This window comes from Tamandua tetradactyla, chromosome 4, assembly GCF_023851605.1.
Source record: "Tamandua tetradactyla isolate mTamTet1 chromosome 4, mTamTet1.pri, whole genome shotgun sequence".
Lineage (NCBI taxonomy): Eukaryota > Metazoa > Chordata > Mammalia > Pilosa > Myrmecophagidae > Tamandua > Tamandua tetradactyla.
Window position 1 is genome coordinate 159,601,544 of NC_135330.1, and position 72,089 is coordinate 159,673,632.

The 72,089-nt window shown below is 36.8% G+C and overlaps 1 long non-coding RNA gene across 1 annotated transcript; it reads right to left on the reverse strand.

The window, feature by feature from the left end:
- Positions 1-33,109: 33,109 nt before the first annotated feature.
- On the reverse strand, positions 33,110-38,387 carry LOC143679474 (uncharacterized). Its single transcript, XR_013173792.1, has 3 exons — positions 38,322-38,387; positions 33,634-33,680; positions 33,110-33,389 (listed from the first exon to the last, which is right to left on the reverse strand). It is a non-coding gene; the product is annotated as an uncharacterized LOC143679474 (long non-coding RNA).
- Positions 38,388-72,089: the final 33,702 nt, after the last annotated feature.

A 72,089-nucleotide genomic window follows, 5' to 3' on the forward strand; every position in this document is an offset into this window, starting at 1 on the left:
TCAGAGTTCTATTTATGTCAACCAGAATAACAGACCTCAATTTTTGAGGCTTGCAGGGTTTTTTTGTTATTGTTGCTTTTTTGTTTGCTTTGTTTTGTTTGTTTGTTTTGAGAGTCTTTGGTTTCTCAGTAGAAATACTAGACTGAACATCTTAACTTTGGGAACCCTTACATGCAACTATCTTAATCAGAAAATCTTCCTCATTCAATACCCTCATTCACGCTTACTTCCTACATGGTTTTATTATGTCTAACTTACTCAAGAATTTTTATCTGGTCCTTTCGGTGGTTCCATCCATCTGGGTTTCTATCCTTTCACAACATCTGCGTGCTTTTCATTTCAACCCTTAATTTTAATGAGTATTTTTTTAGCTTATTTTCTATGCATTTTATATTTCACTTCTAAATAAGAAACAGGAAGTAAAATGGCATGTTGAATAAGACGGACAACTTTCAGTTCACGTACAACAATTGTTTCCTGCCTAAAGGTTGTTTTCGCTTTTACCAAGTACCAAATCAGCATAACCACCTGGATTAAGAACAATAATTTTGTTCTGAAAATATCTAAATGTCTTCTTTCAGAAAGATACTCAAATAACTCTCTATTTCTAGGGAAAACTTCATCTATGTCCAGCCCCTGATGTCTTTTCCACTCAGTCTCTGTCGCAGTCTCCACTCCTCTGTGGACTGTGGGACTGGCTTTTCTGGCTTTACCCATTTATTCATATCCCTTCTCTTATATATAATTTAAATTTTTAATAATCTCCATCTCCTACTTATGCTCTAGATGTGGGTTATACGTAGTTTATTTGCTCTCATTTTTGAGGTGTATGAGAATGTGTAGGAAAGCTCTGATTTAGGTGCCTTACAAGAATCTACTTGTTCTTAAAAATATGATAAAATCTGTATTCTGAATTTTAACCCTGAACTGAGGGAAAACTGCTTTACATATTCTGAATTGCCTTATACGCTTCCAGCATTTAAATATGGCAACATTAAACCAAAATATTTATATCAAAGTTCTGTAAGCTACATGTTGACTCTCTGCAATGGTTGCTATATACAATTGCTATAGCACAGGCTTTTATGACTATTGATCAGCTGCTGCATAACGTAATAGGTAAGCTTAGAATACTGTAGCCATTCTTACTTCTCAAATATAAATTTTATTTCCTATATCTCCTAGAGGTGAGAACGCATCCCAAACAAGAAACAAGCTGGAAAGAATATATTATTTCAAAAGCTTTTAAAAGTAACTGACATCGACCTAGTTTTTTTTATAGTAGCTTTTTCTTCTCTATCCCTCCTTCCTCTTGACTCTCTTTCTATCCTAATTCTCTAAAAGACTCTTACCTCTTCCCTCACAACCATAATATCTCCATTTTCTAGATATTAGAAATCCCAGTTGGAGAACTGTTCATTTCAATGGAGTTTAAATACACTTGTTGAATTTGAAAGTTGTTCCCAGTCATACAGATATTAACAATGCCTGCTATTTATGGCTACAATCAGATAAGTCATATAGTTGGGTTCATTAACATAAATGTAAAATAGCAGATAACCCCTTCTCTACTCATCATCTGTAAGGAAATCATTCCCATTATACAAACATTCCCATTAAAAAGATACATTCTAAAAATGCTTACTATATTTCTGTTAGATGTTTAGATATTCTTCTATATTTTCTAATATTGACTAAATATTCTTGGAAGCAAATACCCTCACTCTGCTCACCGCATTTTAGATGGTGCTAACTGGAGTTAATGTTAATTGTTGACACATTTAAGTTATTCTCTTTTTTTTTAATTTTTTCTTATTTTAAGCACTATTCTTAATGAGAAAAAATAGGCCCTGTCATTTCAGTATGGTGAAGGACAGCGGGGGCGGGGAGGGCAGAGCAGAATAGGAGAGGCTCCAATTCTTCTTTCCATTTTTATTCATCAGGCTGATCTTCCTTTGTTGTAAGTGCTTTAGTATCTCATCTTCTACTCCTCCAGTTGGCCAATTTCTTTCCCTAAAATTATGGCTGGGGAATGACAATTACAACCCAAATGCTTCCAGCCCACCCAATCCTCCTCTGGGTTGCTCCATCTTCTGTCCTATTTTGAGAAAGAGAAACTATCTCCTCTCCACTACTGAGTCGTTTCACTCCCCACCGATATCCTTACTCCATCTGAGACCTCTCCTGCAGAGGTGACTGGCAGTCACCCCCACCCATTCACACTCCAAAAGTCAACGGCATGTGTAGCATTCTTTACTAGACAATATTCCACACTTAAAAGTCTCTCAGCCATCCCCATCTCTAGAGAGTGTTTACTGAGGATCCCTTCTACCTAGGAAATCACCTGCCGTATCCCAAGGTCTCATCTGGCTCACTTATGGGCATCTCCCCACTCTCTGGTATCTCTTCATTTTACTTGCAGCCAATTTACCAATTTCCTATTTTGTTTTGACTTTCCAGATCATGTGAGCATTAGCTCTCAAGGCTGGGTCATTAACTTTTAAACAAAAGCCTCCAGAGAAAAATTACACCAATTTCTTAGGGCCAAAAGCATCTATGTTATCTAGTTTTAACTAGCACTTTTTTCCTCTCCCTGTTACTTTATTTCATTCAACAATAACTAATGTAGTCTTTGATGTCAGGATCATAATAACCAAAAATACTCATTAATTTCCTCAAGCTGTAGAAATGCTGTTGCCAGACATAAGGTTTATAACAACCTAGCCCAGGGTCATAGGAGCTACAACAGTGATGAAAGAATTAAGATATGCATTTTCTGTGTTGATATAAACCAGTTCCCTGATAAACAAATCAAAACAAAACAAAAACACCCAGAAATACCTTCTCTTTTTCTACTTCCACATTTAGAGAATTGCAGAAACTTTTTAAGCAGATGGCGACTAAGTCACTAATCTAGCAGTACACCAAATAAATTAAATAAACAAATGCCTTGTAAAAGTACAAGGCAATCATGGCTATGATTAGGAAACCTGAGGTGCAGAACACCCAGAGAGGGAGCTGACGGAAGTATTAAAGACTCCATATGTGGCCCACCTGGCTGGGAAAGAAATTTGGAGAAGCAGTCAAATGAATAAATCAGAAAAATAGATCAAAAAGAAAGTTTGAAAGTGTGATCAATGTAAGTGGATTAAAGGAGAAGAAAAAACCTGTTCTACAATATGACCAAGATTTTGAGGGAGCTAAAAATATAAGATAACAATTAAAGGAAAAAATATCTATATGCATCAACAGTCTGTGAGTCTGTACATTTCCTGTATATAATTACTCTGTTTATAATTTGTTCTAAAGTGCAGTATTTAGTGTCGGTATGGTTCCTGGTGGCAAGCAACAGAAATCAACTTTTAATTAAGCAAAAGTATAGATTAGTGAAGGATCCAGGAGTTCACCGCATTGATGGGGCAGGGGAGGGGAGGGGCTGCAGAATGAGTCTCAGAAATGGACAGTCCCCAAAGGAGAACAGGTAGCCAAGTCACACGGTCATCTTTGTTAGGATGTTCTCTTTTTAGCAGTCCTGCCTCTGGGCACTCCATACCTATTCAACTCCTCCAGTGCTTATACCTCCCATTGTGAAAAATTTCTTACCAGTCACTTTTCCCTTCCATATTCAAAGGTTCAAAGCCCTAGACAAGAGCATTTTGGCTGAACCTGTGGCACATGACCTCTTGTAGGGAAAGGGAGAGAGAATACAAGCTATGTCTCTTACCCCAGCTCAGAGACCATGGAGAATTTTCTCAAGTAGGAAGCCCTTTTTTTACCCTCACCCCAAAAGTAAAGCACATCAAATGGCCACCATAAACACTAAAGTTTTGACAGTGTTATCAATTTAGCTTAGTTGGATTGATAAATGGAAATAACTAAAATTCAGTCTTTCTGATTGATCATAAAAAAGGAGGGGGGACATAAAGAGGTGGGGGGATGTGCTCAATAATGCACAGTGGTTCAGAGCACAGGCTCTAAAATACAGGATTCAAATCCAAGGTATAACACTTACTATCTTTGAACTTGGATAAATTTTTTATGGCCTCATATTGGTAACAATTAAAATGGGAATAAAAATATTATTCATCTCATAAAATTATTCTGAGGATGGAATGAGAATACATATGCCAGTTGCCTACTCTGTGAGCTGGAACGTAGCAAATGCTCATAAAATATCAGCAACTTTATCACTAAGATTGTGGGGCTACTCTTCACTCCTACCTGGGTGCCAAGACATGCATTACAGGGGAAGCTGCGCTGAATGAATCCTTAAATCTTTTCAATCCTCTTTTTTTCAAAAGATTGAAATCTTTTTCAATCCAAGACCTGAGGAAAATTCTGATCTAAGACTGTGGCATCCATTGATCTTGACTGCTTTTCTGAGCTTGTCTAGTCATCTGCTTTATCTTGAGCTCCAATCTCCTCTATCTGCTACCTTGTGAATAAAATGAGTTCTGCCTTTTTATTCTGGAGTTCCTCTTTGGATAAAAATAAAATGTATCTCATGGGCCCTTCTAGGATTAGAGCCCTGCCTTTATCTTGCCAGATGGGCTAGAGCTGGAATTTACTACCACGAGCATGATTTAAAGCCAGATGGACCTGGCTTTGAACCCAGTCCCAACTGTATGACTTTAGACAAGGTACTTAACTTTTCTGGGCTTCATTGACATTATTGGTACAATGAGGTGAATCTGGCATATAAAAGATGGCATTGATTAATATCTCAATGTGTGCTTGGTTATGAGGAGGTAGAAGCTTCTGGTGGGATCTACAACTTGTCCTGATCTTTTCATGAGAGGTTGCTATAAGAAGTTAATAGGAGATGTAAGTCAGAGATTCTGTACCAAATCAAGATTAAGGTCATTCCATCCAAGAACTTTTAAAATTCTTGTTACACTAGTGGGAAGAGAGCCTTCCTCCTCTTCCACCAGGACCACGTGGATCATAACGGAAAACACAGTCACACGGTGGTAGTGAGAGACCATCACACAGTCACACCCATCGCAGGATTGAGGACCAGACCTCCCCAGTATCTAATTCACTCTGTCCAAAGGGTGGTCTCAACCCTACATGCACGGTGGAACCATTTAGAGTTTTTCAAAAACATCAATCTCTAGGACTTGCTGCTAGAAGTCTAGGGTAGTCTCCAGTAAGAAAATTTTAAAGACCTCCAGCTGATTCTAATAAGTAAATGAGTACAATTTAAAATAATCTTATTTTAGAAAGGAAGGAGGGAAAGGAAACATTGTCTTGGGAAGTTACTGTTTGAGGTCATCTAGATCATTTCTCTCTTCCTAGAAGTGCTCTGAAATCAGTGCAGAAAAGATAAAACTCCTAGATAAGTTGTTAGTTCTGTAGTTCAGGTGCTCTAATAGCTCAAAACCTTTACAATTAAGATATTTTCCACAGTTTAATCTAAATCCCTCTTGTTGAAAGATAAGCCCCATTACTCCAGTGTTTAACACAGAAAACAAGACCTCCTCACTAACACTCAAGATTTAAATACTCTCCTCTACCCTTGAAGGGTTATCTACATTTGCATAAGGTGAGTGCCTTTTTGCTTAATGCAATTGACTTACTATTTCTACTGGACTCTAATGTGAATCGGCTCACTGATCACTAGAGGAAGCACCGCTCTTGTTTCCTGTGCTGGTTTGAAAGGAAGTATGCCCCCTAAGAAAAGTCATGTTTTAATATAAATCCCGTTTCTTAAAGGTAGAATAGTCTCTATTCAATGCTGTGTATTTCGGACTGTGATGGGATCATCTCCCTGGTTGATGAGATTTAGTTAAGAACGGTTGTTAAACTGGATTAGGGGATGACATGTCTCCACCCATCTGAGTGGGTCTTGATTAGTTTCTGAAGTCCTATAAAAGAGGAAACATTTTGGAGAATGAGAGATTCAGAGAGAGCAGAGAATGCTGCAGCACCATGAAGCAGAGTCCACCAGCCAGTGACCTTTGGAGATGAAGAAGGAAAACGCCTCCCGGGGAGCTTCATGAAATAGAAGCCAGGAGAGAAAGCTAGCAGATGACGCCATATTTGCCATGTGCCTGTCCAGCCAAGAGAGGAACCCTGACCGTGTTCACCATGTGCCTTTCCAGATGAGAGAGAAACCCTGAACTTCATTGGCCTTCTTGAACCAAGGTATCTTTCCCTGGATGCCTTTGATTGGACATTTCTATAGACTTATTTTAATTGGGACATTTTCTTGGCCTTAGATCTGTAAACTAGCAACTCATTAAATTCCCCTTGTTAAAAGCCATTCCTTTTCTGGTATAGTGCATTCCAGCAGCTAGCAAACTAGAACATTTCCTAAGCCAGATTTTTTTTTACAAGAACAGCTTCCCTGGCATAATAGCAATTAAGGGATGGAACAGGAGGACCCATCACTTTGGCCTCGACTCAGAGCAACCATTACCCTGACCTTTGGTCCCAAGCATCTGGTGGTAGACTGACTTTATTAAGCCTTTCTGCCAATCCTAGGAAATGAAAAATGCATCTTTAGCAATCTTCAGCCCGATTCAGTGTGCATTTAAGCCAGGGTATGAAATAAAATAGGCACCATTACTGAGCATCTAGTATATACCAAAGATGTTATAAGAATTACAGGAGAAACTTTGTTTGCAGACCATACCACCAGACACAAAGTAATTTCAACAAATGATGGCTGCTACAGGCGTTATTGCTTTAATACCAACAAGGACCTTTAGAAAGTGGTATGATTATCCTCAGTTTATAAGATGTAAATTAAGACTCAGAGAGGTTCTCTAATTTGCCCAAGGTAACACAGTTCATAAATGGCAGAAATTGATTTAACTGTTCATTCTTTAGAAAAGTAAACCTAATATGTGCAGAAGATAAATAAGCACGATGTGCACAGGAAACAGCAAAGAGGGAGAAATGCACTTGATGCAACAGAGTGTTTGATAAGGATTTGTAAGGGAAAGGACACAGAGTTAGGTGGGGCAAAATTCTGCCCAAATTAAGACAGAAATCAGATGGCCCATGAGAAATTACTCTAGATTTTCTAAGTAAAGAAAGACACAATGAAAGTGATGGTAGAGAAAAAGTTGTCCAGAATAAGTGCCTAAGTTGCAATAGCACAAGGCCAGATTACACACACACACACACACACACACACACACACACATATGCATGCACATATACACACACAAACAATATACATTCTCACATACATATATAAATAGGAATAGAGTCACATTTGAAAGGATATATTCAGTACCAACATTTCAATTACATGAACAACTGGTTTAGCTATGTTAAATTTGCAAGAAAAATAATATTTGAATATGGTAATGAATATACTCAAAGACAAAAAAAGAATGAAGAACGCATAAATCTTGTTTTCAATGAAAATCAGACACCCCTGGTCTAACTCCTTTGGGGTATTTTCTCTAATTCAATCATCAGTTTTAACATTGGTTTGGTTTTCATTAACCATAAACAGGAACATCAGGAAATTTTTCATCTACACCCAGAAATTCTTGGGCTAAAAAGGGGATTTCACCCAGAAATATAGACAATGGGTAAGGAACACAAAATCCTTTTGATAACACACACACACAGACTTGTGCTCACGGCTACCAAAAAGGCACAGAGGTCAAATCTTATTTTCCTACTGTCAGACCAAAGTTCTCTTTCTTTAAGGAATCAATAACATACAAGTTAATTAGAATAAATCCTCCCTAAATTGCAGTTGGCCTCATTAGATGACAGAAAAACATATTAGAAGGACTCTCAGGGAGGGAAATGTGAAAACAGCCAAACAATAGCTTTAATTTTAGAATAACAGGAAGAATTTCACACAGCAGCAAACATAATTTTATTAAAGTGGCATGAAAACATTATATACCTAAACAGCTATAAATCTTTGCTTGTAAAAATAACAGTAAATGCAGGACTTCTAATGAACAAAAATGTAGTTTAAATCTATAACCAGTTGAAGCTCGGCTGCTAACAGATTAGATTTAACTCTCAGTTAATGACCTTCCTGCGTAGCTCCAGACCATGTGGGTTTCCTCTTCCCATTATGAGTTGATCAAATATGAAAGTGATCATCCGACCCACCAGTCACTTAAGCAAAAGAAGATGTGGTAGTCTTAACTAAAACACAAGATGCCTATGGGCACACAAAATGTTTCAAAAGATACAAAATGAGCCGAGACTTCAGAATGTGGTTGTTGCACCTAAGACCACACTGCTTGCTTCCAATGGCCACCTAGTTATCAGCAGGAATAGCAGCCTACATGGGGAAGGCAGCCAAGAAAAAGAGTTCAGAAATACTAAATGAACAAACCATTGTAGCCAATCCAATGACTCCAATGACTTCACTAGTTCAGTTTCACAGTTTCTGGCCAAATGGAAGGCTGTCACTCCCAATGACCCCTGGCCAATTTGACTGCTCATTTTATGCCTGTCAAACAGTTGATTCTCCAAAAGGTCATATAAGAAAGAGGAACAAAGTCAGCTATGGATGCAAAGAAAGGGATTGGCTTTTACTTTTTGCAGTGTTAATAAGAATCATGAGAAGTAAGAAGTTAAGATGATTAGACAATAGTGTGTTTTAGAGCAATATGATACCCGGGCGCTATTTCTAGCACTGACACAGTGCCCAGTATGACTTTGCTCTGAAATACACAGCCATTTCCTTCCTTTCAAAGGCAGAGAGGATGCACCATCCCTAGGCAAGCAGAATGGCAGATCCCAACTTGCCTGTGTTTATTTGCATTAGTATGTTAAGCATTTCAAACTGATTTAGCAGACTACTACAAAATCCACAGAAGAAAAAGATGCATATAAATTGTTGACATCAAGACATTGTGCCTTCATCATACATCACACCATTTAGTAAGTTTCACTTTCCACAGTCCTCAATAAAAATGGTTCCAGTATCCCAGAGAAAGGCATGTTCTGGTCTGAATGTGAGTCTATGAGATTCCCATGCCCAGAAGGCAGATAAAAAAGAAGTAAATAACATAAAAGGGCACATAATACACAGCCTTAAAGTGGGCCTTATACAGAATAACAAAGAACACACACCACTAAGGTTTTCTCCCTTAATTTGAGGGGGAGAAGGGGACAGACACATGCAAAATACAAATTAAATTTAACAGCAAGATCACCAACTGACTTCATTCCCCTCCATTCAGATCATGTTACATTTACAAAATAAAGTTTGTGCTATAAGGCAATATATGTACTCTTTAAAGAAAAAACATGTATTCTGAAAAATCATAAATAAAAAATAACCACAGCTTAGGCAAAAAATGAGGTTATGAGCAGACCATTCACAACCTTTGCAATTTATAGCAAGAGTGCTAACAAAAGTAACAATCTTGAAAAACCAGTAGCTCCATTTTAAAATTGTGTAAAACTTCAAATAAATAAATACTAAGGGCAGGTAGATTGATGGAAGGGTTCTAAGGAAGGGTTGAGCCTGCTGAGTGATAGAAACAAGATCAAAATGTACAAATGATAGAGAGGGTTACAAAATATGAGCTTCCGGGATGAAGCATGTGGCCACGCTGAGCCAAGAGGAAGAACATGGGGGATTTCATGTACACTACTCTATTCCTTTACAGTTTTTGTTTTCAGCTGTTATCACTTGGTGGTATAAAATATTAATATGCTGGGGCAAATCACAAATGGAACAACATATATGATTATGCATTATAATAACACAATTTTTCTATTTACTGATGATGTATGAGCTAGTTCACTACAGAAACAAAAGTTTTAGTAGAGTACAAAAAACAAGATGGTATTATATTTTCTTGTCCAAACTGTTATGCCATTTAACTTCAAATCAGTTTCTCCCATTGCTCCTAGCAGTATTACCAATATCTTTATATTCCAAGCTTGAAGTGTATTTTTGCCCCACTCTATCTTTGAGTAGAAAGTTTTACAATATTTTATTTAAATTCATGAAATATTGCATCAGCTTTCTGGCCCCTCTCTCCTAGCAAGGTGAAGTTGGATAAAAAACGAACTAGCCAGATGCGAAGACAAGTATAGGAGAGGGGAGCCTCTTGTCTCACTCAAGACAAGTAAAACCAGAGGGTTAGAATCTGGAAGTTGAGGGTGGAAAGTGAAGAGCGGATAAACGCCAAATTCTACATAAATAATAAAACACATATTGCATACTATGAAGGGACTAAGTGGAGAATTGGAGCCTTGGTATAAGAACACAAAGAGGCAAAGAAAAAGAACCAGAAAACCAAAAATGAGAAAGAGTAGAGGAGTCAAGGAGTATATGACCTGGCTAGGACTGATCCTTCATTTACATGAAATCACAGAACACGCTTGTATGGAGAGGTGGGATTCATTTTAAAGGGCTCAGATGGGATGAGCAATTCACAATTGCCTCTTTTTTCTCTGAACTGTGACCTCAACCTGATTACTAAAATCTGACTTTCCCTCTTCTACAGTACAGACAACCAGGCTGAAGATGTCGTCTCCTAGCCCAGGGCGATTTTTCCTTGGCTCACTTACACAGTGTGGCCATAGGACTAGGTCCTTGGCAATGGGATATAGGCAGAAGTGAAGAAGTGATGGATGCAACTTCGGTCTCTAATGAATAAGGTCGTACCTTAAAAATATGCATCTTCTTCACACTCTCCCATTCTTCCTGCTGCATCCCAGATATGAAAATAATCTAGCATCTATCAAGCAGGTGATTATCTTGGGTGATGACGGAGCATGAAATTATCAGAAACTTGGGTGCCAAGTAAGTTCAAGAACCAGAGTGACCTTCCTGAGTTGGAAATATTACCTTAGAAATAAGTCATTGCCTCTATTCTTTAAGCCTGCATGTCTAGGGATTTAGCTTTATCCCAACTAGTACAACCTCTAAGACATTCTATAGCCCATCTAACCATATTTCTCAGCTAATTGATCAATTTTTAATTTATTTATTAAAGTCAGCTTTGAATATTCAATGCATTATCATTCTTCACCAAAATGAAATCCAGTTCTTGATGCCATATTAAAACTGGTCAAATTATGTCCTCCAACTATTCTATTCAGCCTATGTGTTAAGCAAATTTACATGAGATATTCTTTCCCAAAACTGTCTTTGTCGAAGTTGTTCTCTCCAACTGAATTAACTTCCTTTACATTTTCAGTTGTTCCAAATTGTCATAATACAATTTTTTGAAGGTTGGGAGAGGATATGGCAAGGCAATTTCTTATTTCAGTAAGAAGAATAAATGAGCTAAAATTGAGAGAAATTTTTAAATAAAAATAATGAGATATTGCCCTTTGAAATATTAAAATGTTCCGCAAAACTATAATAATTCTAAAAAGGAAGGTACTAAACAAAAAACAGATAGGTGGATATATGAGACAGAATATATACATATATAGGTTTATATAGGTTAAGGTGGTACTTCAAATCAAAGGAAAAGACAAGTTGTTAATAAAAATAGTGTTGGGATAGCTAACTAACCATTTGGAAAACACAGAAAAAGTTCGTCCCTATCTCATTTCTTGTAGCAAAATTTTTTACAGATCAGTTAAGGGCTTCATTAAAAATATATAAATACATCTCCAAGAAAATATTCATCTAATTATGAGATAGAAGAGAATTTCTGAGGATGACACCGAGATAGTTCCTCAAAAAGAAAAATCATGTAGATTCTTTCACATAAAAATTAGAAACTTCAATAACAGAAAATATTTAATTAGAAGGAAAATGAGAAAAAAAAGGAATATGATCTCAGCCCTTAAACTACATAAAATTCTTACAAGCTATTAAGAAAAACATTAATAGCAGGATATAAATAATTAATTCATAGAGTAAATAATTAAAATTAACTGTGAACTTATGCACAGATTCAGTTTCACTAGCAATTCAAATATTCAAATTTAAACAAAAACAAGGAGCTATTTTTCAACTGTCAGATTGGTAGAGAAGCACAATCCTCTCACCAGGAAACTTGCAGCTGGGAGTGTGAACGTTCAGCAACGATTAGGAAGTCCTGCTCTTTCTTGTGGCCCACTAGGGACATCTGTACCAGGGACAGAGAGGACATCTAAAGCTCCCCTGTGTTCTAAGCGTCAGGACATTCATTAGATGTGCCTTTGTTCACACCCACAGTTGCCTCTCACTTTTTCTGCTCATGCCTGAGAGTCTAGGAATTGCTTCCAGTTCTCGTATCTCTAAATATGATCATGCACTTAAGATATTAGAAAAATATCACCCATCATCAGATAATGACTCCCTTCTTGGCTAGAACTAAACCACAACTCTTTGAGGACAGCTTCTGGATGAATTAGGGAAAAGAAGGCTGGAGGAGTGAGGGTTCAGGAGACACGAGTTTCAGGCCCACAAAAGGACATTTATTGTTTGTTAGGTCCCCTCTGCTTCAGTGTCCTTCTCCAGGCTTTAGACTCTCTCCATATCTCCTGCCTGTAAGATTGACCCTCCTTCCACGCCCAGCTTTTCAGAGTGTCTCCACATATGAGACTGTCTCTGTACCATTTCCTATTTTCTAAGAATAAGCAAATCAATCAAACATTCCTACTGTTCCGACCCAGTGCTTGGATCAGGGCAGCCAGAAGACAAAGGATACATCAGGCATGAAGTTAGACATGCATTTTAATTAGACCTAAGTGACAGGGTTTAGTTTCAGCAGGGTCTCATGACACAGGGGCTTGGAAGTTTGTTATCAACAGTGATCAGGGAAGGGGACCTTTAATCCTTTGGTTATGATGCCATCTCTGCATTGTTCCAGCACCCCCACCCCCACCACTCCAGGAGATTTGATGACCTTCACTTTCTGTTCTGGTCATTGCAGGAGACTATGTGAATATGTAGGAGGAGCTCTGGCCCAGGGTCTCCACAGCTACCCTTTTGGAAATGTCTTAATCTAAACAAATGGTTCTAATGATGGTATTTGCAGGCAGTGTGGCATGGATTCTCAAGTCTGGCTAGAATCACTGCAAGACCTTTTAAACTATCCAAGACCAGGTCTCATGCCAAACCAATTAGTTCAAGACATCTTGCAGTGGGGCTCAGGCATACTTTTTTTTTTTTTTTTTTTTGCATGGGCAGGCACCCAAGCATACATTTTGATTGTTTGTTTTAAATCTCCGGAGGAGATTCTATTGCTAATATGAAATAAGAATTACGAATCTGGAGGTGCAAGGGTAGTTCAGTGGTAGAATTCTCACCCACTATGTAGTGACTTGAGTTCGATATCCAGTCCATGCACTTTCCATAAAAACAAAGCAGCAAAACAAACAAATAAAAATTCAACAAATGGTGCTGCAATAACGGGATACTTACATGGAAAAATAGTGAAATGTGGCCCCGCCATGCAGCATACAAAAAAACCCCAATCATTCCTAGGATAGTGGTTCTCAAAGTGTGGTCTCCAGGCTCCACATGGCATCAGGATCTCTGTGAACTTAGAAACACACTCTTGGGCCACATCCCAAAGCTGCTCAGTCAGAAACGCCCAAGATGGGGCCCAGAATCAGTTTTAACAAGTGGGCTGGATAATTCTGATGCAAGCTCAGTTCGAGAATCACTGTATTGGAGAGTCATTCCATACCATTCTGTGAGCCCTGCCTCCATCCAGGCACTCTAAATACAAAGATGAAAGGAAAGCTAGAAATTCTAATTTGGCGTGACGTCATTAAGAAAAATTAACAAATCACAATAATGGTCCAGAGGAAGAAAGAATTACAGCTCATTGTGGGAAGGCATTTTACACTGCCCTTTCAGTAGTCTCGCAAATCAAACCGTGGCCCTAAGACTTGATCATAACCGTGGCCAAACCATGTCAGGTGGGACATCCCACACCAGAGTGCAGCAGTATAAACCAAAACGTCCTGTTTCACGCTCCACTTACGATGAAAGACTACCCCAGTAACACAGGGCAAGCAAAACCGAGAGATATAATGGCAAATTGTGTCTCATTGTTTCAAAGCAAAAGGTTCGCCTGCCCGGCCCCACCTCACCCCACCCCACCCCAAACAGCTTCTCTTCCAAGAGTTGACCCATCAAGTGTTGTTGAAACCACAAGCTCTGGCTTCACTCCCCGCAGCACACACTCGGCTTGTGGACGGGGTCAAACCCAAGCCAGAATCCGACATGCACGATAGCAGGCTCACCCCCCAACCTCACCCGGGGAATCCCGGGGGGCATCATCCAGTCTCATTCTGGGGCTCCTCATCGACGAAGTTCAGCTCCCCCCACGCAACCCAGTGCAACCCAAAAAGAAAGGAAAAGAGGCAAGTTGGGTGCAAGAAGTAGTAAAAGGACCGATTAGCTGTTGCCTTCCACAGACGACAGTTGCTTTCTACTGGGTGCCTCCTAGACTGGGTGTAGTTCTGTCACCGCCGCCGGGCACCTTCTCCAGGAGGGCACAAGGCCCAGTCCCTAGCCACGCACGTCAGTGGATAGGCCTTTGACCCTGGGAACAGACAATCTGCATTCAGAAGTCGGCTTGCGTTGGTACCCGACCTTCCAGGTGAAACACCTTGTAGGATTCCACCCAGCTTTGCTTCAGTGGGTAGGCAGAGGGAGAAGGGTCACCCTGCGCGGAGCACCCAAGACAGGGCAAGGGTGCCCAGCTCCTCTTTTGCCTAGTCCCACCCTGGGCCCCCATCCTCCACGTTCTGTCCTTCGTTACCCCTTTTTCAACGTTTCTATAGCTCTCCTCCGAGTCTTTCCTGTAAACAGTAGGAGGGAGCAGCTGCCCTGCTGAACTCTTGCACATTCCTAAAGCATCTTCTATGCGGGGTTGAAAAAGTAAAGGACCATACTGCTGGAAAGAATCTTAGAAATTCTGCTCACCTCATCACCCTGCCCTCCCACCACCCAGCCTGAAAACGGTGTCTAAAGAGAATCACCACGGTTGGTCGAAATTATCAAGTAGACAAAAATACATGTTCTTTTTCCATGAAAACACACATACACAGACACATACATCCCATCAAGCAGACACATGCACGTCCGTGCATGCTGACTCCCATGGCACCTAGTGGCTTCCTAGGGGTAGCACTTCATGCCCTGTGTCTTTCTCCACCAAATGATGATCCGTCGCTCTTTCATTTTGCCCCAACTCTGCTAGATGACTGGACTATGTGGACTGTACTTCCACAGGACTATGCCTGCTTTCCTCTCTTGGCTGTAGGGCATGCAGTTGTCTCTTTCTTTTCCCTTTCTCGAAGTCTCATCTCCCACCCCAGCTCCACAGTGAAATGTCTGCTTCAAACCACTAAAAAGGAGATCTTGTATTTTTTATGCAGCTATTTCTCCCAATGTAGTCACTTCATACCAAAGGTTTTCTTTTCTTTGGGCCTCAATACCATCTCATAGCCATATATACTTTATTAATCCTATTGTTTGTGTTGGGGACGCTTTATGACCTTGAGGTCTTGATGGTAGGAAACACCTGTGTATTGAAGGCTATAAGGACAGACTCTCAGGTGAGATGGCTATATTTCATACCTGAACTTGAGAAGCTTATCTCAGTTCATTGGGTATTACTTGGCACATCGTGTTGGATTTCTGGGGAAAGAGCACTCAAAATGTATCTATTAGAAGGAGGGAATCCAGCCATATGGTACTCAATTTGGAGTCACATAATAATCTCCTAGGAGACATGTAAGTATCTGTGCATATGTGTGTGTGTGCATGTACATAGATTTGTGTGTCAACAAGTTGTGTGTGCATAGACAAAGTACTAGGTATGTGGCTTGGATATACAAAAATATTTGTATATTTTCAACACTGGAAAATATACAAATCATTCTTATGCTCTGGGGTGAACCTGGACATTGTTTTGGGGGTTGTTTGCTTTTGTTTTTGCTTGTTTTCTTTTGTTTTTTAATTCCCTAGGTGATTTTTAGATACTGTTATTATTAAGAACTGCTGCTTTAGAGAACTTCTCAAGCGTGGTTTGTGGTCCCAGGATGAGCAGCAATATCATCAGCTGGGAGTTTGATAGAGATGCATGCACATTCCCAGGCTCCACCTCAGACCTACTGAATCAAACATTCTGGGGGTGAGGCCTAGAAATGTGTTACAACCAGCCCTCAGCTCATTGTGATGTTCTTTAAAGTCCAAGGACTATTAGCGGTTAGCTGGCCTGTTCAATCCAGAGAGCTAAAAAAAGATTTGTACATTTATAAAGGCCAGTAAACCAACTCGCAAACAAGATTATGTGGCAGACCCATGTGGTCTGCAAAGCCTAAAATATTTCTTCACAGAAAAAGGCCTCATTCTAGATTAAAGCATCATATGGTGGGGGACCTCGTTAGCCCATCAGACACTGGTCATACGAGGTACAGAGAAGTTTTGTGAAAGAGTGAGGGATGTGGAAAGTGCAGAGAAAGACAGGATAGGTAGGTGTCAAAAGTCAGGAGAAGGAAACACATTTAATTTTCATTCTTGTGGAAAACCAGATTTAGTTTAAGGGATGTGCTAAAATCAGGGAGGTCAATGTAAGAATTCCCTCTTTTTTTGTGGATGTTTACTATTATTAGCATCAAGCAAACAGGTATGTAGGATAGATTTAATGTGGTACAGGTAAGAACACAGCACCTTCCAGGTGGAGTCTTGGACGGGTGGTTTCAAATTCAGCCCACACTTAGCTGCCCTATCTCCCCACAGGGCTGTTTGTGTGTGGATTTGCTTTCCCTGGGAGCCTGTCATCACCTTGAGGACAGGAAAGAGAGACCTTTTTTTATCTTTGTAGTAGATTTCAGCCTGAAGCACAGTGATATGCACACAGTACATATATTTAAAATGTGTATGTACTCAATAGATTCTTGGTTGTTTTTTTTAAAATGCCTATATGTGGTTCTCCAAGCTACAGTGCAACTCTCCTCATATGTTACGTTAGGTATTTGAACAAAGTATGCCAATTCTCAGATGAGGAGGAGGTGGAAAGAATGAAAGCTCCAGGGCATCCAAAATGGTGAATGTTATATAGTATTTAATTGTTAAAGAATTCCGTCTTTGACACAACAGGGTGTCCCTGAATAAAGTAGGATAAATATTTAACCACTCAAAATTAATATTTCATTAGGAAAGCTTATTGTTGGTTAAGATGGTTATGTTATTTCTTCACCTAAGGACACCCTCCCTGCTCGCCATTCTTCATAAGGTCATCAAACTAAATGCATACATGTAGATTTCAATTTTAAAGACTAGAATTATACTATTCATTTCTACTGAATGATACTATATCTAAGCTCTGGCTGACAGCCATTGCTAATACTACTTGGCTGTGGTAAGGCTAAAATGAATTCTATTAAAAGAAAAACTCCTAAATAACAGACATGTTCACAAGTTGTTCTCCATTTAGCATTCAATCTGTTTTAAAATATGTGATTCTTTTGATACAGAATTAATGTAAATTTATTGCATTTTACCACAGTACTACATATTTTAATAAACTATTTTTCCAAAATGTCATGCTGTAATTTTTGGGAAAGCCAATCATTTTGGCTTTGGGTAGTCTTTTTCTGGTAAAGGAAATGAAAAAACAGGCTATTGGCACAGAAGCAAATGTTTGTTTCCTCAAACTTAAGCCCACTGGAATTAATGATCATGTTTCAGGGTCACTTACTGTCATTCAAATACCTAACTCAACATCAAATTACAAATAGTTGTAGCAACACCAACATAATCTCCTAAAGGAAATGCTTGTTTATTCTTTAAGACCTAGAAGTTCAGCATTGTCAAGTGTAAAATACCTAGATAAATCCATCTGGAAGCAGATATCATATGAAGTCTCATTTATGCATATAATTGTGAGAACAAAACTATGTTGTGTCTTTAGCAGAAGTAATAAAAAATATCTACCAAATGGCAATATATATTCGTGGAACTAATAGGAATCATGAAGCGCAAACTGAAGCTGCCTTGCTGGTTGAGTTACACACAGATGTTGAAATAGCACTTAATTAGAACATTTGCTAAACAGCAGAGGTCACTAATGAAGACCATAATTTTCTTAAAGGTGAACAAATACCTTATAAAATTATTGCTTCAAATTTTCATTAATCAGAAACATAAGGCCTCCAGATTGTTCCCGAAACCCAGAAGTACCAGTCTGTCTGAGACCATCAACCATTTGCATTCCTCTGTCTCCAAAAGGTTAACTCCCCTTCCCAGCATGGAGAAGTTAAAACAGTCATTGCCCAGATGTCCCCGAGGATTGCGAGAATGATCAAATGAGAGGGAGGAAGTGTAATAAGAAATTAGGCTCTAACAAAGAACTATGACTAATGACTCATTTTATAGATATTTCTTTTTAGTTTCTAGTATATTTGAATAGGTAGAAAGAAATACCTGAAAATGTTGAACTGTAATCCAGTAGCCTTGATCTTTGGTAATGATTGTCTAACTATATAGTTTTACCATGAGACCCTGTGATTGTAAAACCCTTATGACTAACACCCCCTTTATCCAGTGTATGGGTAGGTGAGCAATAGAATAAAAAGCCAAAAAATAAAAATAAAAACTTGGATTAAATATTTTTACTTATGATAATCATCTTGTTTTGTTGTGTATTTGGTACCACTTTTTTTCCAAGAAACAGGAAAATGACGAGAAAAAATCCTGATAGGCAGAAAGATATACTTAAGAAAAAAAATACAGAATATGCTCTAGGGTCAGTACAGACACAGCCCAATATTTCAGACTCCCTCATCAGCCACTCTCTACTCTTGGATACTTAAAAATCAGATTAGCATCCCTGTGAAGGCTCTCTTGGGGTACAGATTACTAAAGTAAGGGTCACCCCCACTGGAACTTGTGGCAACCTGCTTTCATAATCATATCTGCCTAGCAGGTTGAGCCACCCAGGCTACCTTTTATTGACTCTGTTAAATATCTACCCAGTACTCATACTGAATTAACTCCTTAGTATATCTTACAAAATTCTGAGGTTGAATGACTACCTTGCTTTGGCCCTCTTTCCCAAGGGACCTGATTAAATCCACCCCTTTTCAAGAATATCAGCTGTTAGAGCAGACGAAGCAGACCAACTACATTTCCCAACCTTTATTTTTGAGAGAATTCCTAATATTCTTACAGAAATTCCCCTTTCCTGAAGCTAGCTCAAGTGGCTTTCTGTTTTCCACAACCAAATAATTCCTAAGTCATTGAAGATTTAAATATGTAATCACAATAAAAGAAAACTGAACTAAGGTAGAGGAGAGTAGGAGAGTATTACTACTGGGAAGACACATGGATGCCCAAGTATGTCAGCCAGGTAGGAGTCAAGAAACAGAACCCATGCCAGTAGTTCCATAGAGAGAAAAGGAGTAAGTGTGAATTGGGGGAGGCAACCCAGACATTAGTAGGGAGATACTACAACATGTGGACCTAGAGAGCCAGAAGGCAAAGATAGTGTTAATAGAACACAAAGAGTTGGGGCTTCCTATCAGGATGTAGGACAATATAGGGAGGTGCTGCCCAGAAAAGTTGGAATTAGATAAAAGATGCCACTATAATAAAAAATTTTCTAAAGCCTCTCTAAAATTTGAGAAGTTGGGTGTGGGAAAAAATTTCCTGCTTCTATCCCTCATATCCCCTTCTTTTTTTAATGCAATTTTATTGAGATATACTATTCATATACCATATAATCATCCAAAGTAAACAGTGGTTCACAGTATAATCATATGTACATGCAATCATCACAATTGAATTTTGAACATTTTTATTACTCCAAAAAAATATATATAAGAATAAAAATTAAAAAAGAAAACCCAAAATATCTCATATCACCCATACCCCCTATGATTTATTTATTATCTGTCTTTTTTTTTTCCCTACTCATCTGTCCATGCACTGGATAAAGGGAATGTCAATCACAAGATTTTCACAGTCTCATTGTCAACAGCTTAAAAGTCTTAAAGTTGTTCAAGAATGAAGGCTATTGTATTACAGTTCACAGTTTCAGCTACTCCAAAACACCATATTGATTGTATTTTAAAACTTCAACTTCTGTGAGAGACCAAATATACCAAAAACTGAAAAGAGATATTATATACTGCATAAGAATAACCTCCAGAATTACTTCTCTACTATTTAAAATCTCTCAGCTACTGAAACTTTATTTTGTCTCACTTCTCTTACTCTTTTGGTCTTTCTCAATCCCATTATGCCAGGGCCAAGCACTTCCCCAGGAGTCATGTCACACATTTCCAGGGAGATTTATACACCGGGGAGCCATGTCTGATGTAGGGGAAGGGCAGTGAGCTCACCTGCGGAGATACAGGCCATATCTGAGCAACAAATGAGATTCTCTGGGGGTTGACTCTTAGGCATAATCATAAGTAGGCTTAATTTATCCTTTGCAAGAATAAGTTTCATAAGGCAAGCCCCAAGATCAAGGGCCTGACCAATCAAATTGGCAATCCCAATGATTGTGAGACTATCAGGTTATACCCAGGTGGGGAAGTTTAATATTTCCACCTTCTTCCCAAGTCCCTCAAGGGGACTTTGCAAATGCTTTTTAATCTTCCATCCAGATCACACTGGGATGTATCAGGGCATCGCACCAACTTATAAAACCAACAAGCTCTCACTTCGTATTCAAGCTTCCATGTAATTATAACTTTCAAATAAGCTGACCATACAAGTTAAATTAGAAGGTGTACTACTAAAAACATAAATTTTGCACTAAATAAACATACCTTCCTTTGGTCTCACATAGAAGTTGAAATTTTAAAACATAGTCAATATCATCCTTTGTCCTTTAGTCGGATTTATCTTAGTCCTACCCAGATCAGCTTCATTCATACTCTAGTTGAAGTCTGTTGATGTTTATGGGATAATGCTGACTTTCATAGCTGCAGAACTCTAGCTTGGAGTCTCAGGTGTCACACAAATACCCAAAGTTCCAGGGAACAACCAGGTATACACAAAGAGCTCAGCATCTCAAAATTTAAGAAATAACAGTTACAACTCTGGACTAGATGTGACTGCTGTAAGAATTTACAATCTAGGAAACTTTACAATAGGCCTTCCCCTGATAATCTATGTTCTCAAATTCTATTCTCAGAGTTTGCATATTATGGTTAGTTTATATTAGTGAGGCATTATAATATTTGTCTTTTTGTTTCTGGCTTATTTCACTCAAAATACTGTCCTTAAAGTTCACTCACCTAGTTGCCTGCCTCACAATCATTTCCCCTTCTATCTCCTGCCTCAGTGTCACATGAACAAATTTAACCAGAAACTGGCTTGAAAGGAGCTAGGGAAATGTGATTTGCAGGGGTGAGTCTCATGCTATACAGAGCAGAGTACGGGAAGGGCATGGAATGTATCTGAGGGCAAACAAGTTGACCAGTGTTTTGGTTTGTTAAAGCTGCTGGAATGCAATATCAAAACTAGAATGGCTTTTAAAAAGGGAATTTATTAAGTTACAAGTTTACAGTTCTAAGGCCATACAAATGTCCAAACCAAGGCATCCAGAGAAAGATAACTTGACTCAAGAAAGGTCTATCACATGGGAAGTCACATGGCTGGCATCTGCTCATCCTTGTTCCCAGTTCCATTGCTTTCAATTTCTGATGCCAATAGTTTCCTAAGCATCTGAGGCCTTCACTTAGCTCCTCTAGGATACAATTCTGGGTACTGGCTTGCTTAGCATCTCATGGGAAGGCACATGGTGATATCTGCTGCGCTCTGCATCTCCAAACGTCCTTGTCTAGGTGTCTGCTCTGTCTCTCTGCACTCCAATATCTTCAAAGGTCTGCATCTCTGTCAGCTCTGAAGCAACTGTGTTTTCCCCAAAAGGTCTCCCTTTTAAAGGACTCCAGTAAACTAATCAAGACCCCCTTTGAATGGTGGAGTCACGTCTCCATCTAATCAAAGGACACACCCACAATTGAGTGGGTCAGTCTCCATGGAAACAATCTAACCAGAGGTCCTCATCCTATAATACTGAATCAATATTAAAAGACATGGTTTTTCTGGGGAACACAGCACTTTCAAACCAGCACATCCAGCATCCCAGGGGTCATCCACACTGATCTGTATCAATAAGCCAGGTAAGGCAAGAGCAATAAAGCATGGCCTACTTTGATAAGCTCTGATTTAGGATATAGAGAGACCTGGATGTGGAGTGGAGATCATCAGCAACCATCTCAGTAGTGGCCATGATTTGATTTATATGAGAATCATATGTAGAGATAAAGTAGCCAGAAATCTGTAAATATTTTTCCATCTGCATAGTAGTAGTAACAAAATGTGGTTCCTACCTTCAATTAACTTTCTTCCTTTGGGGCAATGATATAAATGGTTCAGGGTGGGGAGGGAGAAATAAAAAATGAACTAACCTTTATTGAACTCTTACTATGTTCCCTCATTAGGATGGGTGCGTTACAAACACTGCCTCATTTAATATTCACAAATCCTTGTGTTAGAAGAGAATTCCCCCTGGATCTCTCATGAGTCTGCACATCTTACAAACAGAGATGCCAGCTTTTGATGCAGAGTATTTTTGTATAGCAAACTAGAAAAATAGAGATAAAAAAGGTATCTCCTTCCAGAGGAGAGGGCCAGCAGTTTTATTTTGTTTTTACTGTCTAGTCATATAATAAATATAATGTCTTCCCCTGCGACAAAAGTCAGGTAAATCTGCTTAAAGTCCATTATAAAAGATTCAGATTCCTTAAACTGGGGATTCCTCAGCTGTGACGCAAACTGACTTAGTGTGCAGCATCCACCCTAGCTGCTTATAGTTACAGAGCAGACTCGGGTGGCAAGCGGAACTGATATGAACTTGAAACTTGAACTGCTTGATAGCCCTTAGTCTCTGACCCAGACATCTTGTGTCTTCTGCCAGGACCCAAGAAATTGCAGCAGGCTAATTAGGGTATAATCTCAGAACTTTCTCATTTCTTGACACTACAGTCAAGATAAGAACAAGGCAAGAGAGGCACTTATTGTACAAATTTAAGAAATTTAAGGAGACACTCATTCTCCAGGTCAGGCGAATGCCTAGTCTTCAGTTGCCTCTCTTTTACTTTTTTTCTACCAAAATTTACATCTTTATGCAGGCCTCTCTCTTCATTCACCCTAGCCCTGGCCTTGCTTGACATCTTGGGTAATAAGTGTTTTACTCATTTTATATAGATAATGTTCTTAGCTCAAGGTCTGTATATATTCAAATCACACATCTTTTCCAATGTGTGTATATATTTCTGCATGAAGTATTTGCAGGTATGGAGGATATGAAATGGCAGCAGGAATTGTTAAAGAGAAAAATGATCGTCTAGTAGAAAAAATAAAACAAGGTTTGAACTCCTTGGTAGAAACTGGACATTGTCATCTCCAATGCCATCTTGACTTTGAAGTTCCCAATGCAGTCTCCCTTGCATCATAACCAATCATCACAATGCACTGCTGCACTGCAACACTATGTTACCTGGACTTCACATGGACAACACTCAGAGTTCCCTTTGGAGTTTTCCAAGTTGAAGAGAGAGCCACACTATAGAAAATTTGTTGCTATTGAAGAATAATTCATTCTGAACTAAAATGCTTGGTCTGAACTAAAATGTTTTGCAGGCCATGAAGGGAAGTGGCAGAGCTGTAAACACTAATGGGCCTTGTAAACACTGGTTTCAGACATTATGTCCAACCGCTGCGTCAGATGATTCACATTTTTTTTCTCTTTAGTGTCAGATACAAGCACAAGAAAACAACATTCCTGGCAGCTTTGTTGAAAGCTAATGATAAATTTTATACTATACGAGAGAGGAAGGGGGATGTGTTAGAGACTTAAAATGACACTTCCATTTAGATCACTAGAAGTTAAAGAAAAAATCCTCCTGAATGAGCTGCTTGAATTCCTGTAAGAAAGAGTAATTTGAGAATGTTTAAACGAAAAACCTGATTTTTCCACTAACAGACATAACTACCCCACATTTAATTTTGATCAGATGAAATTTTCAGGCATAAAGAAGGCAAGGTCCCTATATAAGGCACATACACACATGTTCATATGCAAATATGAATACATAAATAAAACAAACATGTACATATGTTACATACGATACGATACATATATAAATATATATACATATATACCCTCACACACACGTATGTAGCACTCTTAGATCAGAATAAACCCTACTAAGGCATCACTCTACAAAGAAGACAATTTATTTTGTTTACTCTCTTGGGACCCAGAACCTTTACGGAGATCATCAAGTAAAATTCTTTGAGTACGGTGGTATATATAACAATTCAAAGAAAACTATAAAATCATCTTGAGGGATTCTTCAACTCAGAACTTTATGGAACTATAAAAGACTTATTGGAAAATTGATTAAACTGACACGGTAAAAGATTTAAGCCCTGACACTGAATTACCTTGGACATGTTCCTTGACATCTCTTAACTTCAGTTTTCTCACTAGGAAAATAATAGTTACTATGAATTAAATGAAATGATGTAAGTAAAGTACTTTGTATGTTCATAGTTTTAAAAAAATATTAGTGATTATTTTTATCACTCACATCATAGACGATATACTTTCTTCTCAGTGTGGATTGGTGAAAAACATTAGCTGTGCACGATGCTAAGAATGCAATCTACATTTCTTCTATTCTCATGTCTGGGTTTGCTTACCATCTTCTGAATCCCTCACAATGTTCTTATTTCTCCTTTCATGGGGGTCAGATGCCTCCCAGCATCAGAGATTAGAATTCTCAGATGTTATCTGCAATATCTCAAAAGTTCACATTTCAATATCCGAGTATTTGTCTATCATGATAAATGATCTTCGAGCCCTCCTCCAAAGTGCTCTTCTGAATGCCTGCCAAGGATTACTCACGTCCCTCTCCCTGAATGTGTGCATGCCCGCAGCTTCCTGCTCCTCTTCAGGGCTCTGTGCCCGATGCCTCTCTGTGATGCCAGATATGTGTCCTGTCCTGTCCTGTGCTCTGCTCTGCTCTGCTCCAAACTGGAAGAGTCACCTCCAGTTTAGTCGTTGCTGAAAAGAATTCCCCTATAGTGTGGCACATGAGCCATGATGCCTCCATTTCTAGCTCCATTGAACATAAGCCTGCCTGCCTGCAGCAGCCAGGAGACCTTGCTCTTTAGGAATTTCATCCCTGATATTTTATGTGCTGCAAAACACTTGAGACAGCATCGGACTCACTGTATAGAAACACACTCTAGGAGGTTTATGATTACAGACACAGTGATAGGTTTTTTTCCCCAGCAGTTATATAGTGCTTTCTACATACCAGGTTCTACTCTCAGCACTTTACATAGAACAATTCACTTAATCATCACTATTTAACAGATGAGAATGTAGGGCACAGAGAAGTTAAGTTGCTTACCCATGGACACAGCTGATGAGTGAAAGAGCTGGGATTCCGGCATAGCTAATTTGGTACCAGAGGTGGTTCTCTAGGAACCTTTCAAATGGAACCTTTAAAATAAATTTACATATTAAATATGGTACTTAATATTGACTATTATATAACTTTAAATTTTAATCATTAACATATATACACTTAAATTTGCAAGAAGAGAAAAACTATTTTAAAATTGCAAAAGAGGCATTTTGGACACAACATTAGAAATAACCAACTGGAAATAAAGTCACTTGCGTTTTAGCAGCTTCCCTAAAACAAGAATAAATACAAGATGCAAAAGATTATAAAACCAGACCTGCAGTACATTTTATGCTTTCCCTTTCCAGAAGTAGAAAATGCAGGATAAATAACTATTTCATGAAATGATCTTAGGAGAATTATGAGTACCTTCAAAAATAGCTGCAACATAACTCAGTTCTGAATGTCTTGATTAATACTGCCATCTAATGCCCAATGGAGAGATCCAGATCTAGTTTAAACTGAACATGTCCTAGTGCTGTCCTCCAAAATTACTAACAAAAATGGAAACACAATTCTCATTATCAACTAAGACCCTATAACTACATCAATCATTTTGAAATAAATCTTAGTACACAAGTGGGACTTGGGCTTTTTAGCATTCTAGTCTAGCTTTAGGTGCCTTAATTTCAGGGTATGGTGGCATGGTCATTATAAAAGCTGATTTCATTATAACTCCCCACAATGTATAACAGCAAATCACAAAGCAGTGACTACAATCATGTAATATGATCACTATTTATTCTATTTTCTATTTAAGTGTATCTGAATTTTTCCTCCCTTTCCTACTTCTTGAAGAGTATATTGATAAAACATTTCCAGCTTTGGTCTTTACAAATATACTAAAGAAAATGCAAAAGCTAAAAAGATGTCAAAAATATAAAGGTAAGACCAGATACTGGATATATAAAGAGGGAACACTCTGTATGCACATTCACATATATGCATTAATGTGAGTGTTTAAATTTTTCAATTTTCGAACTCTCCTGGATTATTTCCCAAGCTTTGATTGCAAGGCATTTTTTGTTACAAGTATATTAGGTGATACTGGATTAACCAATTTTAGCTAGAACATAGAAATAAGGGAAAATTGCTGACTATAATTTATGTATTTAAAGGTTAAATCATCTTGACTCTTCTGCGAAAGTTTCCATTTTACTTGATTATTTGATCTTTACTTAAATTTAAAATATTCTATATATTATTTCATTTGTATAAATCTAGGTCTTAGGGTAACAACCAAAAATTGCATCTGCATTCCCGTCAACATGGCTGGGCCATTCATTCTTAGGTGACGACGGCTGTAGAAGCCACACGTATTTTACACCTAGAAGAATTCAATTCATGGCCTCAAGTTCATTTGATCTTCCAACTTCCCCAAAATAAGAATGCTTCAGTTAGGGTAATTAAACCACAAGTAGACCATCGGTTAATCAGTTTCACAAGGACAGCTTGTGCACCGTGACAGAGCCTTATGCATGTCTCCACCCAGAGCCCACGTAGCTTATGGAAGGACAACCTGAGCAGGGTACAGGGCAAAATTTTAGGGCCAGAATAGAGGATGCCTATGCAAGAGGTGGCATTTATCCATTCAACATCCCCACTTCCCCTTTACCCTTAGCTCTGACTCCCTTGCTAGCAAATATCTAGGGAAAATAGGAAAATACGGTATCTATGCAATTTGTGTGGTTTGGAGCTGTTATATAACTCAGAAAAGGCTATATTCTTTTAATCCATTCCTACGGGTGCAGAGCTGTTGCAGATGGAAACTATTGGTTAGACTATTTCAATTGATATGTGGCCCACCCCGTTCAAGGTGGATCTTAATCCTTTTACCGGAGTCCTTTATCAGAGGATAAAAAACAGCCCCAGAGAGCTCTGAGACGCTCCAGAGTAGCTGAGAGACAAGGACATTTCCATAGAAGCTGAGAGAGGAAGTCACTGAAGCCAGAAACTGAAAGCAAAGAAAATTGGGAGAGAAGGACCAGCAGACACTGGCCATGTGCCTTCCCATGTGACAGAGATGTCCTAGATGCTGGCAGTTTTTCTTCAGAGAGAGTATTGTCCTGTTGATGCCTTAATTTGGACATTTTCATGGCCTTAGAACCATACAATTGAAAGCTAATAAATCCCTATTATAAAAGCCAACCTATTTCTTCTGGCATATTGCATTTCAGCAGCTTTAGCAAACTGAAACATAATTTCAAACCAGTTTCATAAAAGGAGTTGATTAGTTGTTAAAAGCAATTCTGAAAACTGATCAAATACCATCACATTTGTAAGTGATTAGCTATTCTCAGAATAACAAGCGATTTTGTCCATTCAACCTCTATGGTTCAAATCAGTTGGCGTTAGGCACAGCAGAAATCATTTGTTGGAGTACTTGGAACTGAACACAAAGAAAAGGAAATAGCTTGACCTGACACTAATTAATATAATATTGCTAGAAGCGATTTAACTTGCTAGATGCAAGACCAAAATTCTTTGTGATTTAACCTTCTGGTATGAAGTACTTCTAAGCAATTTTCAGCAACTCCATGTGGAATTCTTAAAATGCAGAACTAACGTTATTAGAGTAATGGCTACGGACCAAGGATGGGAAAGAGGCAAAAATTCATCCTGACAGAGATAAATAACAGGGAGAGTAAATTATTAGCTGGATCTTTGTTATACATGAACTAAACCATCTCACATATGTATACACAGAATATAGTGTAAAAGGAAAACAACTGCGCTGGAATCCACTCAAATGAGCACAATAGTAGTTACCAGGGAAAAATGATTTTGATTGTATCATTAAATTTAGAGCATTCACTTTAGGTGCTGAACACAGCCCTCAAGTGGGCCTTTTATCACAGGCTTAATGCGAAGAGTGCAAGAAAAAACTTGCAAGCTAATGCTTCTAGCATCTACGGCTGTCCTCACTTTGCTATTGGAATATTGAAAATACACACTCAGGGAAAAAAAATTTAGCATTGTGTTCCTCAGTACAGATTCAAAAATAATGTGGAAAATATAAGAAAGAAAAAAGTGACGGAAAAGCACTTGCACGGATTTTCTGCCTGTTCAGGCTAGACAATTTCAATGGCCATCTGGGGCTGTGGAGGCTCAGCTGCTGTCTGTGATAGCTGAAAGACAATAAACTAAAGTGCAGATAATGTGAAAAGTCTGTTCTCTTGACTGAAATGTTCACTGGGGTTTTGTGTAAGAAACGATTCCCCAAGTTTTGAAAAAATTACCTCTCAAATTGCTGCCCTGATTTTTCATCCTAAAAAACACAGAAGTATGTATCCAATAATCAAAGCTGGCCATTTTGTGAAGGGTTCCTTTGCAGGGGTACTTTTAGTAATGTAGTAGTAGTTGTTCTTCTTTCCAATCCTTTTGAGATTCTGATGTTCTCTCCAGAAAGAATCCATATACTTGTCTCTTCAGTTCTGTATGTAATTTCAGGGGATGCACAGAAGTTTTCTTGGGTTTGATAATGTGATAAAGTGTAGCATTATCACTAGATGCAATTCTGGGATGAGGCTAGGATGGTTCAGGGCTGCTGTGCATAGCCTCACATAGATTATGAAGTTGAATGGTACCCTGGCCTTAGTGGGGTTCAAATCCTAGCACTGGGACCTCAGTCTAGTTCTTAGCGTCAATTTCCTCATCTGACACCCAATATCACTGCTTATTTGAAGTTTACAAAGGTTGACGCCTACAGAACACTTTTAAACAAAAGAGGCCTGGCTTGCAATGGATGGAGGTGGGCTAAGGGTACATCAATGAAGGAAAGAAAGGAGGAACTGTGGCATATACATACAATGGACTATGGCTGTGAGAAGGAATGAAGTTGTGAGGCATGCAACTAGGTGAATGAAATCTGAGGACAGTATGTTGAGTGAGATAAGCTAGAAACAAAAAGACAAATACTACAAGGCCTCACTGATATGAACTGACTATGATGTGCAATCTCTGAGAATTGAATTGGAGAGGATATGTTATCAGGGGAAGGCCTATTGTAAAGGTCCCTAGATTGTAAGCTCTTATGGAGTTTGTGTTAGTTAGATTCAGTTGTCAACTTGGCCGGGTGAGCATACCTAGTTTTGTTGCTGCGGACATAAGCCAATGGTACGTGAACCTCATCTGTTGCTAATTACATCTGCAGTTGGCTAGGAGGCGTGTCTGCTGCAATGAGTGACGTTTGATTTAATTGGCTGGTGCTTAAATGAGAGAGCGCAAAGTAGCACAGCTAAGCAGCTCGGCAATTCTCATCTCAGCACTTGCAGCTCAGCCCAGGCCTTTGGAGATGCAGAAAGAAGTCACCCTGGGGAAAGTCATTGGAACTCAGGGGCCTGGAGAGAAGACCAGCAGAGACCATCCTGTGCCTTCCATGTAAGAAAGAACCTCAGTGGAAAGTTAACTGCTTTTCCTCTGAAGAACTAACAAAATAAATTCCCTTTTATTAAAAGCCAATCCATCTCTGGTGTGTTGCATTCCGACAGCTAGCAAACTAGAACAGAGTTGTAACTTATTTCTAAATTTTGAGATGCTGAACTATTTGTGTATAACCTGGTCGTTCTCTGGAACTTTGGGCATTTGTGTGACACTTAAGACTCTGAGCTAAAGTTCTGCAGCTATGAAAGTCAGTATTACCCCATATAGCAACTGTTAAACCACTGAAAAAGTGATCAGACTTCAATTAGAGATATGAATGAAGCTCATCTGAGTCGGACTAATGTAAATCAGACTAAAGGGTAAAATACTATGTTTTAAAATTTCAACTTCTATGTGAGGTCAAAGGAAGAAATGTTTATTTAGTGCAAAATTTATATTTTTAATAGCACATTATCTAATTTAATTTGTATAGTCAGCTTATTTGGATTGCATAATTACATGCAACTTTGGGGCTTCCCCTTATGAAACTTATTCTTGCTAAAGAGAAACTAAGCCTACTGATAATTATGTCTAACAGTTGCCCCAGAGAACCTCTTTGGTTGCTCAGATGTGGCCTTTCTCTCTAACCTAAATCCACAGGTGAGCTCATTGCCCTTCCCCCTTCATAGGACATGATTCCCAGGGAATGATCCTGGCCCTGGCAACATGGGAGTGAGAAAACCTTCAGGAGCAAAAGGAGGAAGAGAAATTAAATACAGTAAAGTTTCAGTGGCTGAGAAATTTCAAATAGAGTCAAAAAGTCACAATCAACTTTTTTAATTTAAGCCTTCTAGCCTCCTATATTCTGGAGCAGCTAGAAGGAAACATCTGAGAGGATCGTATGGTAGCCCATGACAAACTCTGGGATCTGTCCTGTAACTACTTACTGACGAGTGCTTTGAAAACTATAGCTTTTTTATTTCTTTGCTTTGTATATATGTTATACTATACAATAAAAAAGTTAAAATAGAAAACAACCTATGACATTTTGTATTGTAAAATTCTCTGAGGCTCAGACTACATTATAATGTCCTATAAAACTTTTTATTTCTCATGATCTAGCATAATGTTCTACTCATCTTTACTATTTAATAAATATTCATTAAACATAAAAATGAAGAAAATTAAATTTGCCAATAAATTTGAGTGTTATGTTGTCCTACATAATCAATGATGGTAAATGAAAACAAATTGAGGCAGATGAATACGTTATGTGTAGCTCCAGGATATTGGGAGGTAGGCTCATGAATGAGTTTCTGAACTAGTGAGAAAATCCAAAAAGATTTCCATACCATAATTCCTAGGAATTGCTATAGTAATAAAAAAAATTCCATACCTTGTTGTGATGGTTAAGTTCTGGTGTCAACTTGGCCAAGTGATTATGCTCAGTTGTCTGGTCAGGCAAGCACTGGCCTGACCACTGCTGCAAGGATGTTTCATGACTGGTTGATGTACCGGAAGGCTGGTGTATTAAATCATCCATCAATTGATTGCATCTGTGTCTGATTACATTTGTAATCAACTAAGGCATGTCTCCCACAAAGAAATAATACAATCAGTTGAAGGCTTTTAAGGAAAGCCACTCCTTTTCACTGCTTCTTCAGCCAGGGAGCCTCTCCTGTGGAGTCTGTCTAGACCCTTCATTGGAACCACCAGCTCCACAGCCTGCCCTGCAGATTTTGGACTCTTCCATTCCCACGCTGTGTGAGACACCTTTATAAATCTCATCCTTACAGATTTCTCCTATTGGTTCTGTTTCTCTAGAGCATCCTGACTAACACAGCTGGCTACTAAACTCCAGACAAGTATTGATTTTATGATTTTATGTAAACCAATGTCTTTTGTGATAATTTGTAAGCTTTCTGAAAAGACTGGAACATACCTTACTTACTTTGTAATCCATACCTGCTCAAGCCAAAGGCCTTTATATACATCATTCCATCTTTGGAAGGGTCCCAGTAACTCATGGAAGAAGTTATTATTATTACCAGCATTATTCAATAATGGAAATGAGGCTCAGTGAGTTTATGTAATTGAATCAAAGACACATAAATGGTAAGTGATGTTGTTGGGGCACAGATTTTTACATAATGGTTAAATATACAGGTAATGGGGGTTAGCTGCTTAGATTCAATTCCTGCTTCCATCACTTATCAGTTGTATGACTTGTGTGCCTCAGTTTCATAATTTATTAGATGGAATTTAAAAAAAAATTAAAAATGGAAATAATAATAATAATACATCACGGGTTTGTGAGGATTAAATGAAATAATACCTGCATAGTACTTTCAACAGTGAATGACACATAGTAGACACTCAATAAATCTCTCCATTATTGTTCTGTCTATATCGCCGTTCTTTAGATCCTATAGTGACCTTTGCAGTAAAAATGCAAAAAAAATATTTTAAAGATCAGATTCAGGAAATGTCCATGATGTCTCATACTTTTAATGTCATACATTTGTCCTTTTAGCATATCCTAGTGAGATTGATAGTGAATAGCTGGTCTGACAATGAGATTCTTCATTGTTTGGCTTTTACATTACTATATTTTAAGCTTGTCTACCTAAGCACACTCTGATGAGTAAGTACTTTTGTGTCATAGCACTACAAACAACATAAGAAACAAAGTTTTCAATTTTATATGTTTATATTAAAATTTAAAATGAGAAAATCAAAATCTCTATATGTGATTAATATTTTTATTTTTCTCTGGTATGTAATAGATTTCTAGTAAAATCCTGGAGAATAACATTCAATAGCCAAAGAAAGTTACTTCCAACAAGCTAAACAGGTAAGTAAAAACACAACACAGAGCTCAAATAACAATGGATTCATAATTAGGAAACGTAGATTCTTATTTGTGTTCTTCGCCTAACTAGATGTGTGATATTTGGCATGCATCATCTGTCTGGGTCTCAGTATCCTCCTCTGCAAAATTAAAAGAGGTTGGCTAACTTCTGTAGTGGGTGCTGTTGGGGTCCTGCTGTTATAGACAGCAAGAAATGACCACTCATTGCTCCATCGCTTGAATCTGGACTGCCTTGTGACATCTTTTATCAATAGAATATGGCAGATGTGACGTTGTACACCTCCCTAGCCCAGACCTCAAGATCCTTACAACTTCACTCTTGTGCCAACAACCTTTCTACCCCCAGGTGAGCAAGCCTGAACTATCCTGATGGATCAGGAGCCAACAAACATTTTCTGTAAATAACCAGATAGTAAGTATATTTTAGACTTTGGGGGCCATACATTCACTGTTGCAATTACTCAACTTGTCATTTTGTGCAAAACAACCATAGACATTCCATAAGCAAATGAGCATGACTGTGCTCCAGTAAAATTGTATTTACAAAAACAAGCTGCGAATTGGATTTGGTCTATTGGCCCATACTTTGCAGGTGCTTGTGATAGATGATGAGGAATTATATGAAGAAAGGCCCCAGCTATCCCACCTGTCCAGGGGGGATCCCAGACATGTGAGCAAGCTCCAGCTGAAAATAGCTGAAACCTCTTGAGGCCTGAAGGATTGTCCAGTTGAGTCCCATCAAATGGTCAACCTGAAGAAAAGAGAAACGTAATAAATCACTGCATGTGTATGCCATCAAGTAGTTTATTACACAGCAAAAACTAAATGATTCACTCTCATGTTCTTTACCAATCTAGTTCTCTAGCTGCTGCAAGGTTGCTAAAGGCCCAGACTTGCCCCACCCTGGAGAACTGCCTTGCCTGGGAGGTCATCCCCTACCCCCAGGGTACTCCACAACCACTGACTAGCAAGGGGCACAAGAGCCAAGCACTTACCTCAAGGTAGGACCAACTCTGTCATGCAATTCATGCTCCACAGTTCCCTGTGGGAGTAGACAAAGCTAATTTCCATCTGAAACCTTGCTTAACTTGCTTAGCTTTTTGTTCTGCCTTATCCTTCTTCCCTCACTCCTCTTTTGCTATAAGTACTCCCACAACAAACCACTAGCTCAGAAATCATCATGTTAATTTCTACTTTTAGGAAACCTAAATTGCTTCTATGATTTATTTTGTTCTCAGTCATAATCAGGACTTAATTTGGAATAGAAGACTGAAATGTAGGGGGCGATTAGTAAGCCAAGACTGCTAACATGAACCCACCTTCAGTAGGGGCAATCAGAGTGTGCTCCATTAGCCCCAAAATGCCTTCTCTGAATCTAGAAGTACGAGAAGGGTAAGGGAAATTCAGGGTAGAATATCTTTTATTAAAATTTATATATTGGGACTTTTAATTCACTGAGTACCATTTTTTAAAATTAGTTATATCAACTAAATTTTTTACATATATGTATATTGTTTTTTCAAAAACTGCCCTATTGGACATTATCCAACATCATTCCGTTAGATAACCTTAGTCACAAAACCTGACTTCCCTACGTCCTTTGTTTCTCCACTAAGTGAAAAAAACACACACAAACTGATAAACTGCATCATGGGAAAATTGAAACTACTAATGGATTCATACACATAAATTACATTGATATTATCAGATGAAGGGTAACTTATAAGTATAGCATACCTATTGTCATTATTATTCAGAGTCTTCCGAGTATTTTAATCAAAAAAAAAAAGCAGGAAAGAAATATTGCCATTAGCAGGTTCCATGCAAACTGGGAATTAAGTAGCTGGCAAAAAGAGAGATCTGAAAGAAATTTAAAGAAAAAGAAATGACAGCAGCAGGGTTTCCCATTCAAGAGAAGAGAAATAACAAGTTGAAAGAGAGGAAATGTCAATAACTAGCAAAGTAAAGTATGTGGAAAACATTTCTGAGATGTGAGATGGGAACAGGAAGACAGAAAGCCCAAGTCTGGGTTGTAGAAAGAGAAATATGAAAAAGAAAATCCATTAATTGGAACAAATGACGATGCTTCTTCTGTTTTTTTCTGCCTTCTAAAGATTGAGACACTCAGAAAAAAAGATTATAGTGAATAATAAAATCAAGGATGCCCCCAAATACTCTGGAATTTATACCTTCTTAAAGAGTTCTTAGTTTTAAACTAAAGATTTAAAGTAGTATTTTGATTTAAAAATGCCAAAATGTGATCATATCAATTACTAGATATTTTTCCCTTAGTCACAAATAACCTCTAACCTAAAATGATTCTATCACATTTGCTTACTTAATGCAAGGAAGAAAGGAATGGAGATCATCTCAAAATACAGACTTCTGCAAACCCTGAGCCCTTCACACAGCTGTTCTATAAATCAGACTGTTTGATTGTAAAATGAGAAGATCAGCCTATGTTTTAAAATTCAAAAAATTCTTAGGGGAAAAACTGAGTTTCTATCGCATGAATACTAACTGAAACATTCTAAATGGCATTTTAAAGTCAAATTGCTGTTTTGTAACCTGAGAATGCAACTTAGTGTAGCAATCCTTTCTGTGTTGCCTTAAATCATAAACTGCTCAAAAGAGCTAATTTGGTACAGCTAAAAGAGATCTAAGGATGTATGTTAATCTAATGACTGTTTAGTATAGGAAATTATAGCTTAAATAATTTATATGAATTTGGATATTCATTAGGTGTGTCTCCTTGAAACTGTTATGTACCCCAGAAAAGCCGTATTCTTTAATCCTGATTCAATATGGCTGGATAGGATCTTTTTTATTTAAAAAGGTCACATCATGGAGATGTGACCTATACAGTTGTGGGTGAGATCTTTTGACTAGGTGGTTTCCATGGAGATGTGGCCCACCTAAATGTGGGCAGGAATTTTGGTTGGGTAGTTTCCATGGAGATATGTCTCCTCCTAATCAGGGTGGATTGCTTACTGGAGTTCTCTAAGAGAGAACCATTTTGGATAAAGCTTCAGAGCAGAGTTAATAGAGCCAACCTGAGTCCCAGACATTTGGAGATGCAGAAAGAAAATTTGCCCCAGGGGAAGCTGTTTGAAATCAGAAGCCAAAGGACAAGCAAATGCCAGCCACAGGCCTTCTCAGTTGGCAGTGATATTCCAGGCCCATCAGCCTTACTTGAATCCAGGTATCTTTCCTTAGATGCCTTAGTTTGGGCATTTTTATAGCCTTAGAACTCTAAATTGTGACTTAATAAATTTCCTTTACAAAAGCATTCCATTTCTGGTATATTGCATTTCAGCAGCTTTTACAAATCAAAACAATTAGGACTTTATAGTCTTTCAAAATGAGTTATTTTAAGATCAGGAACTAAAATGAGTATCATTTTCTTACTGAGAAACCAGGGATAAGTAAATGGCACAGCAAAATTAATAAGACACTATTTCATTTTAGGTTTTATGCAAATCAAAATGTATAGAGACTAACGAAACATTTGAGACAAATGTGTGGATATTTTCAGGGAATAACCAATATACAACTAGATTTCTGATAAAATCAACAGGAAGGCTTTAGGAAAGAGTATTCGTGCATAGGTTTCCTCTAGTAGATACTTGGCCATCTACTAGAGGAAAAAAATTGAAAGAAGGGCAAGGTTAAAGATGACAAAAGATAGGCGATAGTTTGAAATAATGCCCCAGAGTAGGCAATTACAGTCAGAATCAGTTTTTACATGGAGGGGTTTCCCCCTGAAAAGGCAGAAAAACAATTTCCCTCAAAGACAAAGAAGAAGAAAGGAGAGGAAGGAAAATACAATCAGCCATTAGTTGCCAGAAACTGCAATTCTGGTCTTCTTGTCTAGCTCTAAACCACTCCTCAGTCATAGCATATGGAAGACTTGACCTCATATTGTTCAAATCCCTCCTCCAGTGCCTCGAACTTCCTTTCCATGTTGATTCCCCCTTCAGAATTCCAGTACTCCACAGATGTGATTGGGTTCCATGACTGACTTGAAATCCTAAATAGCCTTGGATATTCCCATCTGAAATTTCTCCTTTTTTTCTCTCTCCTGATATTACCCATGCCAACCTCATGATTTTGACCATTTATCCAAGTCATCCACTGTTTTAATTGGGTAATCAAGATAATTGATATATGCCAGTCTAGATTGTAGTGTGAAGTGTGTAGTGTGAAGTATTTACTCTTAAATTGCTTATTACTTAAGAACCAATATCGTATATTATATATAATAAATTATTTATATTATATATAATTATATTTTGTCATATAGAAAATTATTGTGCAATATATTAATAACTGTATTAGACATTTAAAAATTAACATGTCATTAATATAAAAATTAAGTAATTTTTAAATTACTTTAGTGCCTGGTTAAGTATCATACTTGTAGCTACTCAATAAATTTTTACTAAATTCAAGAGAACATTCTCCATCTATAATTATGTTGTCGTCAAATATTAACCTTTGCCATTTTAATAAAAGAATGAGGGCTACTTTTTTATACATAAAATGAATCACCATTTTCACTTGGGAATTTTTATTGAAACTTGTGTAAAATATTTGGTAAGGAAAGGACAATAAAATGTTATTTTGGATATATAAAAAATCTTATTATTTAATAATCCTCTTGTCCAATTTAGTAGTAACTGATGTCCTTATGAAATTGAAGTACCATCTACATTATCCTTAGGGCATCTAGTAATCATTTAAAAGTAGAATAAGAATGGAATGAAGGTTTACTAGTAAATAGGGTTGCACTAATATTCATGTTTGTCATTAAATATTAGTGGACATTTTCAAATGAAAACATATGACTTAATTAGACCCTGTTATCTCTCTAATTTGATTGGAAATTTTAAAAAGAAAATAAGACACCTTAAATGAAAAACAAAGGTCATTTAATTTCTTTTACGTTGTTCAGTAATCTTCATAAATATTTTTATAAGAAATAACATCCTTCCTAAACTGATATAGATCCGTCCGCTTTAATCTCTCTATTTAACTTACTTTTATTGCTGACATTAAACATAAAAATAAACCAGGAAGGATCAATGAAGAACTTCTCAAAAATAATATATAATTATAACTTTAAATATCATAAATACAGAAGAAACTTATTAGACTCCTTGATTTTGGTGGCAAAGAGAAATATGTCTATGCTATTTTTACAATGAAAGAAAAATGCTGATAGCTATAAATATGTTATAGTATATGTGGAATACAATAAATATAGCATATGCCTATATCTCACTACTTTTATTGAATGATTATCATTATTTATTATATCATATATTTCATGCCTATATTATACCAGGCACTGTGCAGGGAAACTTATTTGACTCATGAAGAGATAACATAAGATCTGGTATGACAAAGTCTGTTTTACTTGAACTTCATTGTCTTTGAACATCTTTTGATGAAGGAAATTAACCAGAGTATTTTATATGTACTTGGCCCAGTAGGCCCAGTACAGGTTTTGTTTCCAGATTGACCTAGTGTGGAGACCCAGGGCCTGGTCTGCCTCTGCATATGGAGAGGAAGTTGCTGTATGTAACTGCCCACATGACCAGGACAGAAGTTAAAGATCAACAGACCTCTTCAGCAAGGAAAGAATATACAGATGATGTGCTGGTTTGAAATGATTACGTACCCCAAGAAAGCCATGTGTTAATCCTAATCCAATCTTGTAAGGCCACACCTATTGTTTAAGGTGAACAGTTCTGATTAGATTGTTTCCATGGAGATGAACACACCCAACTGTGGGTGTGACCTTAAGATTAGACCCACTTAAGATGAGTTTTGATTAGTTGATTGGAGTCTTTAAAAGAGGAAACATTTTGGAGAAACCTCGAAAGCCACAGAGCCAATATGTGACCCAGATGCTTACAAATGCAGAAAGAAAATGCCCACAGGGAAACTGTTTGAAACCAAAAGTCAAAGGATGAAGAGATGTCAGCTACGTCTTTCCCAGCTGACAGAGGTGTTCCAGAGCCATTGACCTTTTTTGAGTCAAGGTATCTTTCTCTGGATACCTTAGTTTGGACATTTTTATAGCTTTAGAACTGTAAACTTATAACTTAATAAGTTCCCTTTATAAAAGCCAACCCATTTCTGGTATATTGCATTCTGGCAGCATTTGACAAGTTAGTACAGATGGTATCATACACCACTTCTCTTGCTAAGCATTAAAACTCTTCTTCCCTGATGTATATTGATGACAAATCTCCAGATCCATGTGTCAAGAGACCCTGATGAAACTCTGTTCTGATACTCTATGGAATGTCCTTGTCCCAAACCTTTATAAGCTGCCCCTTGCACTCCCACCTATGCAGAGAGCTGCTTTCACTTTCTGGACTGCTGCCACTGGAGGTTCTCTCCTGTTTCGTAAGTTATAATAAAACTTATGTCTGACTTTGTGCCTGACATTTTCTTTGGTCTTGTGACTGCCCTGACCCAAGCCCTCTAAGAGCTGGGTTGGAACACCTGGTTTCAAATAGGAGCTATATCACTTACTATGTGTGATGAATGTAAGTTACTTAAACTTTCCAAGCCTCATTTCTTCATCTGTTAAATAGAAACAATAACACATGACATAGTTGTTTTTTGTTTTAGCATTGTTTTTGCATGTTTATTATACATGCACACACACACACACACTGCTTGGTATGATACCTAACACATAATAAATACTCTTCAAAAGGTAGTCCTACTTATTAAAATTCATTGTTGTGATTTGAAAAGAGCATGTACAGTAGACACTGAATTATTTTGAGTTGCTACTGAAACAAAGTACCACAAACTTAGCAGTTTGACACAACACAAATTCATCTTACAGTTCTCTAAGTCATAAATTGATATAGGTTTCACTGGGCTATAATCAAAAGGGCAGGAGGGCTGAAGTGGAGGCTCTAGGGAAGAATCTGTTTTCTTGCCTTTTCCATCTTCTAGAGGCTGCCCAAATTCTTTGGCTCATGTTCCACTTCTTCCGTCTTCCAACCCATCAATTGTGGGTCAAGTCCTTCTCATATATCATGTCTCTGACCACACCCTGGGAAAACTCTCTGTTTTTAGGGACTTGTGATTAGATTGGACCCATCCAGATAATCTAGGATAATCTCCCCTTCTCAAGGTCTGTAACCTTAATTATATCTGTATATCCTTTTTTCCACGTAAAATAACACTATTCCAGTTCCAGGGATTAGGACATGGATATCTTTGGGGTCCATTATTCTGACTACTATGTTACAGTGGGACCAACCCAAGGGTGCCTGTATTGTGGTTACAGTGGCAGGAACTCATATGTAACTGTTACTGTTGCTTGCACTGGACTTTCTGCCAATATATACATCAACCCTAAAGAGATGTTCAATTCTTCCTCTACTCACAAAAAAATCATGTTTAGAGTAAATTCTGTTAAGTTAGAAGCATGTATAATACTCTCTGGCTATAATAGAACAGCATGCAAGTGAATTCAGAATTGAAATTGAGTCCATTGATGCTGGAATTCTTGTGCTCTCTGAAGCTACTTTCATAGCACTGATCGTTTTATCCCATGGCTGCAGCTCCCTGGAGCTTTACTGTTTACTTATGTTCTCTATGAATGTTATACCATATGTTCTTCTGAACAGTCTTGGCAAGATGACATGACTGGTTTGGCAGCTTCATCTAGATAAAGTATGTGGATAATTCTAAGTGAATCTACTTAGCAGTTTGGTCATGCTACTATCTCATGTTTTCTGTCTCATAAACAAAGATGGAATTAACAATTCAAGTAAATCATTTGGCCACAAAGTCCCTTCATCTTGAAATAAAATAACAATATAAAATATTTTCCATTTTAAATGAGGAAATCATATTCTTACCCCTTTTATAAGCATTGAAATAGAGTGGAAAATCCATTTGACCTAGTGTTGAAAAAAGATATTAACACAAATTAAAATTTCTCCAATATTTTTGAGATATCTACATGTTCCATACTAAGTTAGACACCAGAACCTCGAGAGATGAAACAAATATGTTTCCTGCCCTCAAAGAGACCATAATAGAATGGAAGTTGAAACTTAGAGACTCTACCTTACTCCCTCTTCTAAGCAATGAAGAACTGAATTCCAAGAGATTGAGTGCAACTGGCTCTATCTTTGATGCTTAATCACCTTCATATCCATTAAGGTTGTATTCATTAGCAACATTGGGTTTTTAAATCAGAGAGATCAGGGCATTCAGCAGAACACAGGCTCCAATTATTCTGGCAATCCAATAGAGAAAGTTAGTGCAAAAGTCACCAGCTTATTAATATTATTAGGGAAACAATAATAGGAATAACAAGACTCCCTCATCAAACACAGCTGGGTTTTCATTACAATCTGGCATGTTAGCTTCTCATCTTCGGCAAATTATTGCAAATTATTTGACCCTTGTAGGCTTCAGATAAAGTGTAAAGATGACGGAGCTTAAAGTGTAAGAGCCCAGGCTTTTGGCTTCAGAATTACATAGGTTTGAATCCTGGTTCTGCTGTGTGCGAGTTGGGTGATACTGAGCACATCACATCCATAATATGGAAATAATAATATGTGCTTCAAAGGTTTGTTACAAGAAGAAATGTGGTATATTAAGCCCTTAGAACAAAGTCTAACCAACAGCAACCACTTGATAAATGGTAACTAATATTATTGCTAATCAGTTTGCAAATATATTGCACATATTAATAATAAATACAAGCTAATGTCCCTGTGAATGGCAATATTATTAATTTTTACATGTTATTAATGATTCTATATCTCAAAGTTTCTATAACCACAAACCCTGCCCTCATGTCCAACAACTGATGGTTAATTTTTTCCACTTCACAAAGGGGAAATTAGACTTTGGAGAGGGCCAAATGGTTCAGGATCTTGTATTAAAGTGGGAATGAAAAAGGCATTCAAACTCAGTGAACCCTGGCTCTCTATTCACTGCTTTACCTGCTAAATTATATCACCTTGGCATTTTAACAGTACACTGGAAACATTTTCAAGGGAGAATATTTATGTACACAACTCTTGGCACAATAAATATTTGTCTGAATTTATCCTCCTCCAGGCTAATCAACACCTTATGAAACTTGTGATTTGAAAGGCTTTGGATTTTTATTCATGCAATGTTAATATAATGGAAAACAATTCGGTATCTCTGGCAGGAATGATTTTTACAGGCATTAAGCAGGTGACAGAGTACATAAACTTTACCTTTCTTGACATTTTTAAACAACTAATATACCTTTAAAGCATGTGCATTTTCATATCATTTAAATAATAAAACTATTAATGTTAAATAAGGTTTGTAAGAAACATGAATTTGGAGCATTTTGTTTACATTGAGTTAGGTACATATAAACTTTGATAAATGCTAATGGGAGTTATCAACATGCATTCCTTTCATAGCAACAGAAGAACATTCTGTACAATTCCAAATAACCCTTTTAACCTTGTGAAAAATGAAAAAGAAACTGGAGTGTTTAGAGCACTAGAGCATAATAAGATCAGAACTAAGCAATCTTACTCCAGTTTATTTGCAAGCTGAACAGTAAGAAATAATTACAAGCAGTACATTTCATGAGGACTTAATAGTTTTATAGCATTTTCTCTGGACTAGTCAACAGAGGACCCCCTTATTTTCTTCTATTCATTTTTCCAAACAATTGTCCAGTTTCCTTCCTTATCTGATGTGCTTTTGTAATATCCTATTGACTTAGAAGTATAATTAAGAAGTATCTATTCATTTTTTTCACATATATGTATTTAGCACCAGGTAAACAAGACTGCTGCTCTGCTTTCTAGAAACTTAAGCACAAAATTTCAGTACAGTATGTCAGAGCTAAGGCATAGGTAAGGAAAGTACCCTAGGATTACATGGAAGTAAAATATAAATAAATATCTTCAGGATTCAAATGCAGGGCAGAAAGCACTTTCTGAGCAAAGGCACTGCATTAGCACATTAGAAAATAGAAATTTAGTCCCTGGAGTCCAGGAATTTCACAATAGAAAGAAGATAGAGCTCAGATCTCTCTCTCCTTATCTCCAGAACCAAACTGCTTCTAGACATCTCCACTTGGTATCTCACCAATAGCTAAAACTCATTATGTGCAATGCTGAATTCATTTTCTCCTCCTGTCCCCCATCTTAATCCCCACTTTGTGCCCTCTCTATTTCAGCAACTTTATTTCAGTGCCCTTCTGCCTCACTCCCCACTCCACAAACATGGAGCACTTTTTGGGCAGTGAGTAGTAAGGGTTAGTTCACAGAAGCTTTGAAAAACAGTCTAACTCTATTCATTATCCCATAGGGAATTGTGTCACTGGATCACTGTCAGCATTATCATGTCATCTGGGCAAATGAAAGATTATATTTATAAAGTACTTTTTGAATTATCATTAGTGATATATATGTATTGATATATTTTTAATATCAGCCTAGGAAACATCATTAGAAAGAACATTTGATAAAATTATAAAGTTGCTTCCTGTAAACAGCCTGAGGTGATCTCTGAAAATGGTTTACTATTCACTTGATCCAAGAAAACTCCACAAAATCATGAAATCGAGAGGTTCAAATCTTTATATTCACTTCAAGAACACCTGAGAATCTGCTCAGGCTATCCAGGGTATGCATATTCTAAAATTCACCAAGTACCTGAAAAATGTCACCTTACAGAAGCAATGTGTGCCATTCTGTCATTACAATGGTGCTGTGGGTGGGTGAGCCCAGGCCAAACAGTAGAGCTGGATGCATGGTCTGTGGCCCAAAAAGAGTGCTGAATTCTCATTGCACATGCTTAAAAATACAGAGAGCAATGCTGAACTTAATGGTTTAGATGTAGATTCTCCAGTCATTGAGCACATCCAGGTGAACAAAGCCCCTAAAATGAGCTGCCAGGATTACAGAGCTCATGGTTGGATTAATCCATATATGAGGGCTCCCCTTGCCACACTGAGGTGATCCTTATTGAAAAACAACAAATTGTTCCTAAACCAGAAAAAGAGATTGCACAGAAGGAAGAGATATCCCTGAAGAAACAAAAACTATGGCTTGGGAATAAATTCATCATAAAATAAATGCAAACATGCAAAAGTTAAAAAGAATCATAAATTCCATTCTAAAACCAAGAATTATTTAGATAGATAAATATCAGATAGATAGATCAGATAGATAGATAGATAGATAGATAGATAGATAGATAGATAGATAGATCGATAGATAGGTGATAGATAGATAGATAGATATGTGTATAGCATATTCTAAAGCCAAATATAAAAGGCTATAAAATTTTTTTAAACAAGCATCTCAGAAAATACATATCAAAAACGATTGTCTCTTGAAAGTGATTATCTCAGTGGGCAACACAGTTAAAGCTGTAAGGGCTAGGGATCTTGCACCAGAAAGATCTCTGCTGACATGCTACCTGTGCCACTTGCCTACTCTGTGACCTTGGACAACTAATTTAGCTTCTCTGAGTTTGTTTCCTCATCTGTAAAATATACATAAACCCAACCTTTCAGAAAGGTTTTTTTTGCTAGGGTTAAAGTAACATAATTAGAGCGCTGAGCATATACTAAGGATTCAACACATTGTAACTGCAACTATACTCACTTTCAGAGAAAAGCCAAGGAGGGAAATGGCATTTTGCCAGAAGAGGTAATTTTAAAGCTTCATCTGGCTCTTGCGGTAACGAAGGAAGCTGTCGTTAACAGCTATATGACACACTCTGACAAGAAAACAGAATACAGTAAAGTAAAATCTATCCAAATACAAATGCATAGAAATGCTGGATAAAATTCACCTAAGTGGACAGTTGAAAGTACAAGTGGGAAAATGCAGGCATACCTCAGACGCATTTTAGATTTGGTTCCTGATCACTGCAATAAAGCAAATATTGCAATAAAGCAATATTTTTTACTTCCCAGTAATATAAAAGTTACATTTACACTAAACTGAGGTGTGCAATAGCATTATATTTAAAGAAATATTCATACTTTATTATTTATTTATTTATTTTTGCATGGGTAGGCACTAGGAATCAAATCTGGGTTTTTTGGCATGGCAGGTGAGAACTCCGCCACTGAGCCACCCTGGCCCACCCACATACCTTAATTTTAAAATACTTTATTACTAAAAAAATGCTAACCATCACCTGAGTCTTCAGTGAGCCTTTTAGCTGATAGAGAAGGCTTCTTCCTGGTGGGAGGTCTTGCTTGGATGTTGATGACGGCTGACTGGTCAGGGTGACGGTTGATGAATGAAGGTTAGGATGGCAATTTGTTAAAATAAGACAGCAGTACAATTTCCACATCAATTGATTCTTCCTTCCATGAGAGATTTTTGTAGCATACAATGCTGTTTGATAGCAATTCACCTAGAGTAAAACTTCTTTCAAAAGTGGAATCAATCCTCTCAAACTCTGCTGCTACTTTTATCAAATAAAGTGATGTAATATTCTAAATCCTTTGATGTCTTGTCAACAATTGTTGCAACATCTTCATCAGAAATAGATTCCATCTCAAGAAACCACTTTCTTTGCTCATCCATAAGAAACAACTCCTCAGCCCTTGAAGTTTTATCAAGAGATTGCAGCAATTCAATCACATCTCCAGGCTCCACTTTTAATTTTAGTTCTCTTGCTATTTCCACCACATCTGCAGTTAATTCCTCCAAATGAAGTCTTGAACCCATCAAAGTCATCCATCAAGGTTGGAATCAACTTCTTCCAAACTCCTGTTAATGTTGATATGTTGACCTCCTCCCATGAATCACTAATAATCTTAATAGCATCTAGAATAGTGAATCCTTTCCAGAAGGGTTACAATTTACTTTGCCCAGATCCTTGAGAGGAAACACACACAACATTTATCAATTAAGCTCATCATCTTTTATGGATATAATTCTTGGTACCCCAACACAATTACAATAGTAGCATGGAAGTACTGATCACAGATCACCCTAACAGATACAATATTATGAAAAAATCTGAAATATTGTGATAATTACCAAACTGTGACAAAGGGACTGAAGTGAGCATGTGCTGTTGGAAGAGCGGCACCAATAGACTTGCTCAATGTAGGGTTGTCACAGAGCTTCAATTTTTAAAAAATGCAATATCTGTGAAACACAGTAAAGTGAAGCTCAATAAAACAAGGTATGTCTGAAGGATGTAGAAACAAAAGAGAGTTGAGAACTAGAGCAGTAAGTGAATATACTGACTGGCAGCTGCTGCCCTGGGAGATAGCTGGGAGATAGCTGATGTGAACAGTCTTTGTAAAGTTGGGACTTAGATTAAATACCCACGAGAGACAAGAAATTAGGTCTTGAGCCCACAGAAATTCATACGAATTAAGAAATTTTCTGAATAAATCTAGAGCCCTCAAAATTTTCCCTCAGTGAAACGTAGACTAGAACAAAAACAAACTCACAAATTCAGCAAGATAACAAGGAAATGCTGTCTCTCTCTCTCCTTGGCTTTCATAAGAGAAAAAAAAATTAAACCGAACAAATCACCCTTGAAAATCTAAAGTATGGACCAGCACCTTAGATGGGTTTTGGTTTCAAAATTTTCCTACCCTATTTGTCTAGGAACTCCCAAGCCAAGAATTTAACAACAGCAAAATGGTCCTGGGTAGTGACAACTTAGTGCGTGTCCATTAGAAACAAACCAAAATTGTACCAGAGGGAAAGGCTTCAATCCTAGCTCACAAGACACCTACAGATACTGCAAAGGTACAAGGATCACAATATGTTAAAAACATTAAATTTAATCATATATACTTCAGTGCAATGCTGAACATGCTGGAAAAAATACATACATAGACTCATATATATTTATATGATATGCATATATATATCACTGCCAGCAATGATTAGCAAAGACAACATCAAGAAGATTAAAACCCCACAAACTTGTCAAAATAGAACAATCTGATAAACCCTTCAGAAATGAGCATGTTTAAAATTATTAAGGAGGAATCAGGCCTTAAGAAAAGGGTGAGACATAATGAAAAAAAGATTAGGTAGATTTGAAAAAGGATAATTAAAACTTCTAAAATTGAAAAATATAGTCATATAAATTAAATGATGAGGTAGGTTAAGCAGCAAATAAAACACAATATACAAGACAAATAACAAAATGTAAGATAAAATCAATCTAAGGAAAATTGTTACCTATATTTCTATACTTTCCATAAGGCAAATAACTATATCTAGTTTTGAAAAAATGGCCTGCATATTGCATTTATTTCTTTAGGGGAACTACATTAACTTATACACAGACCGTCTTTAAAAAGACAGAATAATGGAATAAACATACAAAACACTGATGTCAAGATAAACAGTGTTTAAATGAAAATATTTTGTCGATATTCTACAATCTATAAAATCACAAGTGGGTTTTTTTTTTTGCAGAAGATCAGAAAGATCATTCTACAAGGAGCTTACTAAATCACTCAAAAAGGGTTGATTCCATTGAATTGTATGGAAATTTTTCTTTCTAAAATTTCACTGAATGAGAAAATCTCAGGTCATGTGATTAGCACGTAGGAATTGGGGTAAAAACACTCTACCTCTTTACTCATAGTTCATATAGCTGAAAGGGACAGCTAGTTCTCTGACTTGTAAATCCTTTCCCCTTTTCCTCTTGGCCAAATTGGAGTGGGCATGTGACCCAATTCATAAACAACCTTATTTAAACAGAGAAAGTGATGGTTTATTGTGTCAGTCAATTCCTTTCTTCTTGGGATTTAAATGAATAATTTGGGAAAACAATCTTTCCATTAGCAATAAGAAGAAAAACAAGATGGAGGAGTATTAGAGAACAGAAAGTATGCTAAAACTAGAGCTAGAAACAAAGGCCATGGCATTTCTGCTGCTGGAGGGCAACAAAAGACCCTGCTTAGAGAGCCATAGAGTTTCTTCCTATTGGTACATGCTGAGAAAAGGGCATCTCCTTCTGCTCCTTATCTCACACATCATTTTCACCCAAGTTAGACTTGATGGGCCTCTATTATGTTTGAAATGCACAACACATTTACATGCACCATTTAGTATTCTCTACAGTTCCACAGGTAAGCTTTATTATCTCTACTTTAAAGATTAGAGAACTGAGGCACAGCGTATTTCAGTAATTTGCCCTAGTTCTAGGAGTTGGTAAATTCCAGAACCAGGAGTTAAACCTAAGAAGGACCTACTCCAAAATCTGTGCTCTTGTGGCACATACAAGTCCCAATTTCTTTACCTGTAAAACAAGGAAGTTGGAGAAATTCATATCTTCCATCATCTTTTAAAATGGCATGGTTCCAGTCAGTGTCTTTATAGTTAGTTCCTCAAATATCAAGGTTTAAAAGTGACAACAATAACGTATTGTGCAAATGTATAACTGAAATATTAAGATAAATCTTGATATGGTATTGTGCCGGTTTGAAAGCATTATGTGTCCTAGATAAGCCATGTTTTAATCCTGATCCATTTTTTGGAGGCAGGTGTTTCTTTTCATCCCCATTCAGCACTATAGGTTGGAAAATTGATAAGATTATCTCCACAGAGATGTGAAAGACCCAATTGTGGGTATTTATCTTTGATTAGAGGGAGATGAGACTCCACCCATTCCAGGTCTTGATTAGTTTAGTGGAATCCTTTAAAAGAGGAAACGTTTTGGAAAAAGCCTCAAAGCCACAAGAACCATGAGAGCCCACACAGTCAAAGATGTTTGGAAATGAAGGAAAATGCCCTGGGGGGAGCTTCATGAAACAAGATGCCTGGATTGAAAGCTTGCAAATTTTGCCATGTTCACCATGTGCCCTTCCAGTTGAGAGAGAAACCCTGATCGTCTTTGGCCTTCTTGAACCAAGTCATCGTTCCCTGGATGCCTCAGATTGGACATTTCTATAGACTTGCTGTAATTTGGACATTTTCACAGCTTTAGAACTATAAACTTGCAACTTAATAAATTCCCCTTTTTAAAAGCCATTCTGCTTTCTGGTATATCACATTCTGGCAGTTAGCAAAATAGAACAGGTATTAATATTAATACTTCTTACCATATAGGATCCTTATATTACTAGGATAGTAAATTTAAATAGCAAATAACTACTAGAAACATATTTTTTCCTACTCTGTTAATATTTTAAGGTAAAATGATTATGATTTTAAGTCAGAGTAAATTATAACAAGGAAAGATGTTGATGAAAATAACATTCAGATTTATGCTAGAAGAACCTCTGCAATTTCCAAGTATACTAGTTAATTACATCACCGAAAAATATTTTAAGGTTCTATTTCATTAAAATGAGATAATTAAAAATTTATATTCTGAATTTTAGAATGTTATAACTTTATAGTTGGAGAGTAATTGAGATCATCTTATCCAACCATGTATTTAAAGATGAAGGAAATAGACTCAAGAATATTAATTGACTTCTCCATGATTCTTCTATTTTGAAAATATTATATTTTTCTACAAGGGGAATTTTTCTATGCTCTACGGGCCTTAAGAAAACCAACAAAGACTACAATAAATAATTAGCTCAACATTTCCTTTTAGGATGAATGCTATATTTTATTTTACCTTAAAACATGACATGAATAAAACCAGTATACAGCAGCCAGAGCAAAGTTTATTTTTTAGGCTATCACTTTAAATAGTTTGAAAATCAATGGCAACTAGATCTTGCTCTACTTATAACATTGTAATGTTGGATTTCATGCATTTCTTACTATATGGCCACCAAAGGATAGGTATCAGCTCTGAGTTGTTAGGATATTTAAAAAATAAAAACTAAAGAGCCAATTAAAAGTAGATCATCATTATAATTTTTTAATTTTTTGATCCTGAAAGATATTTTTATCTTCCAGCTGCTGAACTTTAACTTTCAATGCTGGAGGAACTCACAGGAAGTGATGGGCCAGCTGGAAGAAAGGGAGGGTTTTAAATGGTGTGCCTCTGTGGCTAATAATGGACCCCATTTTATTGCCAAACCCCACACATAATTGGAGTCAACAAAGAAGTGACTCCAACCAGTTGTGCAGTTCTACTCTCCTACTTTTACCCTACGTATGCAGATGTCCCTCTTCTGCTGTGGCTGAAGCCAGAGGTTGGGAAGATCTAATCCACACACCTGAGACCATGAGTTTATAGTTGGATTGGTGGGGGGCCACTTAGAGGAAGTCAAACTCCAGACAATTTCTCAGGCATTTTTACTTGAATCTGATTGAATATTTACTATAGAAAGGCTTTTTTTTTTTTTAATCAGAATTGAATAAAAAGTATTTGATCATCCCGAGTGGGAGACTTTGAGATTGTTGCTGTGCCATAGCCAGGCTTTTCTAATAATAAAATAGAAATGAATTGGGAAAAAAAGAAAATAACATAAAAATATCAGAGGGCATCAACAGTAGTATTAAGGAAGTTTGTTTTTTAAGTATATACATGATGTGTGTTTGTATTAAAGACTTATAACTTAAAAAAATATTTCTTACCATGTGTTCTGGTGAAGAAAAGTTTGAAACATATTGCTATCTTCAATATCATCATTGGAGATCTGTAATTTATCAGCATTTAAATTTTACTTCATTTTCCTTTTTATTGTGCTCATTTGATCATTTATGATTTTTTAGACTATAAAAAAACACTTTGGACTTTTGAAGCATTTTAATATAGTTGCTCAGGTATTTAGTTACATCATTTTAGTTGCCGCTAATATCTGTTATGATTAATCCTTTCTCATTGACTGATTCTGTGCATTTCTATCTTCTCTTTATTTATTTATTAAACTTGCCAAAGGTTGCTTAGACATTGTGCTGGTTTGAAAGGAAGCATGCCTCCTAAGAAAAACCATGTTTTAATATAAATCCCATTTCATAAAGGTAGAATAATCTCTATTCAATACTGTGTGTTTGAAACTGTGATGAGATCATCTCCCTGGATGATGTGATTTAGTTAAGAATGGTTGTTAAACTGGATTAGGGGATGACATGTCTCCACCCATTTGAGTGGGTCTTGATTCGTTTCTGAAGTCCTATAAAAGAGGAAACATTTTGGAGAGAGAGATTCAGAGAGAGCAGAGAATGCTGCAGCACCACAAAGCAGAGAGTCCACCAGCCAGCGACCTTTGGAGATGAAGAAGGAAAACGCCTCCTGGGGAGCTTCATGAAACAGGAAGCCAGGAGACAAAGCTAGCAGATGGCACCGTGTTCGCCATGTGCCCTTCCAGCCGAGAGAGGAGCCCTGACTGTGTTCACCATGTGCCTTCTCACTTGAGAGAGAAACCCTGAACTTCATTGGCCTTCTTGAACCAAGGTATCTTTTCCTGGATGCCTTTGATTGGACATTTCTATAGACTTGTTTTAATTGGGACATTTTCTCAGCCTTTGAACTGTAAACTTGCAACTCATTAAATTCTCCCTTTTAAAAGCCATTCCATACTGGTATATTGCATTCCAGCAGCTAGCAAACTAGAACAGATGTAGTTTTAGATTTATCAGTCCTATTTGTCTTCAGTTTCTGCATGTATCCTTATCATTTTCTTTCACTTTTATTTCTTATAAATAAAAGTGATTTGTGGCTCTTTTTTTTACTTCTTTAGTTGAGCTCTTAGTTCATTTATTTTAATTCTTTCAAAATAGCAGAAGCATTGTGGCTATGACTGGACTTGAATTATAGCTTTGGCTTCAGCCCACTCATTTCATTGTCTAAATCTGTTTCTAAATAGATTATTTTATGCCACTGATTCCCATTTTGCATAAACTTTAGGAGAGTGATTGCTTTACTTTTATTTAGAAGTTTTAAAAAAAAAAACTGTTATTTAAACCTGTTATAAACTTTTAACTTTATTGCATTTTATTAAGAACATATGACTAGTGCATTTTCTATCTTTCAAACATATTGAAGTTTGTGTTCTTGTAGAGTTTATTTTGTAAATGTTCCATGGGCAATTAAAAGAAGGTTTTTCTGTTAGTGAGTTCTATCCTAGTCAATTAAATTACTTTCCATCTCCACTGTAATTTTCACATTACAAATGTGATTTATAGAGATTTTAAAACATTTTTTCCAAACCAAGCAATTGGGTGAATTTCTCAAACATTATGAAATATTTTCAGTCTTGAAATAAGAATTTCAAATATTGTATATACCTTTAGAAGATATTTGGACTGTTTGATAAACAGGGTTAACAATGTCAATGACTACTGTTATATATATATACATTTTTTTAAAGAGATAACATTTATTTGTACTGAATAAATCTTTATAGACTATCTAACTGCTTTAAAAATATATACTATATGCCCATTGAAACCCACAATATTAAGAAACTAAATAAGTTTATACTGTATAACCTCCTATTATCTTTCATCATAAACTACAGTGACATCTTTAATTTTATTTTTTTCTCAACAAAGTTGTTTAAAAGGATGGAGATAGACTGGGCAATGAAATCCAGAACTATATTCCTTTTTTCAAAACTACAAACAAATCAATGAACAGCCAAAATTCATCATCCTCCCAGGCAACTTCAGGCTAGTATGAGAATTGAAAAAGAGCCAAGGATTTGTTTTCTGATAAGTACTCAAATACTCTAATGCTAAAATAAAAAGGATACAGCAGTTATTGTCACAAATTTCATAAAACACCTTAACCACTAAATTTTTAAACAGCAAAGATTTGGTTATAAAATTATGGGGTCAAGGGCGGCGCAACAGTGGCTCAGTGGCAGAATTCTCAGTGGCCATGCAGGGACCTGGGTTCGATTCCCAGAGCTTGCCCATGCCAAAAAAAAAAAAAATGTTTGAGGTTAAATAAAGTCACAGAAGCTAAGAAGTAAGCAAATACATGGGAAAAAGAATTGTCAAGGTACATGTTCATATCTCTGGACATGGTAGAGAAATGTGAGTAAAAATTAAGAGTGACTAGTGTAAAATCTTTGGGTGCATAGCTATGATTTCTGGTAAAGAAGTCTATGGTTTTTAGTCATAATATTGTATTTCACCTCCTGGCCTCGTGTTCTTACTTTTTATCATGAGATAGAGACCTTTATACATGAGAAACAATACACAATAATAATAGTTAATGCTTCCTGAAAGGTGAATATGAGCAGATACTGTTTTAAGCATTTTAAATATACTAGCTTTTTCAGTAATCACAAAAATCTTTGGCAGGAGCAATCTTATCTCTTTGACAGATGAGAATGCCAAGCCAAAGCAAGGTTAATTTACTTGTCTGAGGTCACTTTGTTAGCAAGAGATAGGCAATTCGAATACAGGCAGTCCAGCTCCATTTGCAGGCAAAGTCTGCTAAACAAGTTGAGGAGAAAAAGGTAAAACTATTTAAAAAGAGGAAATAAATTCAGTCTAAAAGAAAACAAGAAAGATGAAAAAAAGAAATATAAAAAAGACAAAAGTAACAGTTGATAAAGTGGTACTTAGGGTAATATATAAGATAAATTTACATTAGAAAAATAAAAATGTTAATATTAGTGAATTTAGCTAGTAACACCCAAATTTTAGAAGCAAGAAGAAAGTAGAAGGAAAGGAATATTAAAGATAAAATCAGAACTTAATGAAAAACAGAATAGAGAGAATCAACAAAGCCAAAGGTTGAGTCTTTGAAGAGATTAATAATACAGAAAAAAAAAAAACTCTGGTGAGTTTCATCAAGAGACAAAGAGAAGGCAGAAATTAAAAATATTAGATAAGAAAAAGGGGACATAAGCACTAATGCTGCAAAGATTAAAAGAAAACAAGCTATTAGAACAGCACTAATGCCAAATATTTTGAAATGTAGACAAAATGGGTAAGTCCTTTAAAAATGCAAATGTCAAAATCTACTTAAAAAGGAAGTAGAAAGTTTAATAGTCTTATAACAGTTAGAGAAATTAAATCAATATTTAAAAGTCTTTCCCCAGAAGAGAATGCCAGGCCTAAATGTGTTTGGAATAGCAGATAACTCCAATCTTATACAAGCTTTCATAGAAAGGAAAAAAAAAAAGGGAATTCCCACCAATACATTTTGTGGCAGTAACAAGCCTTGGTATCAAAGGAAAAATTACTCACCAAACTTGCTTTGAGCAAAAATTCAGCAGACTGAACACAGCATTCTTGACAAGAAATAATACAATATGACCCAGCTGGAATTATTCCAGAAATGTAGTACCAAATTAATAATAGAAAAAAGTATTAATATTATTTACTACATTAACAGAATAAAGGGAGAAAACCATATTCACACCCCAATGGTACAACATATTTCATAAGAAAATCAAACAAGAAAACTAGGAAAAAGGGGTAGACAGACTAGAACAGGGAGACAGGGATTTTAAAAAAATTTAAAATATATAAAGGCGCTCTTAAGGACAATTAATCAAGGTCAGGAGGGCCTATCTCCTGGACAAATAATCTACCTGGGACCACCTGCTTACGGGAAACATCCAGTGGTACTCAACCCATCTAGAGTCAAAAGACCCCCACCTGAATGAGTCATCTATGGTAAAGGGTGGAGTCAACTAACCTACCCAGATTGCACTATCTACCATCAAGCACCACACTGGAAAGAAGGGAGGGGAAAAGAAAACCCTGAACAAGGAAGGGGGTGAGGGAGTAAGTAAAGCTAATCTATAAAGCAAATGGCCCCACATTGCCTATATCTTCTTGCCTCTCTCATTTTGTGAGTGTGCCCGCATGTGCTCTTAACTGTGTATCTAATATATTTTCTACCTATTTGCTCTATCTGAATTCTTTCTTGTAGTGTAGTCAAGAAGCTGGAAACCAAAACCCAGCAACAGGAGCACACTTCCTTAATCTGAAGAACAATATCTACCAAAAAATAATAATGATAATTTAAGCAAAAATCACACTTAATGGTGAAATGTTGAAAGCATTCTCTTTAAGATAAAGCAGCTTCATGACAAAAATTATCATCATCACTTCTATTGAATATTGACGGGTGTGGTTCAGCCAATGCAATAAAAGCGGGAAAAAAAAAAAAGAGAGAGAAAATTAGTTTAGCAAGATTGCTGGATCTACAAGTCAATATGCAAAATAAATTACATTTTACACACTAGAAACACTTAGAAAATGTAATTATTTTTTAAAAGATATAAGAATAATTCTAAGAACAAATGTACAAGTAGTTTGTGGAAATAATTATAAATCTATAGGAAAACCCTAAAGAAGACTTCAAGATGGGATTATCCAATATCATAATGATCTCAATTCTCAAAATTGATCTTAGATGTATTGCAATTTCAATAAAAATCCCATGAGATCCTTGCTGTTTGCTTTTATTTATTTTCCAACCTGATAAACTAATTCTAAAATGTATGTAAAATATAAAAGATTTAAAAGAGGTAAGATAGTCCTGAAGAATGGGGTAACAGCATTTGCACTATTAGATTACCTATAAGATAATGTGATAATTACCCAGAGATAAATCGACCGTGGTGGTTTGAAATTGTATGTACCCCAGATTATCATGTTCTTAAAGTTAACCCATTCCTGTGGGTGTAAACCTATTATAAGTAGGGCCTTATGATTAGGTCTTAATCCTCTTACCACAATCTTTTATAAGAGAATATAATTCAGATAGTGAGACAGAAAGCCAGGGGAGAAAAAGATGAAAGCAAGGAAACAGAAGAAAAAGGAGAGACCAGCAGATGCCACCAGGCCTTGTCATGTGACAGAGGAGTGCAGGATCACCACCAGCCAGTCTTTGAGAAGAAAGCATCATGATGATGCCTTGATTTGGACATTTTCATGGCCGCAAAACTGTACGCTTGTAAGCTAATTAATTCCCATTGTTGAAAGCCAACCCATTTCTGGCATATTGCTTTTAGCAGCCTAACAAATTGAAACACACGACCAATGGAATAGAATAGAGAACCTAGATATAGATACTCATTATGTATGGAAACTTGACTTCTAATAGAGCAGGCCTTTTACAAAAATGGAAAGGATGGGCAATTCAATAAGTAGTATTGAGACATTGACTTTATCTACAAAAATAAAATCATAAAGTAAAATAAATTTGCTCCATACTTTGTCTCATACATACATCAATTTTAGGTGGATTAAACACATGTATTTGTTAAAATTTTAGAAGACAATATGAAAGCATACTTTTAAGACTTCAGAGTTGGAAAGGATTTCTCAAACCAGACCCTAAGATGTCAATATATAAAGAAAATTATTCATAAATTTAGCTCCATAAAATTTCAAACTTCTGTTCTTCAAAAGATACTATTAAAACAAGAAAATAAGAGCCACAAAGTAGGAAAAAATGTGTGCTGCATGTATAACTGACCAAGGATTAATACCCATAATATATAAAGAACTTCTATCAATCAATATGAAAATGAAATGCAATGAAAATATGGACCAAGAGGCTCTTCTGAGGTTCTACACGCAATCATGGAAGGGACTGCACTTTATTATGAAACCACAATGTTACCCAGTTCCCTAACCCCTTAAGATCTAAATAAGATTGATTCAAACTCCCATTCCATGAACCGTGGAAATTCAAAACCCTCCCTAAAATATATCTAAATTCCCTGGGAATAAGGTAGCTAAAAGTGTGGCTTAAATTCTCATAATCTCTGATATGATTTTCTGACTCAAACTGAATTTGTTTTTCTCTGTGCTATGTCTCCAATGTTTCTTTTTATATATTTGTCCTGCTGTCACCTCAAATGTGACACACAGATCCTTCTTCTAATAGCTCATTCAAAATGCAATAACAAAAATAACAACAAATTCAAGACTCTTTACTGTAGAAAGGTTTATTCTAAAAATTTGGCATCTCAAGAAGGCAATTTTCAGCCACTGTCCAATAGAAAGTGCCACTGCAGCTTTAGCTCCTGTAGCATCCCATTCTCTAACCTGTCTTCCTCTTCCGATTTATCCCACTCCCACCAGCACTACAACCTTCTCTGTTCCTTTTTTCTCTTCCCCACCGGGCTCATAAAGTCTAACGATGCTTTCTTTACTTTGGTTTCTGCCAAGATTCATACCCTCAGGGTCTCACCTGCCCCAGTGAATGTTGCATAAACAAAAACAGTACTACCCTAAAAGGAATTTAGGAGCCAGGGGTGAAAATACCACGTTTCACCCTACTGTATTTAAAAGCAATAAACAGGACTTGGTGCCAGGAGTTCAGTAAGTAATGATCTTTATAAAGATAACCCATTCTTTGAGCTTTTGGAGAGCCCCTATACTCTGTTAGAAATTTATTTGAAAAATGAATTATATTAGATTACATCTTCACACATCTAACCTATTGACCATATTCTGGCAAATTATTCTTTGTCCAGACATAACTTTTTTGTGTGCTCAATGCTCTTTTTATACTTTTATAAGTTTCAAGCAATCAATCTACCTATCTATCATATAACCATAGGCAGCTTATTTCAGACTAGAAATCTATTTTCCTATTCAACACAGTGAGATTATTTATATGAACTATATTAAAGTACTGTATTTTTTTCACTGAAGAATATCTGCATTTTAGGATCAACTTATTATGAGGATATTTTACAAGTAATTTTAAAGGTTTTTTTCATTGTTTGTTTTTTTAGTTTAAAACACACTGTGTGGACACGTATCTTAGATCCATCTCGCTTATCCCAACCCCCAAGCGGTTTTCATTAGAGTCATATCTAGCTTGGGTCTACCATCTGCCTGTCTCCAGATAACGGCTAGGAAGGATCGGATGTGGTGACCAAAGCGGTTCCCTAGTCATGACTGTGATTGACAAGTTTCCTAAATCACTTCCTCTTCAGGTAGTGATGTCCTTTGGTTTTGTGACTTCCTCATTTCACACAGCACTTAGAATTATTCTCAAAACCAAATGACATTCCCCTGATAGAAATAAGAGCAAAGGCTCAAATTTTTAATCAAAATTAAGAAGCATTAGCATGCTGGGACAAAACTTAAAGGACTTGTGTTATTATATTGAAAATGAATTTGACTCTAAACAATGATATTAAAATTAACACTCTAGTTACCTCACCACTCTTCTTCTCTTTAAGTATTTTCACTGTCTTACCTTAGGTCTCCATACTTACCATTTGAAAATCGACATCTTGGAAAAGTTACACATATAACTGCTTCTTTCCACATTTCTCCAGACTTCCCATAAAGAATTTTCGCTATAATGATTTTTACAAATTGTGACATAGAAACTTGGTTGGCTGCTCAAAGGAAAGTGGAATTCTTATTACAAGATTTTAAACCTCACATCAAGAATTTTATTTTTCTTTTTTATATTTTCATTTATTTATTTATTTACTCACATCAAGATTTTAAATCTACACCATCCATGTAGAACAAGGGGAGAAATCACCATAAACCAAAAAAGGTCCACGATGATCACTTCTAACAAAATCAAAGGAGTCCTGTCTGTCACTTTATTTCACAGCAGCCAGAAAGTCACAACCTCAAACTAGTCAAATTTTAATTCGGAAAAGCAGAGATGCTCACCTGAAACAAGTAATTAGAAGCTAGCCCTGAAGCAACCCATTTAGGGAATTTCAAACCTTCCAAATTCCAGTCAGGCAAGAAATATGTTAAGAAATTATGCCCCTGGTTGAATTCAGGATTTCCTTTCTTCATGGAAAAGTAAATCTTAACATTTTTGAAGTATTTTAACTTACTTTGTCGATTTTCTAAGCAGGTATCTCATCTAGTAATAAAGAAACAAGAGGCGGAAACTACAGATGCATAGATTCAAGGCAATAATTTCCTCTTCCAGGACCCCCTGCAAATGGCTCCTGAAATTGCATGCAGCCACCAGGCAAAAAACACAATATTCATAGCACCTGAAAAAAATATATGTTTTAACTGTAACTTTTAGTTTTTTACAAGTATTGCTAATTTTCATCTTAAAAATGACCATGTATTTAGAAATGAATCCTTTGATTTGCAACTAAATGTTTTCTGTTTTAAAAAAGTAAAGTGGGATACTGACATAATAACAAAGTAAGAGATGGCAGTTACTGTTCTATAAAACCTCACGTTAAGGAGTCATGAGTAATTGCAATAAATATTTTAAGAGGAACTATATATGACACTTCAGGAATAAAAGTTGGCCTCAAACGGAAATTCTTTTACAGAAACCCATAGCCATCTGATTGCATACAAACAGAAGGATTACAAAGGGTCACACATAATTATCTATACATGTTCTTAAGGACAAAAGGTTGCAAAAGCAGTGTGTCTTGCTCAGTGATTCCAGTTTGTGAACAGAACCATGCTTTAGCAATAAGGCTTCCTCAACTGAAAATAGAACATTTGAGTTTAAATCTGATATATTCCTTTTTTTTCAGTGATGTTAAGTCATGTCCTCTCTTTAATCTTGTTCTGAGAACCCACAACTCTAAAAGGCTCAAAAAGGTGGGAATTTCGGGTTGTCCAAGCATTCCAAAGTATGCATGCTGATGCAACACACACATGAATTTAAAAAGAGAGCCCAACTCCCTTTAATTCATTCTCATGGAATAAACATTTAATCTGTGTTCCCTTTGTTTACTTTCACACCCAATGCCTTCATTATTTTCACAACACCCCCCCCTAATGTAGCTGTTTTAAGAATTACCAAAGGCATTGTAAGAGCCAAAGAGAGGAGGATTAGCAGGCTAGCTGATGTCACACAAATTAAGTTAGAGAATTTAAAAATCATGGTAAAACTAATTGTGAGTTTAAGTATTTAAAAACATAGAAGCTCTTTCTTACATAGTCAACTTAAATTTTTTGTTGTTGTTGTTTTCTATATAAAAACTTGCCTCAAAGAAATTGTCTACTCTACAGAAATGGTTTGTTCCCAAATCGACATCCTCTTTCTTAGTACGCCATACTCCATAAACCCGTTAAACAAGTTATTTTTATTTAAAAACAAAACAAAAATCTCAAAACAAGACATTTCACATTGTATGCCTATATTTCTCAATTTTCTTGTGTATAGGTCTTTTAAATATGAAATGAAAACAATTTTAAAGAATTTCTGACTTCTAAAGAGATTTTAGAGAAAGAGGAGAGCATACCCTAATTTTCCACAGAATGCAAAGATACTTGGTATGTATCTATGATTATTTTAAGAGATGCTTAGTTGGAGTCAAGTTCTGAAAAAATCTGGATGCCTGCCAGGTCAAGACTGGGCAAGTGCTGTATAGTGAATGAAGGTGATTCACTATCAAAAGAAATTGTATGCCATATGAAGACAGATCTTAAAACTCTTGGCAAATAAGTAATTTATAAAGTAATAGCAGGTTTGATTTTTTTAAACACTTTTCAAGATTTCTAGATGTTACACATAGGCAGAAAAATGTTTGAATATGAAACATTCGTCCATAGGAAGATCCTTCTATCCTTGATAGAAAAAGCGTTTTGCAAATTACATAATTTTCACAAAAGTCCCCTTAAAAAGCCATGTGACTTGTTAAAGTGCCAAAGGATCCAAAATCCTGTAGCCCAATAAAAAACAAGCAGACTATATGTTATACAATATAAAATATATATCGTTTATTTTCTGTTTCTGATTGGTCAAATTTACAAAATAAGAACAAACTCCAAAGCCATCTAATTCTACAAGAGGCTGCATAAAACAAAAGTACTATATTTCAATTTATTCTGTCCTTTTCAGAAAAGTAAGTAATAGAAAAAGATTATGTTTATCTAAGGACACAAGCACTGACAAGAGCAGGGAGATAGATTGATGATCAAGAGAATCTTCCTATCTGCAAACGCTATGATGGATGGTAGCGCTAAACCACAAATCAAAGAGTTGTAATGCAATTTTCAGTATTTTTAAAGTTATGCATCCCATTCTTTAAATTCTGAAAATGACAGAACATTTATTCATTTTTGAAATTATATTTGCAATGAACATTGTTTGGGAAAAATAGAAATGTTTCTAAGCACATGTTAGTTTTCCTACTTTCCATTTTTAAGGAGCTCAGTTTATGTGCCACCCAGATCTCCTACCTTCCTAAGCTCTGCTTTCTAGTGAATCCAGGTGAGACATACATAGGAAGTATTCTAGGTCTCATAGTTGTATAATATTATAGAAAATAAAGATGGAGGACTCAACTTGCATCAAATCCTTGGGGCTCAAAAGAGGGGTCTCTAGGTTGCATAAAGAATGTGGGAACCTGGAGGAGATGGGACTTTGCTTTCCTGCCCACACTTCCATGAGATTAGTTCTGCTTTTCTTTTATTTATTGGGATTCCATGTCAGTGTCTGATTAAAGAATGAATTTGGCTGTATCACAAGTTTAAAACCACTGTTTAGGGAATCTGATGTCTGCATTGAAACACATTTGGTTTGATACTTTATTTCTGTATCTTTTAATGTACTAAAGAAAAGAGTGGTTAAGAGGTTGGCAGTTGAAAGCAGAAGATAAAGTGAAGGAGTCTGATAAAACTATAATACGATAAATAACTTCAAGTATTTCATAAAGTGCAAAAAGAGTGTGTATAGATTGGAGACAACGTAGGCCTAATATATATGAGAGAGTTTCCTCAATCCCAGCTTTGGAAGGCTGTCCCCTCTTCCTCTTCTACTCACGGGTCTTTTGGTATCCTTAACCTTGTATTTTCCCCTCTTAGGCCAACATCTTTAAACCAACATTTTACCTCCTTTCGCTTTCAGTTAGTACATTGCTCTTTGCATTCATTTTCTTATTTTTAATTCATTGACTTGTATAAATTGAAGATTTTGAGATCTAGAAGAGAGAAAATATCTCTGAATCAAACTTTTAAGAAGAACGACTTTGATGAAAATTTCCAAACATTTTTGAAGTGTAAAATACGTTTATTTTCCAACAAGTTTTATGGTACTTGTTGAGTACCATACTCAAAATCTCTAGGAGTCTCAAAATCTCTAGGGGTAGGAATAAATGGTACAAGTAGCCTTTCTGCTTTATCAGCTCTGAATCTCAATTTTATTAGTTTTCTCAGAAGTGGGGATACTCTGTAATATAGATCAAAGATCACAGGATTCAGAGTAAAAAAGACACAGGTTTGAGTTCCGCCTGAACCTTCTCTTAGCTGTTGTATTCTTAGGCAAGTGACCTAATCCCCTAAAAAGAAGGTTGAGAAATAATACCTGTCTCACAGGATTGTTGTGAAGATCAGATGAGATGGTGCATGCAAATGGGCTTTATATGCTGTCCAGGGCTAAGCATGTGATGGTTAGACTGGCTTCTGTGGGCTAGAGTGACTCCCTAAAGAAAGGAGACTTCTACACCCCAGTGGGCATCCAGCAGGGATTCCCTGCAGGCAGCCTTTGAAGGTTGATAAGCATCACCAGCATCTGCATAATTGAACACAGGGACACAGCCAGAAGGCAAGGGTCATGCCCCTTGCCCTTCTGTGCTGAGCCAAAAAGACATCTGCCAAAGATCCCCTGCAGAGAAATGTAAGTCTAAGGAGGAGGCTCAGGGAACATTTCAAGGGATCCTAACTCCAAATGCCCTAACAACCCTGAAGCTGAGAGCCTTAGCTTTAGAACTTAAATTTATCTTACTTATTTTACTCTATTACTTCGATTTATTTACTTTTATCCTCTAATCATCTAGAGTTTTAAAATGTTTATGTTTAACATTAGTTACTTAATTTTCCATATTAATTAATTAATCATGAATAATTATGAATAATTACACCACGTGTGTGGTGTAGCATGTATACAACATTTGTATGAGGTATAGAGAGAGGGGAGACAAAGTCTGGAAGACTATTTACAAAAATGTTAAGTGTTTGTCTCCTGGAAGATAAAATTATGAGTGAAATATTTTCTTCTTTTTGCTTATCTCTATTGTTTTAGTTGCTAAAATGACCAACCAGATACCATGAAATATATTGACTTTAACTATGGGAATTTATTAGCTTACAGGCTTACAGTTTTGAAGCCATGAAAATGTCCAAATCAAGATGATATCTGGTAAGACCAGCTGCGGGTGATCTTGCACTCCTCTGTCACATGGCAAAGACGTGGTGGTGTCTGATGGCTCTCCCTTCTCTTCCTTTTCCTTGCTTTCAGCTACTTGCTTCCCTGCTTTCTTTCCCTGTCTCTGTATTCATCCCATTTATAAAGGACTCCAGTAAGAGGATGAAGACCCATCGTGGGCCACACCTTAATTGAAGTTAACCTAATCAAAAGTCTTACAATAGGTTTATACCCACAGAAATGACTTAGCTTCAGTACCTGATTTTCTGGGGCATATACAGTTCCAAGCCGCCATACTCCACCCTTTGGACCAAGAAAAGACATGTTCTTTCCATACACAAAATGCATTCATTCATCACAACACCCCAGAACCTTAAATCATTTCTGTAACAAAAAGCTAAGTACTAAGTCTCATCAAAATCGATTATGGGTGTCATCTAACCGAGGACACAATTCCCCTCTGGCTGGACCTGTGAAACTAGAGAACAAATTATCTGCTTCCAATATACAAATGAGAGTCAGTCATAAGACATACATTTCCATTCCCACCAGAAGAAACTGTAAGTACAACAGAGGTCATGGGTCCCAAACAATTCTGACACCCCACAGAGCATATTCCATTAGATTTCAAGGTCTGAGAGTCATTTATGGAATGATGTTTTCTTCTCTGGGCCTAATAAAATGGCAGCCCCACCCTTTACAGGTGCTTATACCATGGCCATCCTCTCCCTGAATCCTGCAGTGAAGGCTCCAACCACCCTCATCAGGCATAAGTTCATGTTCAGCCTCTCAGCATTCCCCAAGGCATCTGAGAAAATTGGGTAGAAACAGTCTTCCTGAATAATGGGCAGGAGGTCCACCTTCTCCAAGTGCCAGGGTATACTCACTCTTTCCACTCACAGAGATGGGCTCATTCTCTTGGCCTAAGAAGATGTCTTTGGTCCAGAACTCAGCTTCCATGGTTCTGCCTTTGAAGTCACTTTTCCTTTAGATCTTTTTAGTCCATGCTGGCAGTATTTCTATTCATACCAATCTCACCAAAAACTTAACAGTTCTGCATGAAGTACACAGGTGTCTTAGTTTGCTAGCTGCTGGAATGCAATATACCAGAAATGGAATGGCTTTTACAAAGGGGAATTTAATAAGTTGCAAGTTTACAGTTCTAAGGCCAAGAAGATGTCCCAATTAAAACAAGTCTATAGAAATGTCCAATCTAAGGCATCCAGGGAAAGATACGTTGGTTCAAGAAGGTCAGTGAAGTTCAGGGTTTCTCTCTCAAATGGAAAGGCACACAGTGAACATAGTCAGGGTTTCTCTCTCTGGAAAGGCACGTGGTAAATGTGGCATCATCTGCTAGCTTTCTCTCCTGGCTTTCTGCTTCATGAAGCTCCCTGGGAGGCATTTTTCTTCTTCATCTCCAAAGGTTGCTGGCTGGTGGACTCTCTGCTTCTTGTGGCTGTGTTGTTCTGCTCACTCAGAATCTCCCCCTTTCTCCAAAATATTTCCTCCTTTATAGAATTCCAGTAAACTAATCAAGATCTACCTGGAATGAATGGAGATGCATCTCCACTTAATCCAGTTTAACAACCACTCTTGATTGAGTCACATCTCCAGGGAGATGATCTAATTAAAGTTTCAAACGTACAATACTGAATAGGGGTTAGAAGAAATGGCTGCCTTTACAAAATCAGATTAGGATTAAAACATGGCTTTTCTAGGGTACAAACATCTTTTCAAACCAGCACAACAGGGATCCAAATGATTGAAATAATTTGCACTGAAATGATTGACTGGTTCCATGTTCAGTTAAACTCTCACATGGAGCACTCTTCTCTGGGGACTTGCTTTTGGGAAGCTCAGTATTTCCTGAACCACCCGTTTCTGGTTTCTTTGTGCCTGGCAGTTCAGTTCTCAGCTTATTTTCTTCCTCTGGTATTTTACTATAAACTGCAAGGAGAAACCAGGCAGCACATTCTACATTTAGTTTGGAAATCTCAGTCAAATATCCAAGTTTGTCACTTTCAAATTCTGCCTTCTATTTGACATCAGGAATCAATTTTTCTAAGTTCTTTGCCACTTTAAAACAAGGATCACCTTTCTTCCAGTTTGCAGTGATACTGCCTAAGGCCTCATGAGAAGTATGTTTAGTATCTGTGCCAGTTTGAAACTATTATGTACCCCAGAAAAGCCATGCTCTTTAATCCAGATTCAATATTGTAAGGTGGAACACTTTGAAAAGATTGTTTCCATGAAGATTGATCTATTTGGATTGTGGGTATGACCTTTTGATTAGATTGCTCCATGGAGATGTGATATGTCAAATTATGAGTGTGGCCTTTTGACTAGATGGAGAAGTGACTCCACCCATTCATGGTAGGTATTGATTAGTTTACTAGAATTCTTTAAAAGGGAAAATATTTTGAAGAAACCTCTCATGCAGATGCTTGCTTCTGAGCTGACGAGACACAGATGTTTGGAGATGCTCTGGGTGCCAACAGAGAGAGCAGATAAGTAGACGTGGGCAGAGCCCAGCAGATGTCATCATGTGCCTTCCCATGACATGCCATGCAAGCCAGATCCCTGAGTTGTGTCCTGAAATGCTAAGTGAAGGCCCACAGATCTTTAGAGAGGAAACCACTGGCATCAGAAGCTGGAAGAAACAGAACCAAACAAGGACCAGCAGATGCCAGCCAAATGCCTTCCCATGTGACAGATGTCAGTTTTTCTTGAGTGAATATGTCTTTTTCTGGATGTTTTAGTTTGGACATTTTTATGAACTTAGAACTGTAAACTTGTAAGTTAATAAATTCCCTTTATAAAAGCCATTCTGTTCACTTCCTGGTGCCTGCCCATGCAACAACAACAAAAAAAGCCATTCCGTTTCTGGTATATTGCATTCAGACAGCCAGGTCAGTAACCTGGGAATCATCTTACAATATTCCCTCTCCCTCAGCCTCCATAACCTAATTCTGTAATTCTGCCTCTTCAACAACTGGCCAGTTTTGTGCTTTTCAAACTGGGATATGAGGACCTCTAGGGACACTGGGGTCATACCAAGCAATTAAAGGAGGTGTAGAATAAACACAGTTAAGTCTTTGTGGAAAGCCTTCCTCTTCGCTACCATTCTCACCATAATAACTAATTTAAAACATCATATTTTATTAAAAAAACATGCATTATGTTACCTATTACATAGGTAATAATGTAATATATGTTATTACAAAATAAACTTGTCCTTTAAAGACGAAGCCCAACAATTCAAAGAAATGTAGGGCTTGAAGTGGGATGCTTAGAGCTCAGCTGCTATAGCCCTGGTACACAATTACTCTCCTGTCCTACTGTAATGCTTTGGCAGAAATATTTCAGAGCTACTAATTTCTATTCCCTCTTCTCTTTTCATACAGCCACAGCTTCTCTTCACTTGTCACCAGGGCTATTAGTCTTCTAAATTCTCTTGCTTTACTCAGCAACAAAAACCCCCCAACTTTGCCCACAAAGTGTATGTATCAACCACTAAACTGAGCACGTCACTTCTATTTACAAAATATTCAATGGCACCTATTTCATGCAGAATAAAATTAAAATTCCCACAGAAACTGGCAAAGAAATAGAAAAAGAGATTAGTCTTCAATTAGAGAGAGGAACAAAGCCCATTGGGACGGGACTAAGGTAATTCAGAAAATGGGGGTAAGGACAACATTACCTGTGTTTTAGAATTTCACCTACTCTATGAAACCAAAGGAGTAGAGGTTTATTTTGTCCAAAGCACATAATCTAACTCATCCCGTCTGAATAGATCATTTAAACAACCCAAGCATATGGAGTCCAGAATGGGATTGAGGTCTTATAATTCTGTGTAGCTTAATATAATGCCTGGATAGAACCCAGCATATGTTGAGCAATTAATTAGAAACTATTTCAAAGTCCCTTGAGGGATGGGAGAAAAAAATATGGAACTATTAAACTTTACCACTGGGGGAAACCCCTGATACTGTCTTAAACATTAGGGACTCCCAAGTCAACAGGCCAAGCCCTTGATCTTGAGTCTTCTTCTTGTGAAGTTTATTTGTGTAGAGGAGAATCTGAACTTATCTATAGTTATGCCTTAGAGTTACTTCCAGAGGATCTTTTTGACTTCTCTCTAAACCCAACTCTGCAAGTAAAATCATTACCCTTCTCGCTATGTGGGACATGACATCCAAGGATGAAAGTCTTCCTGGCAACATGGGATATGACTCCCAGGGTTGAGCTTGGCCCGGCACCATGTGATTGACAATGCCTTCCTGACCAAAATGGGGAAAAGAATTCTAGCAAATAAGGTATCAGTCACTGAGAGAGTTCAAATAGATTCAAGAGGCTATTCTGGAGGTTACTCTTACACAAACTTCAACTAGACACGATATTCATCATGGTTTGCCAAACCCCAACCAAAATCGCTTCCACCAACCCTAAAGAAACCTAGGTCTCTAACTGAGATTCTACAAAGTTTCCATTTACTACAATTACTTTCCAAAAACCTACAACTAGCAGATGGGTTCCTAGGCCAGATAAGTCCTGAAACCCAGAGGGGCCAGCCTCTCCCAAACATCAACTAGTTCCATCTCTTTATCCCATATTATTCACAGTCCTTTCCAACATGAAAAAATATTAGAATGGGCATAGCCCAAATACCCCTAAAGATTGGGGGAAAGATCAAAGGAAAAAGTGGAGTTATAACAGAGAAGATAGGATTTAACAAATGAGTATGATTGCTGAATCATTATACTGATATTTCTTTTAGTCTCCAGTGTCTTGGAGCAGCCAGAAGCAAAACCCCAAAATTGTGGAACTGTAACCCATACCAAACTCTGAAATCTATTCATCACTAATTGTTGCAGTGTACTTTGAATGTATTGCTTTTTTGAATACATGTTTTTTTCACAATAAAAAAAAGAAAAAATATTCACGTTCCTTAGTAAGACTTATGATTCTCTTAAAAATCTGCCCCCCTCATTCTCAGCTCTAACTTCCCTTCCTCTCATCATGTGAATTACCTTTTATTCACCTACACCTTTGATGCAAACTGTCTCTTCCATTCACTTGCTTAATTTAGCATCCTATAATTCTCAATTCCAGCATCATCTCAGAAAGTCTTTTCCAGATAGTAGAGAGTTGGTGCCTGCATAGCACCCATTTTTGGCAACCCATCTCCCCCCTTCCCTGATACAGAACTCCTTGAAGCAGAAATCATGTGTTATCATTCATTTCTGATCTCTAAAGTTTATCCTACTCTTCAGTTTCTCTGATAAAATTTCGAATGATTCTCTTTTGCACCAGGAAGTCTTAAATGCCATTCTAAAACCAAGATACATCAGAATCACCTGGAATATTTCAAAAATTGCGTATCACTGGACCCCTGAAATTTTGATTCAATAATTCTGAATTAAGACCCTAGGGGCTATATTCAAAAGTGAAAAATGATAATAATAAAAAATTCCCTGGGTCATTTTCATGCAGCATATCCATGGACTGGCATTGGGACCCACTGCCTTCAACCCCTTTGATTATCTTGATGGGATTTAAATATTACAACAAGAATAACAACAACTTAATTTCATTGTTAAAATTTACAAATGACATCCTAGAATGGCATTTTTTAATTTAATGGCATTTTTCACTTCTGTGTGTCATTTTCCACAGTAAGCTGATCTTTCATTATATGTTGCTTATTATTTTCAACTTCATTACGGCGCCTGCTGCAGATTTTATTTTCAAATTCTTGAGAGCTTCTGACTAGAGATCTCAAATACCTAAGCACTATGGTTCAGAGAGTTATATACCTTTCATTTACGAAAGTTACTTAGAAATTCATTTTCAAAATAGCTTCATAGATGTTTGAGGAGGAGCATGAGTGTATTTCCTTCAGTACAGAATCTCTTAACAACTCCTGACTGCTTCACTGGCAAGCTCTGGCACTGGCATCTTTATAGAAGAATAGGGAGATGGATGAGTCTGTGCCAGTGATAAGTGTTCACACATCAATAAACAAGCAACCAAAAATTCAGATACGAGTTCTTCTGACAATCCTAAATTAAATTCTATCAATTGCATTGGTTTTGAAAAGAATAAATATATGATGCGTGACATTTGGTGATTTCTTAAAAACAAAACTGCCAACATGTCATAAACCCAAATAAGAGTTGTCCTTTTATATGTGTTTTCATTAGAGGTTTTTGACGTTTTCTTACTGCTACTACTATAACTCACTACTATAAATCTAATTTTTGTGCATGCTGTTTGGTGGGGGTCACATTTCCTTCTTTTTTTATGATAACTATCCCATTATTGCAATGCCATTTGTTGAGTTTTCTTTTGTGGGGGAAGAAAGGGATTGGGGAAGTGCATGGATCGGGAATTGAACTGCAGTCTCCCGCATGGCAGGTGAGAATTCTATACTGAACTACCCTTACACTCCCCATAAATCTATTTTAAAACTAAAAGAATGTCTTGAAAAATGCAAAGGTGACAAATTGTGTTGAGAGCAGACTTGAATTTTGAAAGCAGCCAGCAGATACATGGCTCCAAGTCTGATAAAAAGTTGGAAAAAAGGAATGAAAATATGGTAATTTAGTGAAAGCAATTTTTGGTCTGGTTTTAATTTAGCTCCTAAGCCAATTGCAAAAGTATATATCTAGAAGTTTTAGAAAATGATACTATCGTTTGAATAAGAATAAAGCTTTCTATTAAGTATACTGATTTTCATAATATTTATTTGGATGTTTATGTGCTAGAAGGTGAGTAAAGTCAATCTTATAATTTTAGAGTCATGCCTCATAAACTTTGGGATAGAAATTATTAGTTTATCATTGGGCTTGTTTTGCTACTTTTCACATTTATATATATAATTTAAAAATTAAATAAATCCAGAGAAGAAGGAGAATAAGGAAGAGGAGGAGGAGAAAAAACAGTTTTTCCAATATTCAGAAGGATAGCCAAAGCAACAGATGTCTCCTCTTTCTGATGTTCTCCCAGTTCTGTTCTCTACATAGACTTTCTAAAGAGTTCAAAGAGTTCTTTGTTCAACAGTAAGAATTTAGAAAAAGGAATTTTCTAGGTGCTAACCTAAAGAATTATTTTTATAGAAAGCAGGAAGTTCTTGGCATGATAAAAAAAATAAGATGATTAGGGAATATAGCATAACATCTGTGATGTGTCATTGATAGATACACAAAGTATACATAAGATATGAATAATAGAGAATTGCAGGTAGGAAGGAACCAAGCCCCTGGATCTGCTCTAACCCCTGGGCAAAATAGAAAAGACCAAGTTTGTTTTTGAAACCCTTCTCTTCCCCATTTAATCATCACACCCCTTCTCCAAATGATCCTCATTAAGACATCAGATAATAATAACTTAAGGAATATGAATGAACCAACCCCAGCAAATAAGCAAAAAGTAAGCTGAGGACAGAAGATATTTTTTCCCCTCACTCTAGGATGACAACCCTTCCCGCCCCTTAAATGGTGTGGCAGCCCTGAGATTGTTTTTTGCAATCCTTTATGCTAAATATTACCCCAGATATATATTTATATCTTAATATAGGGGCTTTGAAGAGAAAACAATGTTATCCAAGGAAAGAAAGCACTGAAGAGAAAATTAGGCCCTGTGACCCTTTCTTAATGTGGGGAAATGTTGCTGATCAGGGAGATTTAACCAAACTACTTCCTGATTCTCACCTAAGCTGGTGGCCACCAATTCTATCTCCTTGTGGTGCTTCCCTTGCTCAAGACCCCCAAGCTGGTTTCATTGCAATGCCATGTGAGTGGCTTGGTAGGATTTTTTTACCAAGTGACACCACAGGGCAGTAAAAGGCAAATTAGAGGAAATAATCCTTTGGCCTTGGCTTAGAATGACTAAGCCAGTTTTCCACTTTTCCACAATAGCAGTAACCAGAACCGATCCTTTTTGGCAAATAAGCATCTCTAGGGTCTTGGCTTTATTATTAGAGAGAGGACCCAAGGAAGGGAAGGAAGTCATTCTTGCAATGATTAAAAGTAATTTTATCTGAAAAATTAAAGGGGTGATACCTCATGTGGAAATACAGCATTGCATTTGATTTGTTTTGTTGTCAGATGCACAAAATAAGTATAAGATGTGAATGATGGAGAATTGGAGGGGGTAAGAACCAAATTCCATTCAGGGAAAGGGGCAAATGGGGAGTGACTGTTTAATGGGTACAGAGTATCCATTTGGAATAATGAAAAATTGCTGGAATTAGATGGCAGATGGAAGTACAATATTGGGAATGTGCTTAATGCCACTAAATTGTACACTTTACAATGTTTAAAATGGTTAATTTCATATTATTTATATTTTACCACAAAAAAAAGAAAAGATTAGCCACACAATTGTGAGCAGATTTTTAAAGTTGGGGACACCAAACCCATTCTAGGGATATTGTGGGGGAAAAGTAATAAAAGTAATAAACGGTGAGGAGAGAAGGACATCTAAGAAGATGGGAAGAACATACATATATTTATATATGTAAAATAAAATCTGATTTCTCTTAGATCTTCACATGTTAATTTGCAATAAAAATTTCACTGCATTCTAAAGTATTCAAATGTATATATCTTGTAGAAGTGGTCCACAAAATATGCAACATCTAATTAAATTAGCCATCAGGTCAAACTTAATAGCACATTCTCCCTATGTCTTAAATTTCAGTTTACCATGATAAGGAATAATAATCTTTGTGAAATGTAGAGTTTACATTAGTGCATTCATTGCTTGAATTCACAACCCAAATCATGCCATTTGGGGGGTTATTCTTATCTTTTTTTTTGTATGATGGGATTATAGCTGAGAGGCATGGTGGGTAATAAATTTAAATTATTTCTCCTGATATAGCTCCACCAATAAATATTTATCCCTGTTGGATGCTTCCACATTGCTTTTAAGAGTGAAACCAAAAGAAATTATATAACTGATGACTGAGCTGAGCACCCTGTGGCTGTGCTATAAATATTAATAGAATCAAAATGCAAACATGGAAACCAAGGATGCATAGATGTAAAAGGAATTCTTGCTGAATTAAGCTCACCTCCTTCAGTGCTACAATAAAGAAAACATTAAAGCCCAAAAAAAGCCCCGTTTTTATTCAGTTCCTTCAAGATATGGGAACTCAGAGCAGTCTAGGGATATTTTAGTTTTGGGGACCATCTGCTTCTTCTAATGCGATGGAATGAATGAATTTACAATGATGCAATAAAAACTTGTCAGAAGCAACCAATTTTTTTTTTTTGTCAACTAGAGTCTCCCTCCCCTCATTTTCTACATTCATTTCATTTTAATGCTTAAATTATAACCCAGTTAGAGCCATTATGTCATAGGTCTTTCTCCCTTATTAGTTTATGAGATGCTTGAAGGCAGTGATTTTATATATATAAAGAGAGAGATGTTGTGGATTTATAGAAAAATCATGCATAAAATA